The sequence below is a fragment of the Triticum dicoccoides genome, chromosome 6B (assembly GCF_002162155.2).
Source record: "Triticum dicoccoides isolate Atlit2015 ecotype Zavitan chromosome 6B, WEW_v2.0, whole genome shotgun sequence".
NCBI classification, from domain to species: Eukaryota; Viridiplantae; Streptophyta; class Magnoliopsida; order Poales; family Poaceae; genus Triticum; species Triticum dicoccoides.
This window is the reverse complement of record NC_041391.1, coordinates 165,055,212-165,113,519: the sequence shown is the minus strand read 5'-3', so window position 1 is coordinate 165,113,519 and position 58,308 is coordinate 165,055,212. Positions and strand designations below refer to the sequence as shown.

Here is a 58,308-nt window from a genome sequence, read left to right as displayed (position 1 = left end):
CGCGCGCCTCCCTTTCCCCGACCACGTCGCCGTCGCCGCGCGCGCCGCCCCTTCCCCGACCCCGTCGCCGTCGCCCCGACCACACGTCGCCGCCTTCGGTCCGGCCGCCGGCGCCCTTTCCTCTTATTTTTTTGTGCATTTTATGTATATGTTCTCTGTGTATATATGTATATGTTCTCTGTGTATATATGTTCATATATGCAAAAGTTAGATTTTAGAAAAACTTTAGGATATATGCATTTTTTCTGTTGATGATATGATGATGTTTTTTTTCATATATGCATTTTTTCATATATGTATTATTTTTTTAAGTTGTTAGTAGATATCGATTTTAGGTTAGTGCATTTTATCACTGATTTTAGGTTAGTTGATCAATTTAGTGCATTTTATGTTTGTTGCATTTTAGGATAGTGCATTTTATGTTAGTGGAGAGGAAAAAGTAAAATAAGGAAAAGGAAAATAAGTATAGAAAGAAGGAGAAGAAGAAGGAGAAGACGAGGAGAGGAAGAAGAGAAAGAAGAAGAAAAAAAGAGGAGAAGAAGAAGGAATAGAGGAGCTTCTTCTCCTTTTTTTTCTCCTCTTTTTTTTTCTTCTTCTTCTTAATTTTTATCGGGAACGAGGGTGTCGAGGATCGCCGAGGGGTCGAGGGTCGGGAACTAGGGTAGAGGGTCGAGGGTCGTTAAGGGGTCAAGGGTCGAGGGTTTCAGGGTCGAGGGTTCGAGGTTTCTAGGGTCGAGGGATCGAGAGGGTCGAAGGAAGAAAAGAGGAAGAAGGAAGAAAGAACAAGAAAAGGGATTGACCTCTATTTATAATGCTTCATTATCAGTTTGATTGACCTCTATTTCTATAGCTATACTTTCATCAATGCCATTTATAATGCTTCATTATCAGTTTGATTGACCTCTATTTCTCGTAAAGTGCTTATGGCAGGAGGAAGGGAATGATTTCTGTGGATACTACGTGTGCGAGTTCATCCACACCGCGACTTTGAAAAGCAAGCGGGGCTACTCTAGAAGACAATATGAGTTTCATTCATATATATGCATTAATTAACCCCCTTCTTCAAATTAGACGTGGCAGATGCGGGATGTACTCCTAGAACCAGATCGCATGAAAGCAATTCAAGAGGAATTGGCGGGATTCTTTCTTGACCACGTCATCAGTAAAGCCGGAGAATACCATGTGGAAATTGATTTCAAATGCTAAGGGTTTGTAATTAAGAGATCTTATACATATTGTACATGTATGTAGCCAGTAGCGTCGGATACATGATATGAAAACTTGTTGTTCGACCAATCTCTCGGAGAAGGAGAGGTCGATCGATCACTTCTCTCGGTATGCATGACGAACTTCTATACTGAATGGTTCTCTCGATCACTTATGTATATATAGTACGTAGCGTCGACCAAGTACGGACATAAGAGAGGACACTTCTCTCTATTAATTAGCTAGCTAACATAATATATGAAACACCTAAATTAACCCCTCAAAACCCCCAACCTCCCCTCCTTAAAAAAAAACCCCAGCCACTGAAATGCTGACGCGTGGATGCCTTTTGGTCCCGGTTGGAGCCACCAACCAGGACCAAAGTCCGCCTCACTGGGCTCGACGCACAGGGCCACGTGGAGGCACATTGGTCCCAGTTCTGGTTTGAACCGGGACTAATGGGTGGAGGTATTATTAACGGCCCATTAGTCCCGGTTCATGAACCGGGACTAAAGGCCCTTATGAACCGGGACTATTAGGTGTTTTTCTACTAGTGTTCAATCACCAATGGTGCGTTTATCTCTTTAAACTATGCTTTCCCGTGGGTAAATTGGGGCACCAATCCAAAGATCCCCATGTGATTGATCAAACCTACTCTTTTTCTTTTGTGAATGATCGAATCTAATGGGCACATAGCATAGACGGTGGAAAAGGGTTATTCATAAGGCTCTGAACTTTGCCACTCCGCCCTAATTGTAGACCAAAATTATCAACTGCAGTAGCCCTGACGTTTCTTCACTTGTGGTAACATCTTCGACCAGCTGCCTCTCAATAAATTTGTGATCAGTATTAGAACCATATATAAAATTGTTGTTCGACATAAGGGCATCTTCAACGGCAACCCGCAAATCCGTCCCGCATCCATCCATGGAAAGGGAGGACCAGTCCGCGGACACGGATGCGGGAGGCCGTCATACAACCTTAGCCACATACATTTTGACAACAACTCAAATTAACCGAACGAAATTCGATCAAACACGACCGGATTTCATATAATCACGACCGGATTTCATATAAACATGATGGATTTCATTTAAACTTGATGGATATCATCTATACATGACGGATTTTATTACATTTACATCAACTAAGCGGAGCTCGTCCGGCTAGGTCTAAATAGTCGTCGGTGCCCGTTCCCTCTGTCCGGCCATGAACCAAGAGAACTGAAGCGCAGCCGGTCTCCAACGTCGTCTTCATGACCGGCAACAGTGAGTCGGAGGTATATACTTCAGCACGAAGGATAGCTCACTTGCCAACCGCTCATCTGAGTGGAACCACTGCTCGATGCTTCAGCCGGAGGGGAAGGGTCCCTAGGATTAGGGACCATGGTTGGTTTTGGGTAAGGGGACGATGGTGGCCTGTGAGAAGGCAAGACACCGGCTGTGTACGCTGGCGGTGCCTCGACGGTGGCCTTCATGGGACCCAAGCGGCGGCGGCCTCCCTTGTTCTATTTCTCCTTAATGATGGCGGCGGACGCGGACGCGGACGCGATGGCCACCGACTCGTCAACCTCCGCGCACCAGCCTCATGTCTCCACCTGCATGGCGCAGGAAGTGCGATCGCAGACACGGGAGGCACGGGACGATGCGGCATTGTCGGCGGCAGCATTGATGCCCGTGCCGCCGTGCTCGCCGTCGTGTCGGCGTGTAGCAACTCACCACTCCTCCTCGAACTGGTGTGGAGCGACCAGTTGCTAAATCACACGCCGGCTTGGGGCCGCGGTAACCGGCTCCGTCGGGTTAGGCGAGTGAGGTGGAGCAGCAAGCTGCCTTGCTCGTATCCGGCCGACTCGGTGGGCCACCCAGCCGGCTTGTATTCCGGAGAACTGCTCTTTGGAAGCCATCGAAAGAGTGAAGAAAATGGTGAAGGAGAAGACTGGGGAGCGGCGGAGGGGTGCGATTCTTACCCGACGTCTGGCCTCCGGCCTTGTTTAAATAGAGGGCGGGCCGGAGGATCTCGGTCGGCGTTGCGTTTAATGTCGGCCTGCTCATGAGCGAACGTGTAGCCAGATTAGGTTTCTGGGCTTCTGCGCGGGTTTAGTGGAGGCGTTTGAATGCGGTGAGGAGGCGTGTTTAGCCGGACGTGTAGCGGACGACGCCCTTGGCTGTCACGTCACTTCAACGGTGGAGGCAGTGAGAGGTCGCATACGCCCTGAGCTGTCTTTAATGTGGAGCGGTGCGCTCTACAGCAGCATGATGAATGCAGGCAGGTGGCGCGGGGCGGGAAGTGCTCACGGGAGGGTGGTGGGGTTTTTGGTGGGACATGGCAGTCAGAAGCGGGATTGGGATCGGTCCGGACTCCTGTAAACATCCGCTACGTTTGTCTTCGGTTTGCGGAAGAAATCGCGTGTGGACCATAACGTGGATTGATACAGAACCGTGTTGGATACTTTTCATTGTCCGGACAGTACAGTCCCAATAGATACGGACGGTTTGCGAGTCCTCCATGAAGATGCCTTGAAAATTCGTGGATGCGCCGCGGTTGCTCAAACCAGCTAGGGAAAGCCCCCATTCGTTCAACTTCAAGGCAGACCGAAACGCAAATGTTTCTTTTCAGAAGTGGACGAGATCTCTCAAGCTCGACTCATACTGGTACACTGCATGTGAACCCTATGATCGAGATTTTTGACGCCCGTGATAGCGACAAATCATCGGGTGGTCGCGCCGCGGTTGTTGAAAAGGGCAACCAAGGTTGAAATTGAAAACGCCCGGATCCTGCTAGGCCAAGACCATCCTTCGCCGTAAGGAACCTGTATGGTTATCGAGAGCTAATTGAGACCCGGAGACAGAACTCAGTTTCTTGGTCGGACCCGTGATCAAATGCTGCGAGTTAATCAGATGGTCATTAGTATGTCTGTTGTGAAACCGTGGACAAATAATTTAAGGAAATCTGTTGCTCCCGTCAGGGTGCAAGGGTAAACGAGATCAAGGATGTGAAGAAACAGTGTGAATGAACAGTAATCAATCACTAATGATAGATGTTGATGATGTACATATTTATATCCCCGGAAGGGACGGGTCGCACAGGCATGACCTTTACAAGCGATGGATCGAAAGAACGCGTCCGTTACAATAGGACGTGACCCATCGGGAGAGGAACCGCACATCGGTTTTGCTAAGCAGGGATTTCCATTAATTAAACTAATTAATTAATCCTAACACTTCCCCTAATCTCTGCTTCAATTATCCTTGTAAACATCATCATCAACATCTTGATCATCATCATCACGATTAGTCTCCTCCAAAAACCCTGTAGGAAAAATATGAGGAGATATGTATAATATGCCATCAAAAACTCCTTCCAAAAACCCAGTGGAAAAATAAGGAGAAACCGACATATCACAATGCCTGCATTACTATTGCCTCATTAAAAACCTTCCATAAGAAACCATTTAGGAAAACTTATAAAGGAAAAGAGTACAATATCAAAGATCCGAGGATCACAAACAGATTATCATTTAGGGAGACACTCCCGCTGAACTTTGCAAATCCCGAAGTCGTTTCATACCAATTCCATTGATGTACTTCTCAAATAAAGAACTTGGTAATGACTTTGTAAACAAATCAGCGAGATTATCACATGACTTCGTTTGCAAAATATTTATCTCCCCGGTCTGCTGTAACTCATGGGGATAAAATAACTTAGGAGAAATATGCTTTGTAATATTACTCTTTATATAACCTGTTTGCATCTGTGTAGTGCATGCAGCATTATCTTCATAGATAATAGTGGGTGATTCCAATGATCCAATCCCACTTGAACTTTCAATAAAGTTAATCATTCTGCGAAGCCATGCACATTCACATGATGCTTCAAACAAAGCAATAATTTCAGAATGATTCGTGGATGTAGCCACCAGAGTTTGTTTTGTCGACTTCCAAGAAAAGGCCGTACCTCCACTCAAGAAGACAAAACCAGTCTGTGATCTGGCATTATGGGGATCCGATAAGTATCCAGCATCACAATATCCCACCATGGTCTTATCTTGATTTTTTCGGTAGAACAAACCAAGACCTTTGGTGCCTTGAAGATATCTGAAAATGTTCTTCACACCAACCCAATGCCTCTTTGTTGGTGATGCACTAAATCTAGCCAATAAATTTACTGCAAATAATATATCAGGTCTGGTGCAGTTCGCTAGATACATTAGTGCTCCAATAGCACTGAGGTAAGGAAACTCAGGTCCTAATATCTATTCATCATCACCCTTAGATCTAAATGGGTCTTTATCTCTATCAAGAGATCTAACCACCATTGGTGTTTTCGATGGATATGCTTTATCCATATTAAATTTCTCAAGAATCTTTTGGATATAAGCAGACTGATGAACAAGTATTCCTGAAGGAAGATGTTCAAGTTGTAAGCCCAAACAAAATTTAGTCTTACCCAGATCTTTCATCTCAAACTCCGTCTTAAAATGATTACTTGCCTCATGTATTTCTTGTGTAGTCCCAATGATATTCAGGTCATCCACATACACAGAAATAATGCAAAGTCCATTCTTAGATTTCTTAATAAACACACGTGGGAAATCATTATTATTTGAGTATCCCTTTTAAAGAAGGAATATACTCAGTCGGTTATACCACATTCTTCACGACTGCTTCAAGCCATACAATGACTTCTGAAGCTTTACGCAATACATGTTGTGATTAGCCTTTGGATTCGGAAGCTTCACTCCCTCAGGAACATTCATATAAATATCCGAATCCAGTGACCCATATAAATATGCAGTCACAACATCCATCAGTTGGATAGACAAATTCATTTTCACTGCCAGTGATATTAAATATCGGAACGTTGTTCCACTCATAACAGGAGAATATGTTTCATCATAATCGATACCGGGTCTCTGCGTGAACCCCTGTGCTACAAGCCTCGCCTTATATCTCACCACCTCATTGTTCTCGTTCCTCTTACGAACGAAAACCCATTTTGCTCCCACAGGGAACACACGCCGAGGAGTGGGTATTACTGAAGTGAATACCCCTCTTTTTATGAGCGAGTGCAATTCGTCCTCAATTGCTGCCTTCCATTTGGACCAGTCTGAGCGCTTCATGCACTCTGCCATGGACTTAGGTTCTCGTTCCAAATCAAGGCCTTCTGCAATTCTAGAGGCGAAATAAATGTCGACAACTGTAGTCTTTCTATTGTATGATTCTCCTGAATCAATATAATTAATGGATATTGTTGGAAATATGCCCTAGAGGCAATAATAAAAGGATTATTATTATATTTCCTTGTTCATGATAATTGTCTTTTATTCATGCTATAATTGTATTATCCGGAAATCATAATACACGTGTGAATACATACACCACAATACGTCCCTAGTAAGCCTCTAGTTGACTAGCTCGTTGGTCAACAGATAGTCATGGTTTCCTGACTATGGACATTAGATGTCATTGACAATGGGATCACATCATTAGGAGAATGATGTGATGGACAAGACCCAATCCTAAGCATAGCATAAGATCGTGTAGTTCGTTTTGCTAGAGCTTTTCCAATGTCAAGTATATCTTCCTTAGACCATGAGATCGTGTAACTCCCGGATACCGTAGGAGTGCTTTGGGTGTACCAAACGTCACAACGTAACTGGGTGACTATAAAGGTGCATTACAGGTATCTCCGAAAGTGTCTGTTGGGTTGACACGGATCGAGACTGGGATTTGTCACTCCGTATTACGGAGAGGTATCACTGGGCCCACTCGGTAGTGCATCATCATAATGAGCTCAAGGTGACCAAGTGTCTGGTCACGGGATCATGCATTACGGTATGAGTAAAGTGACTTGCCGGTAATGAGATTGAACAAGGTATTGGGATACCAACGATCGAATCTCGGGCAAGTAACATACCGTCTGACAAAAGGAATAGTATACGGGGTTGCTTGAACCCTCGACATCGTGGTTCATCCGATGAGATCATCGAGGAGTATGTGGGAGCCAACATGGGTATCCAGATCCCGCTGTTGGTTATTGACCGGAGAGCCGTCTCGGTTATGTCTGCATGTCTCCCGAACCCGTAGGGTCTACACACTTAAGGTTCGGTGACGCTAGGGTTGTATGAATATGAGCATGCAGCAAACCGAATGTTGTTCAGAGTCCCGGATGAGATCCCGGACGTCACGGGGAGTTCCGGAATGGTCCGGAGGTAAAGAAAACTATATAGGAAGTGCTGTTCTGGCCATCGGGAAAGTTTCGGGGTCACCCGGTATTGTACCTGAACCACCGGAAGGGTCCCGGGGGTCCACCGGGTGGGGCCACCTATTCCGGAGGGCCCCGTGGGCTGAAGTCGGAGGGGAACCAGCCCCTAGTGGGCTGGTGCGCCCCCCCTTAGCCCCCCCTGCGCCTAGGGTTGGAAACCCTAGGTGGGGGGGGGGGGCGCACCACTTGCCTTGGGGGGCACTCCACCCTCCTTGGCCGCCGCCCCCTTGGGAGATTGCATCTCCCAGGGCCGGTGCCCCCCTGGGGGGCTATATAAAGGAGGGCAAGGGGGAGGGCAGCCGCACCAAAGTCTTGGCGTCTCCCTCCCCCTGCTACACCTCGTCCTCCTCCCGCAGCAGCTTGGCGAAGCCCTGCCGGAGTTCTGCTGCATCCACCACCACGTCGTCGTGCTGCTGGATCATCATCAACCTCTCCTTCCCCCTTGCTGGATCAAGACGGAGGAGACGTCACGCTGACCGTACGTGTGTTGAACGCGGAGGTGTCGTCCGTTTGGCGCTAGGATCTCCGGTGATAGGATCACGACGAGAACGACTACTTCAACCCCGTTCTTTTGAACGCTTCCGCTCGCGATCTACAAAGTGGTATGTAGATGCATCTCTCCCATGACTCGTTGCTTAGATGAACTCATAGATGGATCTTGGTGAAACCGTAGGAAAAAAATTATTTTCTGCAACGTTCCCCAACAGTGGCATCATGAGCTAGGTCTATGCGTAGTTCTCTATTGCACGAGTAGAAAACAATTTTGTTGTGGGCAAAGATCTTGTCAACTTGCTTGCCGCTACTAGTCTTTTCTTGCTTCAGCGTTATTGTGGGATGAAGCGGCCCGGACCGACCTTACACGTATGCTTACGTGAGACAGATTCCACCGACTGACATGCACTAGTTGCATAAGGTGGCTAGCGGGTGCCTGTCTCTCCTACTTTAGTTGGAGCGGATTAGATGAAAAGGGTCCTTATGAAGGGTAAATAGAAGTTGACAAAATCACGTTGTGGTTATTCGTAGGTAAGAAAACGTTCTTGCTAGAACCCAATTGCAGCCATGTAAAAGATGCAACAACAATTAGAGGACGTCTAACTTGTTTTTGCAGCAATTGTCATGTGATGTGATATGGCCAGAAGTTGCGATGAATGATGAATGATATATTGTGATGTATGAGATCATGTTCTTGTAATAGGAATCACGACTTGCATGTCGATGAGTATGACAACCGGCAGGAGCCATAGGAGTTGTCTTTATTTTTTGTATGACCTGCGTGTCATTGAAGAACGCCATATAAATTACTTTAGTTTATTGCTAAACGCGTTAGCCATAGAAGTAGAAGTAGTCTTTGGCGTGACAACTTCATGAAGACACAATGATGGAGATCATGATGATGGAGATCATGGTGTCATGCCGGTGACGAAGATGATCATGGAGCCCCGAAGATGGAGATCGAAGGAGCTATATGATATTGGCCATATCATGTCACTACTATATAATTGCATGTGATGTTTATTATGTTTTATGCATCTTGTTTACTTAGAACGACGGTAGTAAATAAGATGATCCCTTATAATAATTTCAAGAAAGTGTTCCCCCTAACTGTGCGCCGTTCCTAAAGTTCGTCGTTTCGAAGCACCACGTGATGATCGGGTGTGATAGATCCTTACGTTCACATACAACGGGTGTAAGACAGTTTTGCACATGCAGAAACACTTAGGGTTAACTTAACGAGCCTAGCATGTACAGACATGGCCTCGGAACACAAGAGACCAAAAGGTCGAACATGAGTCGTATGGAAGATACGATCAACATGGAGATGTTCACCGATGATGACTAGTCTGTCTCACGTGATGATCGGACACGGCCTAGTCGACTCGGATCGTGTAACACTTAGATGACTAGAGGGATGTCAATCTGAGTGGGAGTTCATTAAATAATTTGATTAGATGAACTTAATTATCATGAACTTAGTCTAAAGTCTTTGCAAAATATGTCTTGTAGATCAAATGGCCAACGCTCATGTCAACATGAACTTCAACGCGTTCCTAGAGAAAACCAAGCTGAAAGATGATGGCAGCAACTATTCGGACTGGGTCCGGAACCTGAGGATCATCCTCATAGCAGCCAAGAAAGATTATGTCCTAGATGCACCGCTAGGTGAAGCACCCATCCCAGAGAACCAAGACGTTATGAACACTTGGCAATCACGTGCTGATGATTACTCCCTCATTCAGTGCGGCATGCTTTACAGCTTAGAACCGGGGCTCCAAAAGCGTTTTGAGAAACACGGAGCATATGAGATGTTCGAGGAGCTGAAAATGGTTTTCCAAGCTCATGCCCGGGTCGAGAGATATGAAGTCTCCGACAAGTTCTATAGTTATAAGATGGAGGAAAATAGTTCTGTCAGTGAGCACATACTCAAAATGCCTGGGTTGCACAACCGTCTGTCCCAGCTGGAGATCAACCTCCCGGACGAGGCGGTCATTGACAGAATCCTTTAGTCGATCCCACCGAGCTACAAGAGCTTTGTGTTGAACTACAATATGCAGGGGATGGTGAAGACCATTCCTGAAGTATTTTCAATGCTGAAGTCAGCAGAGGTTGAAATCAAGAAAGAACATCAAGTGTTGATGGTCAATAAGACCACTAAGTTCAAGAAGGGCAAGGGTAAGAAGAACTTCAAGAAGGACGGCAAAGATGTTGCCGCGCCCGGTAACCAGTTGCCGGGAAGAAGTCAAAGAATGGACCCAAGCCTGAGACTGAGTGCTTTTATTGCAAGGGGAAGGGTCACTGGAAGCGGAACTACCCCAAATACTTAGCGGACAAGAAGGCCGGCAACACTAAAGGTATATTTGATATACATGTAATTGATGTGTACCTTACCAGTACTCGTAGTAACTCCTGGGTATTTGATACCGGTGCCGTTGCTCACATTTGTAACTCACAGCAGGAGCTGCGGAATAAGCGGAGACTGGTGAAGGACGAGGTGACGATGCGCGTCAGGAATGGTTCCAAGGTCGATGTGATCGCCGTCGGCACGCTACCTCTACATTTACCTACGGGATTAGTTTTAAACCTCAATAATTGTTATTTAGTGCCAAGTTTGAGCATGAACATTGTATCTGGATCTTGTTTGATACGAGATGGCTACTCATTTAAATCCGAGAATAATGGTTGTTCTATTTATATGAGAGATATGTTTTATGGTCATGCCCCGATGGTCAATGGTTTATTTTTAATGAATCTTGAACGTAATGTTACACATATTCATAGTGTGAATACCAAAAGATGTAAAGTTGATAACGATAGTCCCACATACTTGTGGCACTGCCGCCTTGGTCACATTAGTGTCAAGCGCATGAAGAAGCTCCATGCTGATGGACTTTTAGAGTCTCTAGATTATGAATCATTTGACACATGCGAACCATGCCTCATGGGCAAAATGACCAAGACCCCGTTCTCCGAAACAATGGAGCAAGCAACCAACTTATTGGAAATCATACATACTGATGTGTGTGGTCCAATGAACGTTGAGGCTCACGGAGGATATCGTTATGTTCTCACTCTCACTGATGACTTGAGTAGATATGGGTATGTCTACTTGATGAAACACAAGTCTGAGACCTTTGAAAAGTTCAAGGAATTTCAGAATGAAGTAGAGAATCAACATGACCGAAAGATAAAATTCTTACGATCGGATCGTGGACGAGAATATTTAAGTCACGAATTTGGTACACACTTAAGAAAATGTGGAATCGTTTCACAACTCATGCCGCCTGGAACACCTCAGCGTAACGGTGTGTCCGAACGTCGTAATCGCACTCTATTGGATATGGTGCGATCTATGATGTCTCTTACCGATTTACAGCTATCATTTTGGGGATACGCTCTAGAGACAGCTACATTCACTTTAAATAGGGCATCGTCTAAATCCGTTGAGACAACACCGTATGAATTATGGTTTGGGAAGAAACCTAAGCTGTCGTTTCTAAAAGTTTGGGGATGCGATGCTTATGTCAAGAAACTTCAACCTGAAAAGCTCGAACCCAAGTCGGAAAAATGCGTCTTCATAGGATACCCCAAAGAAACCATTGGGTATACCTTCTACTTAAGATCCGAGGGCAAGATCTTTGTTGCCAAGAACGGATCCTTTCTGGAAAAATAGTTTCTCTCGAAAGGAGTAAGTGGGAGGAAAGTAGAACTCGATGAAGTACTACCTCTTGAACCGGAAAGTAGTGCAGCTCAGGAAAACATTCCTGTGGTGCCTACACCGACTGAAGAGGAAATTAATGATGATGATCAAGGTACTTCTGATCAAGTTGCTACTGAACTTCGTAGGTCCACAAGGACATGTTCCACACCAGAGTGGTATGGCAACCCTGTCCTGGAAATCATGTTGTTAGACAATGGTGAACCTTCGAACTATGAAGAAGCGATGGCGGGCCTAGATTCCAACAAATGGCTAGAAGCCATGCAATCCGAGATAGAATCCATGTATGAAAACAAAGTATGGACTTTGACTGACTTGCCCGATGATCGGCGAGCGATAGAAAACAAATGGATCTTTCAGAAGAAGACGGACGCGGATGGTAATGTCACCATCTATAAAGCTCGACTTGTCGCTAAGGGTTATCGGCAAGTTCAAGGGATTGACTACGATGAGACTTTCTCTCCCGTAGCGAAGCTTAAGTCCGTCCGAATCATGTTAGCAATTGCCGCATACTATGATTATGAGATATGGAAGATAGACGTCAAAACGGCATTCCTTAACGGTTATCTTAAGGAAGAGCTTATATGATGCAGCTAGAAGGTTTTGTCGATCCTAAGAATGCTAACAAAGTGTGCAAGCTCCAGCGATACATTTATGGGCTGGTGCAAGCATATCGGAGTTGGAACATTCGCTTTGATGAGATGATCAAAGCGTTTGGGTTTATGCAGACTTATGGAGAAGCCTGCGTTTACAAGAAAGTGAGTGGGAGCTCTGTAGCATTTCTCATATTATATGTATATGACATACTTTTGATGGGAAATGATATAGAATTCTTGGACAGCATTAAGGCCTACTAGAATAAGTGTTTTTCAATGAAGGACCTTGGAGAAGCTGCTTACATATTAGGCATCAAGATCTATAGGGATAGATCGAGACGCCTCATAGGTCTTTCACAAAGCACATACCTTGATAAGATTTTGAAGAAGTTCAAAATGGATCAGTCCAAGAAAGGGTTCTTACCTGTACTGCAAGGTGTGAGATTGAGCTCGGCTCAATGCCCGACCACGGCAAAAGATAAAGAAGAGATGAGCGTCATCCCCTATGCCTCAGCCATAGGATCTATTATGTATGCCATGCTGTGTACCAGACCTGATGTAAACCTTGCCGTAAGTTTGGTAGGAAGGTACCAAAGTAATCCCGGCAAGGAACACTGGACAGCGGTCAAGAATATCCTGAAGTACCTGAAAAGGACAAAGGATATGTTTCTCGTTTATGGAGGTGACGAAAGCTCTTCGTAAAGGGTTACGTCGACGCTAGCTTCGACACAGATCTGGGTGACTCTAAGTCACAAACCGGATACGTGTATATGTTGAATGGTGGAGCAGTAAGCTGGTGCAGCTGCAAGCAGAGCGTCGTGGCGGGATCTACATGTGAAGCGGAGTACATGGCAGCCTCGGACGTAGCGCATGAAGCAATTTGGGTGAAGGAGTTCATCACCGACCTAGGAGTCATACCCAATGCGTCGGGGCCGATCAAACTCTTCTGTGACAACACTGGAGCTATTTCCCTTGCCAAGGAGCCCAGGTTTCACAAGAAGACCAGACACATCAAGCGTCGCTTCAACTCCATCCGTGAAAATGTTCAAGATGGAGACATAGATATTTGCAAAGTACATACGGATCTGAATGTCGCAGATCCGTTGACTAAACCTCTCTCGCGAGCAAAACATGATCAACACCAGAACTCTATGGGTGTTCGATTCATCACAATGTAACTAGATTAATGACTCTAGTGCAAGTGGGAGACTGTTGGAAATATGCCCTAGAGGCAATAATAAAAGGATTATTATTATATTTCCTTGTTCATGATAATTTTCTTTTATTCATGCTATAATTGTATTATCCGGAAATCGTAATACACGTGTGAATACATAGACCACAATACGTCCCTAGTAAGCCTCTAGTTGACTAGCTCGTTGTGATCAACAGATAGTCATGGTTTCCTGGCTATGGACATTGGATGTCGTTGATAACGGGATCACATCATTAGGATAATGATGTGATGGACAAGACCCAATCCTAAGCATAGCACAAAGGTCGGTTAGTTCGTTTGCTAGAGCTTTTCCAATGTCAAGTATCTCTTCATTAGACCATGAGATCGTGTAACTCCCGGATATCGTAGGAGTGCTTTGGGTGTACCAAACGTCACAACGTAACTGGGTGACTATAAAGGTGCATTACAGGTATCTCCGAAAGTGTCTGTTGGGTTGACACGGATCGAGACTGGGATTTGTCACTCCGTATTACGGAGAGGTATCACTGGACCCACTCGGTAGTGCATAATCATAATGAGCTCAAGGTGACCAAGTGTCTAGTCACGGGATCATGCATTACTGTACGAGTAAAGTGACTTGCCGGTAACGAGATTGAACAAGGTATTGGGATACCGACGATCGAATCTCGGGCAAGTAACATACCGTCTGACAAAGGGAATAGTATACGGGGTTGCTTGAACCCTCGACATCGTGGTTCATCCAATGAGATCATCGAGGAGTATGTGGGAGCCAACATGGGTATCCAGATCCCGCTGTTGGTTATTGACCGGAGAGCCGTCTCGGTCATGTCTGCATGTCTCCCGAACCCGTAGGGTCTACACACTTAAGGTTCGGTGACGCTAGGGTTGTATTAATATGAGTATGCAGCAAACCGAATGTTGTTCGAAGTCCCGGATGAGATCCCGGATGTCACGAGGAGTTCCGGAATGGTCCGGAGGTAAAGAAAACTATATAGGAAGTGATGTTTCGGCCATCGGGAAAGTTTCGGGGTCACCCGGTATTGTACCGGGACCACCGGAAGGGTCCCGGGGGTCCACCGGGTGGGGCCACCTATCCCGGAGGGCCCCATGGGCTGAAGTGGGTGGGTAACCAGCCCCTAGTGGGCTGGTGCGCCCCCCCTTGGGCCCCCCCTACGCCTAGGGTTGGAAACCCTAGGTGGGGGGGGGGGCGCACCACTTGCCTTGGGGGGCACTCCACCCCCCTTGGCCGCCGCCCCCTTCAGAGATTGCATCTCCCAGGGCCGGCGCCCCCCCCCTGGGGGCCTATATAAAGGAGGGCAAGGGGGAGGGCAGCCGCACCAAAGTCTTGGCGCCTCCCTCCCCCTGCTACACCTCGTCCTCCTCCCACAGCAGCTTGGCGAAGCCCTGCCGGAGTTCTGCTGCATCCACCACCACGCCGTCGTGCTACCGGATCATCATCAACCTCTCCTTCCCCCTTGCTGGATCAAGACGGAGGAGACGTCACGCTGACCGTACGTGTGTTGAACACGGAGGTGCCGTCCATTCGGCGCTAGGATCTCCGGTGATAGGATCATGACGAGAACGACTACTTCAACCCCGTTCTTTTGAAGGCTTCCGCTCGCGATCTACAAAGTGGTATGTAGATGCATCTCTCCCATGACTCGTTGCTTAGATGAACTCATAGATGGATCTTTGTGAAACCGTAGGAAAATTTTTATTTTCTGCAACGTTCCCCAACAGATATCTCATCAATACCTTTTGATCCTTTGTGATTTCCCTCAACAATTGGATCAAGGTCTTCCGATGTCCCAACACCAAAATTTGTGTGCACACTCGTGTTGGGTTCTGGATGTCCAACATCCTTCAGGTGTCCTTCAACCCTAGGTTGAATATCAACATTTTGTTGACTTGCATTTACTATTTGAGGATTCCTCATTCCCCTTGGACGCTTTTGCAAAGCCTTGTCCTTTGTGTCCAGATTCCTCCCCCTCTTAGGTGGCTGAGTAGATCTATGGGTCACATCCACTCTCTCTGGCACATTCATAGTGGGAACATTTGATTTTGTGACACCTTTATAATCAGTAAATGCATCTGGCAGATTATTTGCAATATTTTGCAAATTTATAATCTTCTGAACCTCCAGTTCAGACTCATTCATACGTGCATCTAAGGACTGGATGCCTTTCACATCCCAATCTATTTCTCGGCATTCTTTGTGGTTATTCTCTCCCCCTAATGCCGGGAAATTGTCCTCATCAAAAATGCAATCAGCGTACCGAGCTGTAAACAAATCCCCTGTCAGGGGTTCCAGGTACTTAATAATTGACGGAGAATTGTACCCCACATAGATCCCCATTCGTCTATGAGGGTCCATTGATGTACGCTGTGGTGGTGAGATCGGTACATATACCGCGCAACCGAATTGCCGCAGATGGGAAATACTTGGCTGGTTTCCACGTACTAACTGCAACGGGGAGACCGTATGATATGCAGTTGGTCGAATTTGTATCAATTCTGCAGCATGTAAAACTGCATGACCCCAACATGAAGCTGGAAGATTACTATTCTGCAGGAGCGGTCTTGCTATCAACTTGATCCTCTTGATAAGTGATTCCGCAAGACCATTCTGGGTATGTACATAAGGTACTGAGTGCTCCATAGAAATGCCCAAAGCTAGGCAGTAATCATTAAATGCTCGAGAACTGAATTCCGTGGCATTATCCATTCTGATGGTTTTTATCCTATGCTCAGGATGATTTGCTCTCAATTTAATGATCTGAGCAATTAGCTTTGCAAAGGAATGGTTCCTTGTTGATAGTAGACACACATTTGACCATCTCCTTGATGTATCAATTAGGACCATGAAATATCTGAATGGTCCAGATAACGGTTGTATTGGACCACAAATATCTCCTTGAATGCGTTCAAGGAATTTAGGCGGCTCATCCTTTAATTTCACATAAGATGGCCTTGTGATCAATTTCCCAGTTGCACATGTTGTGCATACAAAATCCGATGATTTTGGGAACTTTCTATCCGTTATGTTGTGTCCAACAGAACCATCAATAATTTTTCTCATCATCCCAATAGCAGGATGACCCAGGCGACCATGCCAAATCTTGAACTTATCAAGATTCTGAAAAACTATCTTATACGCCATATGCGTCTCTGGTTTAATGTATGTATAATACAACCCAGAAGATAGAGAAGGCAAATTATCAAGGACTTCCTTTCAAAATCCCTTTTGCTGAGTTATGAGTAGGCATTCAGGCCCACTCTCTTCATTAGTTTCCACATGGAAACCATTTTTGCGGATATCCTTAAAACTCAGCAAGGTACGAGTAGAATCTGGATACAGTAGAGCATCCTGGATTACCAATTTAGTACCCATAGGGAGTGTAATTGTAGCTTGACCAGAACCAACAATTACCGTGTCTCGACCAGCAATTGTCATGACACTTCCATTACTCTTCTTGAGTGTTTGGAAATACTTCATCTCCCTAAGTATCGTGTTAGTAGATCCACTATCCACTAAACACATTTCCTCCTCCATTGTATTATTCCTTGAAGTTCTATAGAGTAAAAGAACAAAGTTCAGTGTATAATCAAACTCTTATAGAATCAATACATACATTACAAACTATATATGTCTTGTACTTATTACAAGCGCTATGTCACACGACATAGCAAACACATTATGTCTAAGGACATAACTTATTTTACAACACATGTAATATGTCTAATAACATCATTACAATACTTAGACAAATGAGACTAAATCTGGTCTCCATATATGTCAGTAGACCCAAATTCCACTAGCATGTCATCGACATCTAGTATTGGATCTTCCACTTGCTGATTCTGCTCCTGGTTGTCCATGTTCGGAGAATCCTCTCGAGAACCATCAACCGTAGGGGTACCATCTTCATTGCCAGTGAAGTGTGCTTCATACTGGTTCCCCTGAGCCTTCTTGCCCTTTCCAAGTGACTGTTGGTACAATTCCACCAAATGCTTCGAAGTGTCACACTTCTTTGCAATATGTTCCTTACAACCACATCTGAAGCAACCAGTGTTGCTAGCCCTTTCATTCTTCTTGAAAGAACCTTTGCCCTTTTGGACTCCATACTTATTCTGCTTCTCACTACGCTTCCACTTTCCATTGAATGTCCTACGGTTCTTTTTGGAACCATTGAACTTTTGAGTATTCTTAGAGTTGAAGTGTGATTCAGGCAGAGGCATCGTTCCTGTTGGACGAGCCAAATTGTTCTTCTCAAGAAGCTCATTGTGCTTCTCTGCCTGAAGCAGCGAGTAAATCAACTCAGTATACTTCTTATACTTTTGCTGATGATACTATTCAGCAAGTATCCTCATAGAAGGATGGAAAGTAGAAAGTGTCTTTTCAATAAGATCAGCATCAGAAACTGCACTATTGCAGAATCTCAGCTTGGAGTTGATCTTATGAACAACAGAATTGTATGTAGCTACAGACTTGAAGTCTTGGAATCGGACTAGCGCCCATTCCCGTTGCGCTTCAGGCAACATCACCGCCCTTTGTTGATCATACCTCTCCTTTAAGGAGTTCCAGAGTGTCAGAGGGCTCTCCTCCATCAGATACTCTGTCTTTAGGTCAGGGTGAAGATGATGTCGAATGAAGTGCAACGCTGAATACCTTATTATGTCTGTTACAGATGAAGTCCCTTGGGCAGGTGTGGTTATAGCGGAATTGAGTCCCTTGGCCGTCAAATTGATTTTGACATCCATTGCCCATGTAAAATAGTTAGAACCATCGACGGCAAGTTCAGCAAACTCTTTTTTAGATATGTCAGCCATATCCTGCATGCAATCATCATGCTTATTAATTTACTCTCATAGCAAATTAATTGTGTTGTAAATAAAACAATGCATGTATATTGATCAACATATAGCAATTGCCAAATTGCCGGAACATATACGTTGACATACATTGTACTTGTACAATACAGTAATACACACTAATTACTGAACAATACAATATAGTAATTTACACAAATTACTAAATAACTAGTCACAACTTCAAACTGCTAGTTAAAGAACTAAATATAAAAAGAAAAACGAAAAAATGGTCCTGGGTCGCATACAGGGAGACCCAAACCAGTAGCACAGCCCACTACTATAGTAAATTTCGTTTTTTTTCTTCCTTTTCCCGGCTCAGAACAAGGCATGGGTCACAGCCCATCCGGCCTTTCGGCCCAACAGGCCCGGCGCCGCTTTGACCATCGCATAAAAGAGGGTGACGGTTAGGGTTTCCCCTACCGCCCCCAATCCTCTTTCTATGCGGAGCGACCCTCCTCTGTTCCGGCCGCCGCGCCGGACGCGTGCTCACCGGTGAGCCACCGATGGTGAAAGGATGAAGCCTTCCTCCTCGTCCGACGAGGGGGTGTAGTCAGGGATGTCCACCCCATTCTTGTGTCCGTTGGCGAGGCCGAGCGACACCGGGTTCCAGGCGCCCTGACGGCGTCCAGGGCGACGGTCGACGGCGGCGACGGAGCGCCCGAAGAGAAGACGGAGGCTCGCGCCGGTGTCGGGCGGACCCGCCCCGCCACTCGTGCCAGCAACGTCCGTGGCGGGCGTCCCTCCTGCCCCGAAGAGGAAGATGCCCTGTTCGCCGGGAGGAGCAAGGGAGCGGCCAAACGCCCATGGTGCGCTGCTCGGCCCCGGAGTGTCACTTCTCCGGCAGCGGCGACCACGCCCGCGGTAGCCACGCCGCGTCCTGGAGTCAGGATGAAGACAAGGCCATCGCCCCTGGTACTAGCGACGCGCGTCGGAGCCGGGCTGTAGCCGCGTGCAGGTACGTCAACGACGATCTCCCGCTCCTCCTCCTCTGCTGTCGTTGGTGACGGCAGGCGTATGCTAATGGAGCGAGCGGGGCACGGACCATCTCCGTGCACACGGCACCTCCGTGGTGCAGATGGAGCGGCAACAGCAGGCTCTGGCATGCCCATCTCGGCGTTCAGTGGCGGTGGTGCCCTTGGTCCGGCGACCAGCCCTGGGTCCAGACCCTGGCGGTTGTCTGCCGGCGTGGTCAGGCGATTCACCGGCATGGTGCGACGGCGTCGTCCAGCGCCACGTGATGGCGGCGTCCTCCAGCGAAGTTCTGGCGGGGGTTAATGCTGAGGCCAGACATTTGTGGTGGTGCGCCCCATCGATGGCGGACGAACCTGCGGTGCGGCTTGGCAAGAAAATGGCGACGACCTTCTTCCCAGAGAAGGCCAAGGAGAAGAGAGGCAAGGGTCGGCATCCTCACCGTTTTTCTTCTCCGGCGAGTTCCTGTGTGGCCTATCGCTCTCGCTGGAGAGAAGTGCGTGATAACGTGTGAAGAAACAGTGTGAATGAACAGTAATCAATCACTAATGATGGATGTCGATGATGTACATATTTATATCCCCGGAAGGGACGGGTCGCACAGGCGCGACCTTTACAAGCGATGGATCGAAAGAACGCGTCCATTACAATAGGACGTGACCCATCGTGAGAGGAACCGCACATCGGTTTTGCTAAGCAGGGATTTCCATTAATTAAACTAATTAATTAATCCTAACAAAGGAGAAAGTGACACTCAGTGATCGTTCAACGGAGTATAATTGAGCAGACAAATTTGCAAAATACCCCATGTGAAGCTCTTGAAACGGGTTGTCGCCCCTGTGTCACTCTCGTCCAAGGCGACACGGGGCCAACAGAACCTTACATAGTGCCGCCGCCTCTTTCTCTCTTCTCCTCCCGTGCGGCCGACGGCAGCAGGGCTCTCCCCCTTGGAGTGCTTTCTCATCGTGGACGGCGATGTGTGTGAATCAGTGGTAGCTCGTAGGTCCTTCCATGTCGCCGCGTGCAGAATGGTTTGCGTCGGTCCGGTTCTGATTCAGACAGTCCTGTTATCAGAGGTCTCAACTCACTGGCCGCGGATAAGGCCTTGCTCGTGTGCTCGTTGGCAAGGCCAGAAGAGGGCTCAACGGTGGGTCGTCAACAAGCGCTAGTTATGCCCCCTCCTGGTCTAGACATGACTGGTTTGGGAACGTTGGTGTGGGCGACTACGTCACCAGATCCGTTGGGACTCGGCGTGTGATGTCCAGCAGTGGAAGGAGGTGCCTTCCCGTTCTTGCTACCGTGGTTGGTGAGCTGCAATAATGATGGTCGACAGAGTCTTGGGATCTTGGATGCTGGCGTGACGACCCCTGGAAGGAGAGACTGCATGTTTGGCTCATCGACAAGCAGTTGCAGTAGTGGTGGCGTCTCTTTTTAGCTAAGTGGATAGCAAGGGGAGGGTTGGTGGATGATCCTGTTGTCGTCATGGCTTCAGTGGTGATTGCTCCCTGGTTTGGGTCTAGAGGCCTTGTGTTGGCAGCAAAGCTCCCCCCCCACCACCACCACGCCCCCCACCCCACCCTCCACCGCGCGATTTGGCCTCGCAAGCTTAGTTTCGGGAAAAGCTCCATGCTCCGGTGTTGGCAACGATGACGGTTGCGTGTGTTGCTTCACTCTTGAGCGGATTGTCGTGGGTCCACTTGTGATGTCATGGCTCCGGGTGAAAACCCTAGTCCGTCTTCTTGGACTCAATGGCGGTGGTGCTTGGCACCATCATCACCTTCTTGAGGCATCATTGTGGAGCCCGGTTCTTTCCGGCTGTAGCAGGTCAGCGTCTTCGGGCATGTCTTATCCCTCACATGTAGCATGCTCGACTCTGGCGTGGGATGGTCCCGAACTCCCGATGATCTCCTATAATTTACGTTTGTCCCCCCATGGCCTCTGTTCTTTGTCATCGCTACCTCTTTGCAGAAGTGGTGTTGCATGGCCTGGAGCAAGCGGCAATCTCAACGGGGAGTCGGCCCCTTCGGAGTTGGCTCAGTGTATTCGGTAGTAACGTCTTTGGTGGTTTCTCAAGGCTGTGTGGTCTAGTCCCTCCCACAAAACGAGCATCGTCGGAAAAACCAAATAAATCCAGAAAAATACAAGCATCAGTGCCAAGTCTAAGACTTAAGCCCTGATCGATTGGTTTCCATCACAAGAAACCTAACCATCTGAGATATGCTCACCTCGCGGCTCATGAAAAAGCTTAGCATGAACCCAGCTCAACCATGCATGCCTGAAATGGTTTTGTTTTCAGAAACCATACGAGAGTTCAAGAGCACCTTGTGACCTTTCCATTGAACTGACCTCGAATTGTCCATTCCAATGCAAGATTCATGGAAAGAAGGTACGCTCATTTGTCAGATGTGATACGAGCAATGACTAGTGGACTAACTGATTCACGCAGTTAATTTGGGGCCAGTTTTGCTGCTCGCGATCATGCAGGAATTAATCGTGATCATCCAGAGCGAAGAAGTAAACACATTATAACGAAACTACCAAAGTACACCGTAGCTAGCTAATATACATGCATAAATCTTGTCAGCTCGTAAGGCTCATGTGAGTATGAGTCTACATAAACCTCACCACACACTCTAAATTTGGGTCATGCCTAGATAATTCACTACCCTATAGCATACTCCGGCCGCCGGCGAGCCTGTTGACTAGTAGTATGCTACGTGACGGCGCACTTCTAGTTGACTAGTAGTTCTATGGCGGCGGTAATCAATCTCGCAGTCGAAATCAACTAGGCCGCCCTCCGGCCGCCGGCGAGCCTGTTGCAGGACGGACACCCCATGAGCCTCGAGTCCTGTGAACCGCCGACGAGGAGGACCGCGCGTGTCTCGGCGACCTCTCGCTGGAGCCGCGTGTTGTCGTCGCTGAGGCGCTCGCATCACCTTCGCAGCAGCTCGCAGTCGAGCTCCGTCTGCTTGAGCTTGGTCCGCGCCCTCCTGTTCTGGAACCACACCTCCACCTGCCTCGGTTTCAACCCAAGCTGCCCCGCAAGATCGTGCTTCTCACCCTGCAATTCAAAAGCATTACGATCAGACTCAGACCCTGAAATTTCTTTGCACTTCAAGGAGAGATTAAATGGAAGATATGGGGTACATGGGAGATGGAGGATATTACGTACTCCCTCCGACCGAAAATACTTGTCATCAAAATGGATAAAAAAGAGATGTATCTAGACGGACAGAGGGAGTACATGGGAGAGGACGTTGTGAGCGCGGAAGCTTTTCTCCAGCAGCGCCGCCTGCTCTGCGGTGAGCCGGCGCTTCTTCCTCGCGCGGCCGGCTGCGTCTCCACTGTCGTCGTCGTCGATGTCGCTGCCGCCGTGCACAGCCCTGGCCCTCTTGCCATGCTGCCTTGTACTACCGCCGCCTATCCACCTCTCCCCTTTCTTCCTTCCGATATTTTGCGCCACATGACCTGCTGCCTCTGGCGCCGGCGGCGGTTGGCTCCCGGCGCCGATCACGAGCGACAGCCTTGTGTCGACGAGCTCCTCCGCCTCCAGCGACTCCTTACTAGCGCTGCTTATGGTTGTCAGGCTAGACATCTTCTTCGAATCAAAATGAAGTGAATTCGCTAGTGCCGTCGATCGAGAGATATCGAGGTATGCCGCCGGCGCCGGGTAGCTAGGTGATGATGGCCAACAGATGGGGTGTGTTCGTGAAGGCTTTATAGGTGGCCTGGCTACGAGATACTGCACACGGTCGCATCCCACGTATGGTTTCGTGTGCGAGTTAAGCAAGACAATTAGTGCTGCTTAGGTTTACTAGGTAAGATTACTACGGGTGATTGATGCTTGGTTTGACTACTGAGGGGAAAATCTTTATTGAGGGATTTGACTGAGCAAAACTGTAGTAACCAAGGCTATAAAACTGGCTCATATTCTTAACCAAGTTCACCAATATAAAATTTCTGCTAGCTTCCGATCAAAATGGACGGACTTCGAAAATTTACCTTCTAATGTAACATTTGATAATATGTAAGCAAAATATTATAGATTTTTAATTACCATGCTGGTTATTATTAAGGCACATAATTTTTGAAGAGAGGCAGTGTCTTAATTTTACTAAACAAACATGTATGCATGGCAGTTTTGCCAAACTGTCAAACTCTGCGGTTAACTTTTGTTGGCATTTCTTTCCTCTACCTCTCACTTTTTATAGTCATTGAATGTGATGCTATAAGATGCGTGTATGTTGATTTGGGTTGCATCTGTTCTTGTTTTTAAAGTGAATGAGACCAAATTATTTCTCATCTAGATGAGTTCTAGCAAAACTGATGAAAGAATGCAAGCTGGCGTTTCTGGAAGCAAGATGTATAGCACCGAGAAGGATTGTATTTACACAAATCTAATACAAATTTTTTGGACAGAAACAATAGCATATAATTTCATTATGCATGGTGCATGCAGGGCAATGCAACACACATGCATGCATGCATGCCAGCGCGCACGACTCGACAAGGAGAGTTTTCCGTGTGTGTGGCGCTGACCTGTCGTGCATGCAGGACACTGTGGCATGGCTCGCATGTGCATCCAAGGCAGCGATTCTTGGCGGCCACGTACGACACGGGCCCGCCAGCACGTGCGCATTTTGCATGGAGAAATATGGCAGTGCATTGCATGTATGAACGCGGGACTGGTTGCAAGCTCATGCATGGACTAGGTGCGTGATTGCTGTATACTCTAGTCTGCAGCGACATTCAAAACGTCCGTAAACTCGGATGGTCAAATTTGGCCATGATGCTCACGTACGTACGCGCAGACGCTTCTCAAACTAATCACGTACTTGTACAGTAGCCATGCTAGGATATAATTAATTATTGTACTTGACTGTTTGTCCTTGTTAGTAATCTGGTTTCCTTGGTACCACGCAGTGACGGTCATTTCGTCCTGCTGAAGAACACTGAAAGTATTCCCTCCGTTCGAAAATATATGTCATTAAAAATAAATAAAAGGGATGTATTTAAATGTATTTTAATTTTAGATATTTTTCTTTTTATTTATTTTGATAACAATTACTTTCGGACGAAGAGAGTATATCTGAAACAGTCAAGATCCGTTGATGTGTCACTTTAGTAATAAGGACGTAGTTACGTGTCACAATCATCCTCCGGTATCATTTGCTTGGTCGTGGCGTCGATCGTTTGCGACTTAGTAATCAACTATCTCCTGGTAACCGACACATCAAAATACTCCTTCCGTCCGGAAATACTTGTCATCAAAATGGATAAAAGAAAATGCAACTAGATATATTTTAATTCTAGATACATCTCTTTTTATTTATTTCGATGACAAGTATTTTCGAACGGAGGGAGTATTTGGTGTAGATGCTCATCAGATCATCATTGCAAAATAAAATAATTCGCATGCAGAGCTCGTGGAACCCAAACTACATAGCGCAACGTAGCTAGTGGAGCTGCTTAACCATTTGGATTTTGCTCATAGCCACCTTTTCTATCATTGCTGATACAACTACTCAACTTTTGATGTTTCTCACCAATGGAATAACTAAAATTTGTTTGAATTCTCTTTGATTTGTTTTCTAATCTTCATTGAAATATAACTGAAATAATCAAAATTTGTGTGAATGTTTTAATATTTATGAAATACCCCTTCCGTTCGGAAATACTTGTCGAAGAGATGGATATATCTGGACGTATTTTCATTCTAGTTACACCTATGTTTATGCATTTCTCCTACAAGTATTTCCGCACGGAGGAAGTATAATTCATAAGGGTGGACAAAAGGTTCCATTTTCTCGTTCATAAAAATACATTAATACTACCTGAAATGCAACAGAGAGAAGAAAAAAGGAACATGGAATGAACCCAACACTTGAATACCAAGCTCAAAAGGTCATACTCTCTTTATTTTTATTTACTGGCCATATGAGCTTTGTCCTGAGTCAAATTTTATAAGGCTAGACCAAGTTTTAAACAGCTAAACACTTAAAATAACAAACATCTTTGTTGCAAAAAAGATCTAGATCTATTATAAAGTAAATCGGAAGGATAAAGCACCTCAAACATAATAAGAAATTACATTGCGGTCTCTAAACCACTGAACAACCATTACCGCCGAAGGAATGAGCAGGGCCGACCCTGGTGTATGGCGGACGGGGCGACCGCCCAGGTCTGGTAGGGGGCCCATGATCTGTGATGCATGTATATGTATAGCCTAGTAAAAAAAGAAAAAAAATAGAATGAAGGAGCTGCATGAATGCGTGATGGGCTTGGCGGCTGATCGCTAGCGAGGAAAAGGTCTAAGGATGACAATTTTACCCATGGTTACGGGTACGCGCGGATTACGTACCCGTTTGGGTAGGATATGAGCACAATTTTATACCCACGGGTAGTACCCATACCCTGCCCGCTAAGTCATGGGTAGGGCATGAATATAGTCTTGTGTCCATGGATATACTCATACCTTACCCGCGTATACTGGCATGTTACATATTTGGCGAATGTTATTTGGTGAAGTGTGTCGTGAGCATTATAATCTATGTTAAAGTTGTCACCAGTTGTAAATTTGAATTGAGATAATTGTCTTGTACTCGTCTATCTATTATTGAGTTGGGATAAATGTGTTTTTTTGTCAAATGTGCTATGGATTAATGTAAAATAATGAACAACTTGTGTAATGTTTGATTTACCCATTGGGTACCCAATGGGTATGGTACCCATCAGGTATGAGTACGTGTAAAGTTTCGTACCCATGGGTACGGGTATGAGTAGAATTTTATACTCATTGACTACACGGGTATGGGTATGGTATTGCTTTATCCGTCCCATACCATACCCATTGCCATTCTTAGAGCATCTCTAGCAGACCCCTTAAAAACGTCGGTGACGGTGTCCTGGACTAGGGGGTACTCACCACGTCATCTCCCGATCTGTTAGATTGGGCCGAGGACCCCCATGGCCGTATACTCATGGGCCAGTCCGCACAGTTGCCGCATACAAGGAAGATTCCACAAGACTTGGTGATCAAGACAAGGACTCCTCCCCACCGGTGTATTCAGCTAGGACGATCTTGTTATCCTAGGCCTCTGGTGCATTATATAAACCAGGGCCAGGCTAGTTGATAGATCATATACACAATCATAATTGTAGGCTAGCTTCTAGGGTTTAGCTTCTACGATCTCGTGGTAGATCAACTCTTGTAATACTCATATCATCAAGATCAATCAAACAGGAAGTAGGGTATTACCTCCATCGAGAGGGCCCGAACCTGGGTAAACAGCGTGTCCCCCGCCTCCTGTTACCATTAGCCTTAGACGCACAGTTTGGGACCCCCTACCCGAGATCCGCCGGTTTTGACACCGACATTGATGCTTTCCTTGAGAGTTTCGCTGTGTGATCGGCAAAAGGATCAATGGCTCGCCTGCAGATCAACTGCAACGTTAGCGTCTTCATCGCCGGCTCGGCTGGTCACCTCGGCTGGTCCGAGGACCAGACCCCTTTTTGAATCGTCAAGATCGGACATATGTCCTCGTCATCATCAACTCCGATATCTATCAAGATCATGGGGGAATCATCCATGGAGCCCGTGGGCTCAACGTCAACATTGCCCTCGTGTGACCGTGCTGTTTTTTTGGACAGCGAACTTGCATCCGCCGCCACTGCCTCCTCAAGTGTCGTTTTCACGATTGCTTCGGTGGAATTGTGCGGAATTGAGTCTACAACAACCCTGGAAAATTTCGTCGAGTTCCGATGGAGGAATCTCTGGCAATCCACGATATACCGGAGCCCTGTCAAATCTGGACGAGTTTAGGGCGTGGTGTCCAGCTTCTAGCTCGGATGTTCTCTGGAAGATCCAACTGTTGATCGGCTGCGGACTTTCTATATGTACCACCCCTCAAAATTTCAGCTCGATCCGACCGTCCAAACTCTGGGAACCTTCCGATTAGTGCATCACTTTTTGGATTTGTTTTCTGCGCGAGAACAAATCCTACCCGAGTTCGTCTTTTTTATGAACGGGATTTCGGACATCCTTTTTGAAGGAAGTTTTGTATGGGGTATTGTGTTTTGTTCCCGAACACTTCCCACTAACTTTAAAGTCTTTTGAACATGATCTTCGCCATCATGCTGGTGTCAAACCAGTCCGGCAATATTGCTCCACGGCTGCCGACCTGCGCTAGACACGTCGTCACTTTGTTGAGCTGAGCTCAACTTCTTCGGATAATCATCTCGGCGAGCCGAACAAGAGTTCAGCATCGTGAAGGATAAATCATCACCAACATCGCTGCCCCATGGTTACATGGAGCGAGCACGCCGGCATTGACCACGTCACGAGTTACGACTTGCATCGGCAGGGCCGCACTGTTGCTTTTTCAAGCCGATGTCCATCACGCCGACCTACTTCGACTCATTGGCTGACATCGAGGCTTCGACATCTCGGCTGGACCGGGGGCTTCGCCATCTCTTCATCAACCTACTCCAGAGACTTCAGCGTCACTAGCCGACCAGCTTCATCACGTTAGCTGAATCGAGGGCTTTGCCTCGGTAAGCCAACCTTTGCCAGCATCGTCATGCCGTCGCTTTATCACCCATCAGGCAATGGGTGTGCGGATCGAGTCTCAATTTTGGGAGTCACCTTTCGTCGAATTGCTACAATAAATAAACCAGGTGCTATTAATCCTAGTAATTTTTGCTTGTTTGGGTTTATTTTTTCCAAGAAATTATTACTCTGGTTTGTTCCATCATCTGTACACAGGTCTATCGAATGATGGCCGCACTAACGACGGTCGCATGGTGGTTCAGTCAGTTTCCGTACATAGTCCGGCGAACGCCGCATCCGGAACTTGGACCGACTTGTCAAGTTAGGCTTTGCCACGCCTTTGCCACATCACGCTGATGCCCTGCATCGACATTAACTTCGGCGCCAGGTCACATATATTTAAATGAATTATTTTGCGTAAATTAATTACGCAAGGATTTTATATATATTTATATTATTCTTTTCGGATCGCACTATTTTACATGTGCAGGTAATCGACTTCGACCGCGTCACGCTGTCATTTCGGCAAGCCAACGCCGTCGTCCCAATAGGCATAAATCGGCTCGTATGATCATCTTGTTGATCGAATTGCCATACCGACATGTTCGGTTGCCTCAGGGACTTTGGCATCATCAAGAGGGTCCTACCTCGTCGGGTGTTCGGTGCACGGGCCATATTTCTCTTATTACTCATCTTTGCATAAATTATTTATTATGATATGAATTTTTTTAATTTATTATTATTACTGCTATCTCCGGCTTGCACTATTTTCTATGCACAGGTAAATGATCCGGGTTGGGCAGCGCTGTCACCTCGGTGTACCGACATACCACGTCACCTTGGCTAGACCGGGGGCTTTGTCATCACTTCATTAATCCACGCTGGGGATTTCGGCGTCACTCTGCTGGCCTGCATTGGCCGTGCCATGTCACCACTTTGGAGTGTCGAGCTCTTCGCTCCGCCACCTCGGATTCGGCTTGGGGGATGGAATCGTGTCCCGCATCAAGCTAGGACCGCGTCATCAATGCCGAACACATTAACCAGCTAAGTTGCCTTCATGCTCAAAGTTTTCAATTTTTAACTTGTGTTCGGTTTGACCAAGCATTATACTTTTTTGGCAAAAAGTTGTTTGCGACAAAAATTCCTTGTCATAACCTTGTTTGTGAAACACAAATTCAAATACCCAGTTCACTTGGGGCTTCCTTTATGAAGGCTTTACTCTTGCATATGATTATACTTGTATGGCTTCGTTCCTTGTTCGTGTATTACACCATAATATGCACCATATTGACTTAAGCGATTTGCAAGCTGGGTTGCCTCGCTCCTGTGTTTACCCCTACGTTCCCGATTGTTCGGCTAGGGATTAAAGGGAGCACCTCTGCAATTGTCACGATTGGGTCATCCGAGCCGAACCTCAGACTGGGTGAAGCCGAAAGCTAGCGCTCTTATTATTTTCAATGGTCGGCACACAGCGGAACTCATGAGTACAAAAAATCTATTGCACAAGTCTCATAGTAGCAATGAGCAACCGAAGAAAGGTATCGGTGGGGTACTATTTTCTTCGAAGATGCTTCTTACACTTCGTCAGTAATATTGCATAAGTTCCCTGAGCGCGCTTTGTCTGTTAAAGCCTTATGGCCTGATTGCCTGGTTATCAGAAACACTGTCGATATTCTCGACAGGTGAAGTACATAACACTTTTTGGCCCTTCACCAAAGAGGGAGAAGCCGACGGTCGGTTAAGACGCGTTTAAAGTTCGGGTGAACACATATATGATATAAGTACTTTGGTACATAGAATCATTATACATAAAATTCTTTTACCCAAGTCACTTGTGGGCTCTTAAATTTATATGAGCCGTTTTATAATAAGTGTTCTTCTTCTTAGTCGTTGTAAAGTTTTTTATTATTATTTATCACTCCTTTTTCCGACACGAGTATGTGGTCATTAGCCGGGGAGCCTAATTTCTCTCTCAAAGCCGCCAGAGTTTAGTTTGCTAAACTGGTCTAACGAGAAGTACTCCACATTCAGGATAGGAGGTTGAAGCCGTAGGCTGAACCGCTTGAAGTCTTAAGATAGGATGTGTCATGTTAAAGCACGACAGACGCACCTTTTTTTTCCTAAGACCAATTTTTGATCTGGCACCGAACACTTGATCTAGTTCGGACGTCCAGCTTTTACTGAAGTTTTTTGGTTTTCCAAGCCTACGGCACTTTTAAACTATTTGTGTGTTTCCAGCATAAGTCTCGCAGTGCAACGCCGGTCACCTTTAGAGATTCGGCAAAAACATTCTCGGACACTGCTATATATGCATTGGTTTCGAATTGTGTCTTCGGTCAATAGTTGGGTTGACCGGCTCCTGTGCTTGCCTCCTACGTTCCGCTTTGTTCGGCTAGGTGTGCAAAGGAAGAACCACTGCGATTGTGCTTCCATCTCGCATGGTTAAGCACCTCAGTGGAGAAAGCCGAAAACTGACTGTCATAATAAGCGTAAACTGGTCAGCGATCCGATGACTATGTTAAATAACGGGCCGTTCATAACATTGGCCGAAGTGTTTACGGCTTGACCTTGGATGTCGCCGAACACTAACCGGGGGCTCATAGCTAGCTTCCCCAGTTTAAAGCTGCTATGACCAAGCGAAGGTTATAAATCCCGCATATCTGATTGCCTCGTTTCCGCTAACACAACCGCCTTCGGGCATCGAGACGTCGGCTAAGGGTTGTTTTGTTATTGCGGAAACACCCTCATAGTATCTACCAAGGGGTAGAAGCCGACGATGGGCCACTTTCAACTGATAAACAGTCACAATGGAGTCAAAATAATGATGCAAAGTACTTTGATACATAGAGTCATTACACATAATCTGTGATTTTACTCTGGATATCGATCCTTAATACGGCCACCCATGCCCACATTAAGGCTCGGGGGCTACTGGGCTTTGCGCTCATTATTTACAAATATTAAAGGGGCACATCGATCCCCTGATCTGGTGTTGCCACCCGACCAGTGTCTCTGGGGCTACTGCATTGCCTATTCAATGCAGGAAATTCAAAGAGCTCAGTGTTCGGCTTTGATCGAACTATGGGAAAGTGCGTCTTCGAACAACAATAAGTACCATCTGGACCTATCTGGCGTCAAGCTAATATATTGCGGCAACTTCTCAAAACCCTCTCTCAAGGGCCCATTTGCTGATCACTATTATCTTTAATATGTTACACTATGTTTTTATTTCTATATATGCTGCCGAGCTCGGAGTTGATCCTCAGGCCGATTTCGCGCATCGACCTGAGTCTCAGGGTTAGACTGATACACACCTTGAGGGTTACTGAATATACATATACTGGCTATATACCTCGGCAGAGAATAAACTGCACCAGTTAAAAATATTCATAAAAATCAGCCCGCGGTCGGGGTGGTGCACCACCTTGGAAGCAGCCCGGCATAAAGCTCGGGCGCCAGCAGCTAGCTCCATAGAGGGCATTTCCGGCATTAAGCTTGGTTAAACTCCTTCAACTTTTTTGAACCAAGAGGATCTATGACATCTTGGATATAGTCCAGCGTTGGAGCTTGGACACAGTCCGGCGTTGGAGCTTGGATACATTTCGGCGTTAGAGCTCGGAAGCAGTCCAGCGTTGGGGCTCGACTGCAAAAGATACCTCGAATGCAGTCCGGCGTTGGAGCTCGGACGCAAGAGGACACTGCCTCTTGGGAACAACTTCAAACCCGAGGTGTGGCACAAAAATAACAAGGCATTGATAAAGGCCGGAAACTTAAAGGGGCTCCTCGGATACCCGACGTGTAAACTCTTCGGATGCGCTTCGGTGATCCTCAAGATCGAAGATGAGAAGATTTATTGACCCAGTTTTCAAGACCGACGACCGAAGATGAAGAACAGTTCGGAAGAATCGAGGAGTGTCCCTAACTTGAAGACCAGTTCAGGAGGCTACTGACGGTGTCCTGGACTAGGGGGTACTCACCACGTCATCTCTCGGTCTGTTAAATTGGGCCGAGGACCCCCATGGCCGTATACTCATGGGCCAGTCCGGACAGCTGCCGCATACAAGGAAGATTTCACAAGACTTGGTGATCAAGACAAGGACTCCTCCCCCCACCGACGTATTCGGCTAGGTCTCTTGTTATCATAGGCCTCTGGAGCATTATATAAACCAGGGTCAGGCTAGTCGATAGATCATATACACAATCATAATCATAGGCTAGCTTCTAGGGTTTATCCTCTACGATCTCGTGGTAGATCAACTCTTGTAATACTCATATCATCTAGATCAATCAAGCAGGAAGTAGGGTATTACCTCCATCGAGAGGGCCCGAACCTGGGCAAACATCGTGTCCTCCGCCTCTTGTTACCATTAGCCTTAGACGCACAGTTCGGGACCCCTTACCCGAGATCCGCCGGTTTTGACCCCAAAAGTCGGACCTGTAAAATTCCGGCGAGTTTACGGTTTTCGTACCAATTTTGTGTTCAGTACAGACCCCGTAAAAGTTCACGGAACTGTAAACATTTTACAGACCACCGAAAATGCGAGCCTCCAACCCCTAGGTCTACAGGTCCGAGGACAGTATACAGGCCACGAACCGGGTCCTTCCACCATACCACCTGTCTCCAGCCGTCGATTTTCTCTCTGCTTCAATAAAATTCTGCACTGCGAAAGGATCGAGTGCGTGCCTGCGGCCATGGCTGATCCCGTTTCGTGGTCAACGCGAGGAAAAGGAACAGGATGCGGCGGCTCCACGACACGGCAGCTCCATATTTGACAGCTACAACCACGGAGCTAGCTAGCTATGGTAGCTATGCTAGCTTCGGATCGATTGGCCACCGCTACGGGAGCTAGCTAGCTAGCTAGCTCCTAGATCGATTCGACGCCGCCCTGACTAGCTTTGGACCAATTCAAGCAGCGACGGGTACAGCGACGCTGGGACGCTTCGTGCGAGCCGTCTTGTACTTCGGCGGCACCGTTTTATGGCCGCTTTGTGCGCTGTCTGCCGGCTTCGTAGCAGCGAGGTACCTGGCCGTGGACAAGAGCGAGAGGAAGAAGAAAACATGGCAAAGAATATACGCAAATATTCGATTTTACGGTCTAAATTTAAGGGGGGAAATTACTCTTAATATTTTGCAAATGAAGAGTTAGATATACACTAAATGGTATATAATGTACAAAAACATACATGTACATATAGTATTAGGGGCCCATGGCGTTGAGTTCGCCAAGGGCCCTTTGAAACATAGGGCCGGCCCTGGAAATGAGCAGTTGACGCGTCGCTGTCACCGCTACATTATCGGAGCCGGCTTGACCTTGTCGATGACATCCGGAAAGTCATCGTGTATGAGCACCTAAGGACCAGCGTACTTGAGTCACAGTAATCGACGTTGAACCCTTTAGTAGATCTGAAGCAATTGACATCAAATCTCTCCATCGCGCATGCAAGGCGAGAAACTAGCTTTCTAACTTCCCCGCCCCAACTAGATGGCAGTATTCTATGCCGGAGCATCATCGACTACTTCTAGATGGACAAATTCGAGGAGACTCAAAGCCCAGAAGATAAAATCAAAGAAGAAGCGACATCATTCACTCAAGCGCCGCCCCTACAAGGATTAAAGAACCTAACCTAAACTATTATCGGAGCGAAGGTATCTGGATCCCCCTCCCGCCACTGGTCGTCGGAGTGGCGGGTAGAGGGGAGACAAATCCACAGGCTCGTCGAAGAAGCCCTGAGGGGAGAATTTGCCCTAACCAATGGATCTTGATGTGGGATTTTAGTAACAAATATATATGATGTAAAAATATATTTAATGATATTAATTTGGTATCACAAATGTTTTTTTCTATAAACTTGGTCACGATTGATAAAGTTTGACTTAAGACGGTACTATATAGAGAGTAAATAAAAACGTAAGACGTACCCCATGATCACCTGTACATTTTTGTTGTTGTTAAAAAAGGTAATCATGACTAGCATTATTAACTTGGTATAATGTAGAAGTATCTTCACCCATACTTGGTTTCAGTTCAAACCATGGCACATACTAATGATGTGAAAAGTGTATGTTTGGCTTTAAAATTTGTCCATAAAAAAATGTATTTCTATCTTCTCAATGCACTTTAGAGTAAAAAAAAATGCTCTTCTCTCATCACACAATAATCAAGACCAATAACATTCTACACATGGTTTCCTTAATTTCTATATGCACTTGGTACATTGGGGGTTGGGTAATTAAAGAGAAGAGAGATAGTGCCTTGCATCTTCCCAACACATTTTTTATCACGCTCCATAATTTGTTTAAAAAAATTATGTGTACATGGAGGGAGTATTTTAGAACAGAGGTACTACATATTATTAGGCAGGAATCAGTCAAACCTACGGCGCCATCAAAAAGGAGTTATTGGCAAGGCCCTGAACTTTACCACTGACCAGACTTATCAACTGCAGTACTAGCAGTTGAGAGGAAAGAATTAGACTTACGTGATGAAGAATTTTTTGACAATATGGAACCGAACTTTTCATTTACATTTTAGAACTTAATTTCCTTTCCGACGGTCAGTACTTGTGGTAACATCTTCTCCCAGCAGTGTCGACACTACATCTGCGATCACTATCAGAACCGTACATAAACTGAGGTTTCGACATAAGATAGAAAATTCGTGGATGCGCCGCGGTTGCTGAAACCAGCAGCTAGCAAAAGCCACCATTCGTTCAAGGCAGCCAGATACGCAAACGTATCTATTTCCAGAAGTGGACGATACCTCTCCAGCTCGAGTCAGACTCGTACACTGCACCCGAACCCTATGATCGACATCTTTGACGGCCGTGCTAGCGACAAATCTTCGGGGGCTCGGGCCGGGCCGCCGGCCGGGGTTGTTGAAAAGGGCAACCAAGGTTGAAATCGGGAACGCCCGGATCCCGCTAGGCCAAGACCATCCTTCGCCGTACGGAACCTGGATGGTTATCGAGAGCTAACTGAGACCGCGAAACACAACTCCCCGTGAGGAAAGGCTGCGAGTTAACCAGATAATCATTAGTATGTCTGTTGTGAAACCGTGGACAAATAATTGAAGGAAATCTGTTGCTTCCGTCAGGGTGCAAGGGTAAACGAGATCAAGGAGAAAGTGACACTCGGTGAACGTTCAACGGAGCATAGTTGAGCAGACAATTTTGCAAAATACCCCCTCTGTCGCTCTTGAAACAGGCTTACGCCCCTGTGTCGCTGTCGCCCAGGGCGACATGGGGGCGACCGGACCTTACATAGTGCCGACGCCTCATTCTCTCTTCTCCCCTTGCGTGTCCGACGGCGGCGGGGCTCTCCCCCTTGGAGTGCTTTCTCGTCGTGGGCGGCGACGTATGTGAATCAGTGGCAACTCGAAGGTCCTTCCATGTCGGCGCGTGCGGGATATACGATTGCTTCGGTCCGGTTCTGATTCAGGCAGCCCCGCCGTCAGAGGTCTCAGCTCGCTGGCCACGGATCAGGCCTTGCTCGTGTGCGTGTTGGCAAGGCCAGAAGAGGGCGAGTCATCAACAGGCGCTAGTTTGGCCCCCTGCAGATCTAGACAGGACTAGTTGGGGACGCTGGTGTGGGCGACTACGTCACCAGATCCGTTTGGACTCGGCGTCTAATGTCCAGCCACTAGTGGAAGGTGGTGCCTTCTCGTTCTTGCTACCGTGGTTGGATGCTGGGGTCACGGCCCCTGGAAGCAGAGGCTGCACGTTTGGGGCAACGACAAGCAGTAGTAGGAGGCACCCTGCCATGGCGGACGGAGGCCGAGGAAGAGGACGCAACAAAGGGAAAGGGGGGAGAGGGGATGGAAATTCGGGCTGGGGACAAGATCACTCGCAGATGCCGCCGCCGATGGGCCCTCCACCGCAGCAGTTTTTTGGCTATGGCTTCCAAGGGCCGCCTCCGCAGTGGGGTTTCCCCGGTGGCTTCCCCCACCCTTTCCAGCAGCAGGCGTGGGGGGGAGGGCCACCGCAACCGTGGTTTGGTCCTCCGGCTCAGGACGCACACCCGCAAGGCTCAGGAGGGGGTGCGGATCTGCCGCAAGAAAGAAGCAACTCAGGGAACCAACAAGGCCCAGGCAAAAATCAAAGTAAGAATTCGCAGCGCAGGAAGCAGGATCAGATCCAGAAAACTGCCCCAACTAACTCCGCTGGCCTGATGTCTTATGCCATGGTGACCTGCTACAACTGTGGTGAACCAGGTCATCACAAGGATAAGTGTGAGAGACCCAAGAACTGCTTCATTTGCAAGATGGTTACTCATGTTATTGATGACTGCCCTGTTAGGAAGAAAGCCCACCTCGCGGCTAGGTATGTGGGGAGTGCAGCATAGGGTTTATGATTCTATCATGTTGATGTTCCAGATGTCAATGGCCAGCACCTGGGTAGTCTGAAGAATGTTGGGATAGTGCTTGTAGAATCTGGAGAGGTCAATAAACAGGAACTAGCAGAGGAGTTTGCTGACATCTATAAGACTAATTGGCCATGGCCTATCAATGCCCTGGATGACTGGACTTTCTTGGTGAAATTCCCTCTAGAAATAGATGTAGCTCATGTGGCAAGCTATCCCTGTTTTGGCTTGAAGAAGGATAATGTGATTTTCAATGTAGAGGTCTGGAAAGGTAATGTGGAAGCAGAGGATGACTTGCAGGGGATCTGGATCAAGATCAAGAAGATGAACCGTAAATGGTGTGAATGGTCAATGCTTTATCAAATCACTTCCACCCCGGGGGTGTTGTTGGATGTAGACTGGCAGCACAATTTCAAATCCTTCTATGAAACAGTCAGGGTCAAGATCTCATGCAAAGATCGCACTAAGATTCCAACAGAGAGGCTTTTTGGCATCAAGGGTAAAATATACAGACTCTTGTTTGAAGTTGAGTCAACTGACAGTGATGAAGCCATAGCTGCAACCAACCCTTCAATGGATACCAATACTTCTGTGGAAACAATGTTCAAAGATAGTGCCTCAAATGATGGGAGATCCCAGCATGGATCCAGGACTGGTTCTGACTCTGGCTCCCTTACTGGGACCGGTAACTCTGCCCACAGAACTCAAGTCACAGGGCAACAACACTCCCATGAGGCCTCCACCCCAACCTCCAAGCATGGATCCAGGACTGGTTCTGATTCTGGCTCCCTTACTAGGACTGGTAACTCTGCCCACAGAACTCAAGTCACAGGGCAACAACACTCCCATGAGGCCTCCACCCCAACCTCCATGCTCAGGAACCAACTGCATGAATCTCAGTACCTACCCAGATTCAAGCTCTTGAACAATTGCTCAATTCAGAGCAAGGTGACTCTATGGGATTCAACCTGTTGAGGGAAATGGAACTGGTAGGGGAAGATGAGATTGAGACTGATGATGACGAGAATGAAGTTTTGGATGCCACCACTGAAAATAATCAACTTGAAGAGCAATATGAGATTGATTTCCCTGCCATGAACACTGCTGCTGACACCAAGAAGTGGGGCCCTGTCCAAGCTGCTAGAACAAGTTCAAGGATTGCTGGTGACAAGAGGTCCATCATGAAGAAAGCCCAGCAGCTCAAGGAAGTCCAGAACTTGGAGGTCCAGAAACCACATGGTAAGAATCAAAACTCTTTTAACATGTTTTATGATTCTGCTTTCCTTTCAATTGCCACTAGCATTGGTGTAGAGGTTGATCCAAGACAAGAATCTAGTATTTCCTCTTCACACACTGTGTTGGGGCTAAACAAAAATCAGACCATGACTGAAGGTCATGTGTCTGAACCTGCAATATTGACCCCTGACCCACCATCAAGTCCTAATGAGGGTCTCTGGTCGCTAGTTAGGAAGAATAGGCGGGGCAAGCACCCCAGGACAGAGGTGATTAAATGAATGCCATATTCTGGAATGTTAGGGGTATTTCAGCTGCAGGCAGAAAACCTCTCATTATAGACACTTTAGCCAAAACCCATGCCAATGTCATTGGTTTTCAGGAAACCAAAAAGGAAGAGTTCTCCCCTTCCTATCTTAAATCTTTAACGGGGCATAGGGATTTTGCCTGGTATCACCTCCCTGCCATAGGCACTGCTGGGGGCATCCTGGTGGGAGTGGAGCAAGATGTCTTTGAGGTGATCTCCTGGTCACACTTAAATTTTTCTGTCAGTTGTGAGCTAAAGCACAAAGCCCTGGGTCATATTTTTAGGGTGATTGTAGTTTATGGCTCCTCTTATGAGGAGGGCAAGGCAGCTTTTATTTCTGAGCAACACTCTTTGTTTGTAGTCAATCACTTGCCCACCCTAATTGGAGGGGACTTTAATCTAGTTAGGAATGCTAAAGAGAAAAGTAATGGAGTAATCAATCATAGATGGAGCAATAATTGCAATGCCTGGATTGAGATCTGGGGACTGCTGGAGATCAAGCTCTCTAGCAGAAAATTCACTTGGGCTAACAACCAAGTGGACCTCATCATGTCTACTATTGATAGACTCTTCTGCAATACTGACATGGATGCTCTTTTCCCTCTAGCTACAAGTAGATCTTTACCTAGATGTGGCAGTGACCACACACCCCTCCTTTGGGATTCTGGGATTAATGTCCAACCTAGGAAAAGTAGTTATAAGATGGAAAAATGGTGGCTGCTTAGAGCTGATTTTTCTGATCTTATTCTCAAAATTTGGTCTGAACCTAACAATGCCATATCTAGCATAGATAATTGGCAGATCGAGGTTAGAAGCCTCAGGAGAATCACTAAAGGCTGGAACTCCAATGAAGAGGTTAATCTTAGAAGATATAAAAAAATCTTAGTGGAGGAGTTTGACACTTTAGATGTCAAATCTGAAACCTCTGATCTTTCTGAAGGGGAGTTCAACAAAATGAAATTCATTCATACTGAACTCCAGAAAATTTGGATTCAGGAAGAAACTAAAGCTAAACAAAGATCTAGAGATAGAGATATTAAAGAAGGTGACAGAAACACTACATACTTCCATGCAGTGGCTAATCAAAGGAGGAGGAAAACCCTCATCCACTCCTTAGATGGCCCTGATGGGCCTGTCAATGATATTAAAGATATGCTTGGAGTAGCTGAAGACTTCTATAAAGATTTGTTTAAAAAAGAGCACAATAGTGGCTTCACACTGAGCTCTGGCTTTTTCTCTGTAGAGGAATTAGTCACACCTGCAGAGAATGAGACCCTAGAATCACCTTTTACTGAAGAAGAGATTAAGAAAGCAGTCTTTGACTCCTACCCTGATGGTGCCCCTGGACCAGATGGGATTCCTTTCTTATTTTACCAACATTTTTGGGAGGTGATTAAGGTGGATCTAATAGCCATGTTTAATGATTTTCATAAGGGAGAGTTGGACATACATAGACTTAACTTTGCCATGCTCTCCCTCATCCCTAAGGAACCTGATGCTACTTCCATGAAGAAGTTTAGACCCATCAGCCTGCTTAACTGTAGTTTCAAAATTTTTACTGAGTTCCTCACTAATAGGCTGACTAGGATTCTCCAGAGGCTTATTGCGAGTAACCAATCTGCCTTCCTCAAAGGCAGATACATTCTGGAGAGCGTGGTCACTGCCCATGAAGTAGTGCACTCAGTCCATTCTGGGAAAAAATAAGGTTTGGTTTTGAAACTGGATTATGAAAAAGCCTTTTATAAAGTAGACCTTGGTTTCCTCCTGGACCTCCTCAAAAAAAGAGGCTTTGGTGATACTTGGATTAATTGGATCCAGCAGATCACCCATAATGGCTCGGTTGGGGTCAAAATTAACAATACTGAAAGTGACTTCTTTTTAGCTAGCAAAGGGCTCAGACAGGGGGATCCTATTTCCCCATTACTTTTCAACTTAGTAGTAGATGTGCTGACCAAGATGCTATCCAAAGAAGCTAGCTGTAACTTGATTGCTGGACTATGTGCTGAAGTCTGCAACGGAGGGATCATTTGTCTGTAGTATGCTGATGATACCCTGCTCTTTTTAGATAATGACCTTACTCATGCCTCCAACCTCAAAATTATCCTCACCTGTTTTGAGCAGGTTTCTGGCATGAGGATCAACTACTCTAAGAGTGAGTTGATCCCAATTAACATGGAAAACGCTGATTTCATGCACTTTCTTGCTGCCCTAGATTGTAATGGGGGGTCTTTCCCTATTAAATATCTTGGCATCCCCCTGCACCATGACAAGCTTAGGAAGGAGGATATCCAACCTCTCATAGATAAAATTATGAAAAGAATTGTTGGTTGGAGAGGTAAGCTCCTCTCTTATAAAGGTAGGCTCATTCTGATCCAGGCTTGCCTGGCCAGTATTCCAATCTATCTTCTATCCTTCTTTAAGTTCCCTAAATGGGCCATTGAGATGATCAACTCTCAAATGGCCAACTGTTTGTGGAATGATTTTGAAGGCCATAGGAAACTTCATCTTGCCCACTGGAAAATGGTGTGTATGAAGAAAGAATTTGGAGGCTTGGGAATCCCAAACCTCCAAGATGTCAACTTATGTTTACTAGGTTCCTGGGTGAAGAGATACTATGAGAGTGAAGGAAAACCATGGAAAATGATCATTGATCATAAGTAATGTCTAGTAAGATTAATGTTTTTGCTCCTAACCTATCCCCCAGTGCCTCCAGATTCTGGAAGGGGCTGAAAACCACTATCCAAGCACTTAAACTTGGTTATAGGTGGAAAGTTGGGTCGGGTGAAAAAGTTAGGTTTTGGGAAGACACCTGGTTTGGTACCTCCCCACTGGCAGTGCAATTCTGGCCTATCTACTCAATTTGTAATGTACAAACCAATAGTGTCAGGGAAGTATGGGATGGTACGCAACTTAGGCTCACTTTTAGAAGGATTTTTTATGATAGACTCATGGAACAGTGGTATCAGAAGTTAGTGGAGATAACTAGTAGCCTGACACTTACCAATGAAACCGATGCCCTTGTTTGGCAGTTAGAGAACAGGGGGGTTTACTCCACTAGCTCACTTTACCATGTGATTAATTTTAGGGGGGGGTGCAACCAGTCTTTATACCCTCGGTGTGGAAGCTAAAAGTTCCACCGAAAATCCATGTATTCCTGTGGCTCCTTGCCAACAACAAGCTAATGACCAGGGATAACCTCAGGAAAAGATAGATTATTAAGCCGCTTGAGTGTGTGTTCTGCTCTGAGGCTGAAACATGCTCGCATTTGTTTTTTGACTGTGTGGTCTCTAGACAGATCTGGCCTGTGGTCTCAAATCACTTTGGAGTGGATACTGGAACTGATTTTGAATCAGTGGCCAAACTCTGGATTGCTAACAAAAAACACTCTGCTCTCAACACGGCCAATGCAGCTGTTCTTTGGTGTATTTGGAAATATAGGAACTCTATGATTTTCAATAACACCATGTGGACATCCATTAAGCAGGTGATGAGGCTGATTCTAAAAACCATCAAGAACTGGGTGATCCTGTCTTCGGATGGGGCGGCAGAAAGGCTGGAGGCCTTCACGACACACCCGGCGACCGATCTGAGACAACCACTAATGATCGGTGGCTGATCATGAAGCTCGCTGGAGCCCCGTTGGTGACTCCATGGGACAAGCTGAAGATCTCAGGCGATGCAGTGGGCTTCTCGTCCCCCTCCAAGAAGCGTTCAGAAGCTGCATCATTGTCAAGTCCGACCTCGACACTGGTGGCTGCCTAGTCCCCTCAGGCGGTGACTGCACCACCGCTGAAAGCGCGCAAGGCATCCCAGGAGCCGATCTGCATCTGATACTAGCAGTGCCTATGATCCGGTTGCTTTACCTTTGTACTGTCTTAAAGCCATCGTTTCTTATTTCTGAACTGCTCCTCTTAGTGAGCTTATGTAATATCTGAATCTGGACTGAATTTGGTTTCATTAATATAATGGAACCGGGGAAGGCTCCCTGTTCTTCTAAAAAAAGCAGTAGTAGGAGTGGTGGTGTCTCTTTTTGGCTATATATGGTTAGCAAGGGGAGGGTTGGCAGATGATCATGTTGTCGTCGTGCCTTCGGTGGTGATGGCTCCCTGGTTTGGGTCTAGAGGCATTGTGCTGGCAGCAAACGTCCCCTCCCCCCTCCCCCTGACCATGCCCCCGCGGTTTTGGCCTGACAAGCTTAGTTTCGCGGCGGGACTTGTGAGGGTTGGACCAAAAGCTCCGCGTTCCAGCGCTGGCGACGATGACGCTTGCGGGTGCTGCTTCCCTCTTGAGCGCATTGTTGTGGGTTCACTTGTGATGCCATGGCTCTGGTTAAAAATACTAGTCCATCTTCTCAGACTCAACGGCAGTCAGGGCGACATGGGGGTGACCGGACCTTACATAGTGCTGATGCCTCATTCTCTCTTCTCCCCCTGCGTGGCCGACGACAGCGGGGTTGACCTCCTCGGAGTGCTTTCTCGTCATGGGCGGCGATGTGTGTGAATTAGTGGTAGCTCGGAGGTCCTTCCATGTCGGCGCATGCGGAATGGTACGGTTGCGTCGGTCCGGTTCTGATTCAGGCAGTCCTGTCGTTAGAGGTCTCGGCTTGCTGGCCACGGATAAGGCCTTGCTCGTGTGTGAGTTGGCAAGACCAGAGGAGGGCCATGGCCATGGCGTGCTCGACGGCGGGTTGTCAACATGCACTCGTTGTGACCCCTCCTGGTCTAGACAAGACTGGGTGGGGACGCCGGTGTGGGCGACTACGTCGCCAGATCCATTGGGAATCGATGTCTATGTCCAGCCAACAGTGGAAGGACGCACCTACCAGTTCTTGCTATCGTGGTTGGTGAGCTGCAATAATGATGGTCGTCAGTCTCGGGATCCTGCATGCTGGGGCGACGGCCCCGGGAATGCACGTTTGGCTCGTGGACAAGCAGTTGCAGTAGTGGTGGCACCTCTTTTTGGCTATGTGGATACCAAGGGGAGGGTTGGCGGGTGATCATGTTGTTGTCGTGTCTTCGGTGACAGCTCACAGCCCCCACCACCACCACCATCACGGCCCCACGGTTAGGCCTGGCAAGCTTAGTTTCGCGGTGCCACTTGTAAGGGTTGGACTGAAAGCTCCGCACTCCCGCGCTGGCGATGATGACGCTTGCGGGTGTTGCTTCCCTCTTGAGCGCATTGTTGTGGGGTCCACTTGTGATGTCATGGCTCTGAGTGAAAACCCTAGTCCGTCTTCTCGGACTAGATGGCGGTGGCGCTTGGTTTTAGCGGATCACCTTCTTGAGGCATTATTGTGGAGCCCGGTTCCTTTCGGTTGTAGCGGGTCAGCATCTCCGGGCATGTCTTGTCCCTCACATGTAGCATGCTCGACTCTGGGATGGGATGGTCCAGCACTTCCGATGATCTCCTATCATATATGTGTGTTCCCCATGGTCTCTGTTCTTTGTCATTGCCATCTCTTTGTAGAAGCGGCGCAGCATGGCCTGGAGCGAGCGGCAATCTCAACAGTGAGTCGGCCCCTTCCGGAGATGGCTCGGTGTATTCAGTAGTATGGTGTTTGGTGGTTTCTCAAGGTGTGACGCTGTCCGTTCCCTCCCACTAAACGAGCATCCCTAAATAAACTAAAAATAACTATAGAAAAATACGAGCACTAGTGTCAAGTCTAGGACTTAATTCCTGGTGGATTGGTTTCCACCACAAGAAACCTAACCATCTATGGTACCTGGCGGCTCATGAAAAAGCTTAGCATGAACCCATCTCGACCATGCATGCCTGAAATGTTATTGTTTCCAGAAACCACACGAGATTTCAAGAGCACCTTGTGACCTTTCCATTGAACTGACCGCGAAGGCAAGGATTGTCCATTCCAATGCAAGAATAATGGAAAGAAGGTTCGCTCATTTTGTCAGATGTGATATGAGCAATGACTAGTGGACTAACCTTTTTTTTAGAAAAGGGCGAGATCCCGACCTCTACATCAGAGCGATGCATACGGCCACCTTTATTAATAAGCAAATAAGTTCAACAAAGGTCTTGAAGTCTCAAACAAACGAACCAAAAAAGCTCACAAAGAGCAGAAAGGTAAAGGAAAGCCACAATCGACTGGCAAAAGAAAAATAGGAAAACTAATTGCCTATCCTATTACATGACCACCATCCAAACCGGTTGAAGATAGTCCGAGCTACCATCTCCCATCGGATAGATCCAGTAACCAAACGCTCCCTGGCCTCCGTCTGAGTGAGTAGTGGACTAACTGATTCCAGCAGTTAATTTGGGGCCAATTTTGCTGCTCGAGATCATGCAGGACTTAATCGTGATCATCCAGAGCGAGGAAGTAAACACATACTATAACGAAACTACCAAAGTACACCGTAGCTAATACCAGAGTACATGCATCAATCTTGTCAGCTCGTTAGGCTCATGTGAGAGTGTGAGTCTACTGTCTACATAAACCTCACCACACTCTAAATTTAGGTCATGCCTAGATAATTCACTCCTTACACCTCTTCAAGCAACGGGGGAAACCTCGGGTCTGGTTCTTCGGATCGGAGAACGGTGACGTCAGCATCGTTCCCCTTCATGAAGGCGTCCGTCTTGTTTGCTCGTGGCGTACCTGGTGATGGTTTTAGAGACTTTGGGCATCGTTTCGGTTCGGGTTGTTTCTCTTGGTCAGGGAAGTTTAATGTTGTGTTGCAGCTTCTCTTTGTGCCTAGCATCCCATGCTCTATGCTCTAGGCACCATGTTTACGCCATCTTTGGTTGTGCCATGTGATGTACCCTCCTTTGTTCTCGTTTCAATTTGTTCTATTAATGAAAAGATACGCAAGCTTTGCGTCTTGTCGAAAGGAGTATCATTCTTTGAATTGGAGGGTTATGTTAATTAGGAAAAGTGTCATTCTTTGGACGGAAGGGCCATGCTAATTATGTAAAGTATCATTGAGTGTTAGATGGCAGGATTATGTAGGGTGTCATTCTTTGGACGATGAATCATATTAGTTATGACAAGTATCATCGAGCGTTGGATGGAAGGATCACTTGAACTTGTATGTCTATCATCGATAATTGGACGGGAGGATCACTAGAACTACTATGCGTATCATCGAGTGTTGGACGAGAGGATCACTAGACCATGTATGTCATGGTTGCAATGTACGGACAATTCGCTAGTTATGATAAACTATGCTCTGCAAAATAAGTGACCTGTGCGATGGTAAAATTGGATATAATACCTATATGTGAAGCTCATTTCCAGAGTAGGGCAGTTTGGAGAGAGATTAAGCTCCATGGAGGACTTAATTTTGAAAATTTCAAGATTCAAGCTTTTCATTTTCAAAAAATTAAAAAAAAAACATTTGTATACATGGATGCAATGTGTATGTGCGTAAAAAATCAGGATGGAATAGCTTGAATTGCAAGCTGCAAAAAATGTTTGAATTTTGAAGTTTTGAAATTTAGGTCTCCATAAAGCTAGGTCTTCATTTCGCCTTTTCGTCATTTCCAACAGTACAGAGGTCCTCTCAGCCCCGACCAAAATTATGCAGCTCGAAATCATGCAAGAATTGTGATCATCCAGAGCGAGGAAGTAATTAAACACATCTGTATAACGAAACTTTACCAAAGTACTACCGTAGCAAGTACATGCATCAAACGGTGCATCCACTTTTTTTGTCAGCTCGTCAGGCTCACGTGAACGTAAGTCTAGATAAACCTCACCACACACTCCATATTCCGATTTTTTTTTAAAAATGTGATGAATTTTATAGCAAATTCAAAAACTATACACCCTAATGCATAAAAATCAAAACTATGACCCCGTCGGCCTTCTGTTGGCCGAAGATGTCCTTTTCGGTCTGCCGTTGGCCGAAGTGAGCTCTTCAGCCTCCCATTGACCGAAGAGTGGCCAGCTGGGCCGAAGACAGTAGCTTCAGCTTACTGTTGGCCGAAGAGTGGTCTTCGGCTTCGTGAAGGCCGAAGAGTGCCGAACCCATCCAGGCGCTCTGCCTCGGCAGCTGCACGTACGCTGGCTGGCTAGCTTGCTGACATATGCATGCAGCAGCCTTTATTCGTGGATATGAACTCGATCTCACATGCATGCAGCTGCATGAACCTGGCCGTTGGTGGCTTGGAGCTACTGTATTATCTAATCATCTGCAGCATGTACTAAGGCTGGTCATAATGGGAGTAACATAGGTAGTAACATAGATGCCACATAAGCAAAATTGGTGATGTGGCAAGTAGTTAATGAGGAGAAAGGCAAATAGAGTAACATAATATGTTACCATCACATAGCGGTTTCCAATGCATAATGAGTCTACAAAGTAATAAATGAAGGCAACTATGTTACCACACCTATGACACTACCCACTATGAAGGTAGTAACATAGACTAGTAACATATGTATGTTACTAGTCTAAGTTACTCTCCACTATGACCAGCCTAATGCATGTGATGTCCCAGACGCTCGCCTCGCTGCAGTTACAGACTCGATGGAATTGACCAGTCGTTCCATCCACCCATCCATCGATCTCACATGGCATGCAAAGTTTGTACGTGCCCGCTCATCTGGTGACGGAGACGGTACCGCATGTGCATGTAGGAGCCTTGAGGCTAGGAGCTACATTCTGTAAACTGCTAATAGCAGTCTGCTATGAAATTCATCATACAAAATGTGCTTGTAGTACTATCTAGGTAGACTAGTAATAGTGCTTTGCATGTGGATGTACTATCTACGTATACCAGTACCAGTGCAGGATTTTTTTGCCAATCACGTGCAAGTGCATGGTCGGTAGTAGTAGTGTGTGTTAGAGCAACTCCAACCGGCGATCCAAACGAACAAAAAGCGGATATTTGGATCGGCCAAATGAACACATGTGTCCAGTTTTTCGTTTGGGTCGACGCATGCACCCAACACTGGTAGGACGTTTGGGTCGACGCATGCACCCAACGCTGGCCATCCTCCTTCTCCTCCGGCTTCATCTTTGGGGGTGGCGCGGGGTACACGGAGTTGGCCTGCACGCCATGACGACAGTCTTCCTCGTGCTCGAACGCGGACCAAACCTCCCAGTTGGGAGAGTCGGCCGCGTATGCCGCCATCCGCCGCTGCTTCGCCGTGAGCAGCTCGCGCCACCTCGATCACCAAGATCAATCTAGAAGATGCACATCTACGAGAGGAGAGTGGTGTCTACATACCTTTGTGACCGAAAATGTTAACGATTTAGAGATCGTGGTTAGTGTAGTCATACTTGCGTTGAGATCGCGGTTTAGGTTTGGGTCCGCGCGTTTGACCGGCGCTTTGGTCCGTTTCGACCCAAACAGATACGCGCGGACGATTTGAGTTGGCGGTTGGAGTTGCTCTTATAGCCGCGTACTAGCGCACATGCATTAGTACATGCTGCAGGTGATTATATAATACAGTAGCACCAACGGCCAGCCGCGCGTGATTAGATAAATGCCATGTGAAATCGATGGATGGAACGACAGGTACGTGCACCCGCATGCATGTAAGTCCATACTGCTGCATGCATATGAGTCAGCGTACGTACGTGCAGCTGCAGCGAGGCAAAGCGCCTGGATGGGTCCGGCACTCTTCGGCCTTCAGGAAGCCAAAGACCACTCTTCGGCCAAGAGTAAGCCGAAGCTACTGTCTTCGGCCCAGCTGGCCACTCTTCGGTCAATGGGAGGCCGAAGAGCTCACTTCGGCCAACGGTAGGCTGAAAAGACCCTCTTCGGCCAATAGAAGGCCGACGGGATCATAGTTTTGATTTTTATGTATTAGGACATATAGTTTTTGAATTTGCTATAAAATTCTTCATAGTTTCAAAAAAAAATCCCATATTTCGGTCATGCCTAGATAATTCACTACCCTATACCCTATAGCCTATCGTATGCTACAGTTAACGAGTACTCCGTGACAGCGCACTTCTAGTTTGACTAGTCCTATGGCGGCGGTAATTAATCTTGCAGTCGAAATCGACTAGGCCGCCCTCCGGCCGCCGGCGAGCCTGTTGCAGGAAGGACACCCCGTGAACGTCAAGTCCTGTGCACCGCCGACGAGGAGGACCGCGCGTGTCTCGGCGAGCTCTCGCCGGAGCCGCGCGTTGTCGTCGCTGAGGCGCTCGCACCACCGGCGCAGCAGCTCGCAGTCGAGCTCCGTCTGCTTGAGCTTGGTCCGCGCCCTCCTGTTCTGGAACCACACCTCCACCTGCCTCGGCTTCAACCCAAGCTGCCCCGCAAGATCGTGCTTCTCACCCTGCAATTCAAAAGCATTACGATCAGACTCAGACCCTGAAATTTCATTGCACTTAGGGAAGATATGGACGTACATGGGAGAGGACGTTGTGGGCTCGGACGCTTTTCTCCAGCAGCGCCGCCTGCTCCGCGGTGAGCCGGAGCTTCTTCCTGGCGCGGCCGACTGCGTCCCCTCCGTCGTCGTCGTCGTCGATGTCGCTGCCGCCGTGCACAGCCCTGGCCCTCTTGCCATGCTGCCTTGCACTACCGCCGCCTATCCACCTCTCCCCGTTCTTCCTTCCGATATTTCCCGCCACATGACCCGCTGCCTCTGGCGCCGGCGGCGGTTGGCTTCCGGCGCCGATCACGAGCGACAGCCTTGTGTCGACAAGCTCTTCCACCTCCAGCGACTCCTTGCTTGTGCTGCTTATGGTCGTCACGGTAGACATCTTGGAACCAAAATCAAGTGAATTCGCTCGTGCCGTCGATCCAGAGATATCGAGGTATGCCGCCGGCGCCGGGTAGCTAGGTGATGATGTCCAACAGATGGGGTGTGCTCGTGATGGCTTTATAGGTGGCCTGGCTACGAGACACTGGACACGGTCGCATCCCACGTATGGTTTCGTGTGCGAGTTAAGCAAGACAATTAGTGCTGCTTAGGTTTACTAGGCAAGATTACTACGGGTGATTGATGCTTGGTTTGACTACTGAGGAGAAAATCTTTATTGAGGGATTTTTTTTTCGAGAAAACTTTCAATCTATTCATCTTCCATCACGGCAGTACAACGAACACTAGAAATAATAAAAATTACATCCAGATCCGTAGACCACCTAGCGACGACTACAATCACTGAAACGAGCCGAAGGCGCGCCGCCGTCATCACCCCTCCCTCGCCGGAGTCGGGCACAACTTGTTGTAGTAGACAGTCGGGAAGTCGTCGTGCTAAGGCCCCGTAGGACCAGCGCACCAGAACAGCAACCGCCGCTGATGAATAATAACGTAGATCGAAAGGATCCAACCTGAAGACACACGAACATAGACGAACCACAACCAGATCCGAGCAAATTTGACTGACCAAAACTAATTAACCAAGGATATAAAACTGGCTCATATTCTAACCAAGTTCATCAATAAAAAGTTTCTGCTAGCTTCCCATGAAAATAGATGGACTTTGAAATTTTAACTTATAATGTAACTTTTGATAATTAAATTCTTTAAAAGTATATATGTAAGCAAAAAATTATAGATTTTCAATTACCATGCTGGTTATTATCAAGGGGCATAATTTTTGAAGAGTGTAATATTTTACTAAACAAACATGCATGCATGGCAGTTTCGCGAAACTGTGAAACTCTGCGTTTAACTTTGTTGGCATTTCTTTCCCCTTGCTCTCACTTCTTTTATGCGCATAATTATATTTATTTATTTTGAGATAAAAGAAGGCAAGCTGGCGTTTCTGGTAGCAGGATGTGGCATCAAGAAGGATTGTACTTAGACAAATTTAAGATAAGCTTTTTGAGATGAAAATACTATCATACGATTTCACAATGCATGGTGCATGCAGAGCAATGCAACACACATGCATGCCGGCGCGCACGACCTGTCGTGCATGCAGGACATTGTGGCATGGCTCGCATGTGCATCCAAGGCAGCGTTACTTGGCGGCCACGTACGACACACGGGCCGCCAGCACGTGCGCATTTTGCATGGAGAAATATGGCAGTGCATGTATGAACGCAGGACTGGTTGCAAGCTCATGCACGGACTAGATCCGTGAGACCATGATTGCTGTGCGCCCTAGTCAGCAGCGAGCGACATTCAGAACGTCCGTAAACTCGGATGGTCAAATTTGGCCATGATGCATGCACACGTACGCGCAGACGTTTCTCAAACTAATCACGTACGTGTACAGTAGCCAAGCTAGGATATACTAATTGATTATTGTACTTGACTGTTTGTCCTTGTTATCAATCTGGAACTTGGTAGCACGCAGCGACGGTCATTTCGTCCTGCTGAAAACTGAAAGTTTATCTGAAGCAGTCAAGATCTATTGACATGTCATTTTAGTAGTAAAGCAGAACGTTACCCGCAAAAAAAAAAAGTAGTAAAGCAGAACGTACCTATCACAATCATCGTCCGATATCATTTGCTTGGTCGTGGCGTCGATCGTTTGCGACTTAGTAATCAACTACCTCCTCGTAAGAGCGCTTTCTGGTAACCCCTGCGTGCTCTCTCGCACGTGTGGAATCTACCACTGGCTAGGGTACGTGGCCCATGCGCAGCTAGTCCGCTGCTATGTCAAACCCCATACGTCTTCTGCTGCAAGGTACACGGCTCGATCATGTCATCCCTGGACTCGATCTGTACTTGAGAAGGGGAAAAACGCAAACGAACAAGTCCAACTATATTTATTACTCCCTCCGTCCTAAAAGATAAGAACGTTTTTGACACTAATTCTTATATTTTGGGACGAAGGGAGTAGTTGATGACTTGACTTGTCGTACGTACGGCCTTGCTAAACTAAAGGTTGTGGTTGTCTCGGGACCATGAGAAATTGCTTTTGTAGCATAAACTACCTGCTAGTTATACTCACACACTCATGGCATTTTATTTCCACATGTTTGTGTGCCACTGATGATCCCATATTTTGTATTAGGTTCACCCGGCTCAATTAGACTACCAATATGATACCCCGCAAAAAAATAGATTAACAATATGATAACAAAGTCCCCGTTCTTTTGACGGTTTAAAAATTAAGCCACCCCCTTCCCAGCTTTTGCTTTCTAAACTAGTTAGGCCAACTTATATGATGCCAAAAAAATAGATGAGGAACCGTGTTGATGTGAGTTGTCATTATGTAAGGACAAGAGGACTACATTGTAAAAAAACAAAAATATAAATAAAGAGATGTGAGAAGGGGATCGGTAGAAGACCCCAGAATTTTCCCCAATGTCTCCTCTCCTTCATGAACCCTAGTTCACAAATCCATGAGTAACAAGATGGTATCAGGGCGGGTCGAATCCTGTGTGGTTCTCCTGTGATTCCGATTGAGTTTGGTCGTCGGTGGGGTGATGTGTCGCTCCTATTGTTGGAGGTGCTTCTGCTGCTGGCTTTGCTGAAGCGACCTCGATTCTGTCCGAATCAAGTACAATCGGGGAGGCTCCTGCAGCTACCTGTTGAGTTGAATAGAGCTTGGGCGTCTGGACTCCCTCGCCTGCTACAAGCTAATTTTTCTCTCCTGCCATCCGGCGCCGTGAGCAGGTCTAGTTCGTCCCCAACTTGACTCTCGGACTCCTTGAGCATCTGTGTTTTTTATTGCTTTAGAAGAAGAATCAGTGTTGCCTGGAGCTGCTTTGGTGGTCAGCTGGCCGGATTAAACAATAATATTTGCTAGTGTTGCAATCTGAAGTAATTGCCGTACTCTTTGACACATTGTTGAGCTGTACTAGTTGGTTCCTCTTTGGGCTGCACGTGTTTGAGAAGAAGAACCAAGTACTAGTGTTGGAATATATTCTTGCTCACTGAACCATGGGAGATCCAAGTAAAGAAAAAACAGGGGATTCTAGTGTTGATAAGATGTATGAAATATTTAGCAAACTGCTTGAGCACCAGCACCAATCAAAGGCTGCTGCTGAGCCAGTTAAGCATACACTTGAGCCAAATCCAGTTAGGCTATCAGGACCTGGTGACTACATCAGTTGGGCACGCCATGCCAAATTGATTCTGAGCGCCAATGACTATGATTATTTACTTGTTGGCAATGAAGAAAGTTTGGAGAAAGGCGGTGCAGGCAGGAAACAAATCAATGATAAAGTACTAGTATGGCTGTTGGGAAGTATGGAACCAAAAATTAGAGAACAAGTGGAAGGCATGGACACTGTTTGTGAGGTCTGGTCATCTTTGAAGAAACAATTTGCAGGGAAAACAAATAAAATGCAAGCCACCCGTATCATGCATGAGTTAACTAATTTGAAGCAGCGCTCAAGATCTGTAACAGAGTATGAAGGTGAAGTAAAGAAATTATACAGAGACTTACATTATCATCACCCTTTTGAACCTGTTCACAAGGATGACTTGGCAATTCATCATGTGTGGTTTGAGTCGTTTGTGAGCAAGCTCTTTCTTGATGGCCTAGACCAGGAACTAAACCTCCGTCGTCAATTGATATTTGCAATGCCTGAGTGGCCTAGTCTTGATGATATTATTTCTAGCATGATTGAGGAGGAGACTCGTTTGACACAGCCAAAGGAGGATGGTCAGGAGCGTGCAGATGCTCGTGCTGCATTATCCGTACAACCTCGCCGTGCTACAAATTCCTTTGGTAAGGTGGATAAAAGCAAATTGCTTTGTGACCATTGCAAGAGAAAAGGACACACCAAGGGTGAGTGTTTTGAGTTGCATGGTTATCCATCTTGGTGGGATAAAGGGAGATCTCAGCTAGGGGGAGCTCGGGGTTCAAACAAAAGATAAGCTAATTACAATGCATCTGCAAGGGAACTACCTGTGGTAGATATGCAAGCTCTTGAGGATTTCAAATCCAAGCTCAAACTCTCCGAAGGCTCATCTTCGTCCCAAGGTTCCTCCAAAGTTGATTCTAGCTTTAATACCATCACCCAAGGTATGGAATCCCACCAAGCCCAGTCAAGATCATGGATAATTGATACTGGACTACTAACCACATGACAGGAGCCTCAAACTTGTTTACTTCCTACACACCTACCTCTGGTAAGGAAAAAGTTCGTGTTGCTGATGGTTCCATGGCACTTATTACAGGGCGTGGAACCATCCAGTGTACCAAGACATTGTCCTTATCACCAGTTCTGCATGTTCCTAAATTTCCTATCAGCCTATTATCAGTTAGCTCCATCACTAGAGCTCTCAATTGTAGATGTTGGTTTGATCCCACCTGTTGTGTTTTTCAGGAGCTTGGGATAGGGAGAGTTCTCGGGACTGGGACCATGCATGAGGGACTCTACTATCTTGATGAAGGGGGAGATGAAATTGCTCTTGCAACCTGCATGTCTCCTACTCAAGAATTGTTACTTCACCACCGAAGATTGGGACACCTCTCTTTTGCTGCTATGTCACGTATTTATCCCTCTCTCTTTAAATTGTGTTCTAGAGAATCCCTTGTATGCGATGCATGTGAATTAGCAAAACATACAAGGGGTACCTATCCTAGCAAGGGTTTGCGAAGTCATAAACCATTTGAAGTAATACATTCTGATGTTTGGGGGCCCTGTGAGGTTTATTCTGTTTCTGGACATAGGTGGTTTGTGACTTTCATTGATGGATTTAGTCGTTACACTTGGCTTTACCTTTTGAAGCGTAAAAGTGATGTGTTCCCTGTTTTCAAAGATTTGTGTGCTCTCATTCAAAACCAATTTGGAACAACTATAAAGACCTTACGTTCTGACAACGGTACTGAATATGTTAACATGGAGTTTGGACAGTTCCTTGCATCACATGGCATTGAGCATCAAACTACATGCGTAAATACACCAGAACAGAATGGTGTTGCAGAACGTAAGAATAGGCATTTACTTGAAGTTGCTCGTTCACTCATGTTCACCATGAATGTCCCTAAGTTTCTTTGGGGGGAGGCAATAAAAACAGCAGCATATTTAATAAATCATATGCCTCTACGCACTCTTGAGTTTAAGACTCCAGCTGAGTGTCTTTTGAACACAAATGATTTTGTGGTCCCTCCAAAGGTATTTGGTTGTGTTTCTTTTGTGCATGATTATCGAAATTCTGTTGAGAAATTAGATCCCCGTGCCATCAAATGTGTCTTTATGGGCTATTCTCCTTCTCAAAAGGGCTATAGGTGTTGGTGTCCCTCTGAACGTCGGTTCTTTGTGAGTATGGATGTGACCTTTCATGAACATGAACCTTATTATCTTGGATCAGCCAATGACACTGGCATTGCTCTATCCCCACCTGAAGTAGGACAAGATGGGGAGAGCAGTGGTGGGGGCACCCTTATTGGATCAATACTTGTCCCTACTCCAGATGCTTCTGCTCTTGATAATAAAATTCCTAGACATGGGGAAGAGATAAATCATGAGGAGAGTAACAATTTTGGTCATAGAGACATGCAAGATGCAACAGGAGATTCATTATCACCTTCATAGAATGTTGATCACTCTGCACATGATGACCCAGGTACTGATGATCACTCTCCTAGTCCTATTGCTCCTACTAGCACCATGGGTGAGAGTGATAACCAATTGTCGACATCTGTTCCGCGAGGTAATTTACCCATTGCCTTGAGAAAACCAACTAGAACCTTAAATCTTCCCCCACACCTAAAAGACTACGACGTTGGTTATAAACACAACATAGCCAATTTCATCTCCTACAAACATTGTAGCCCATCCTTTCAGAGCTTCATTACATCTCTAGATTCCACATCCATACCTAATAATTGGGACACAACCAAGGAGGATCCAAAGTGGAGGGAAGCAATGCTTGAAGAGATGCGAGCTTTGGAAAAGAACAAAACCTGGGAGCTTGTGGATCTACCACCAGGTAAACAACCTGTAGGTTGCAAGTGGGTTTTCAACATTAAGCATACCCCAGAGGGTAAAGTGGATAGATATAAAGCTCGCCTTGTGGCAAAGGGATATACCCAAACATATGGAATTGACTATGAGGAAACATTTGCACCTGTAGCAAAAATGAATTCTGTTAGAACACTCATATCATGTGCAGCAAACTTGAATTGGAACATTCACCAGATGGATGTAAAAAATGCATTTCTTCATGGCGACCTTCAAGAAGAAGTGTATATGGAGATCCCACCAGGGTTTGAGTCTGGCTATGTTACAAGAAAGGTACTTCGCTTACGTCGCTCCTTGTACGGGCTCAAACAATCGCCAAGGGCCTGGTTTGATAGGTTTCGGCGTGCTATGTTGAGAATTGGGTACACTCAGAGCAATGTAGACCACACCATGTTTTACAAACGTAGAATGAGCAAGGTTGTCGTCCTCATTGTATATGTGGATGACATTGTTATCACAGGTGATGACCAAGAGGAAATTATTCACTTAAAACATCATCTTGCGCAAGAATTTGAAGTCAAGGATTTGGGACACTTGAGATATTTTCTTGGGATAGAAGTATCTAGAGGACCAAAAGGTATTTTCCTTTCCCAAAGAAAATATGTCCTAGACCTACTACAAGAGGCAGGTATGCTTGGGCGTCGTCCAGCTGCAACCCCAATTGAGCAAAACCATCGCCTGTTGAGTGATTCAGGAAAACCCGTGGACCGTGAATGCTATCAAAGATTAGTCAGTAAGCTCATTTACCTGTCTCATACTCGACCAGATATTGCGTTTGCTGTTAGTGTAGTGAGCCAATTCATGCATGACCCAAGATCATCTCATATGGATGCCGTGACTCGAATCCTACGCTATTTGAAGGGGTGTCCAGGGAAGGGTTTACTGTACAGTCATCAGGGAAACCTCCGGGTTGAGTGTTATACTGATGCAGATTGGGCAGGCTCACTGGATGATCGACGATCAACATCTGGGTACAGTACCTTCGTTGGTGGGAATTTAATTTCATGGCGCAGCAAGAAGCAAACTGTTGTGGCTAGATCCACGGCAGAAGCTGAGTTTCGATCCATGGCACATGGTGTATGTGAAGTATTATGGTTAAAGATTTTACTGACAGAACTAGGTTTGTTCAAGGAATCACCACTAATGCTATACTGTGATAACAAGGCTGCCATAGATATTGCAAATAACCCAGTGCAACATGATAGAACCAAACATGTGGAAATTGATCGTCACTTCATCAAAGAGAAATTGGATAGAGGAATAATATGTATGCCTTATGTAAGTTCATCTAGTCAAGTAGCGGATATACTTACAAAAGGTCTACCTGAGAAATCATTCTCTATTTTCTGTAGCAAGATGGGTCTGTATAATATATTCACCCCATCTTGAGGGGGAGTGTTGATGTGAGTTGTCATTATGTAAGGACAGGAGGACTACATTGTAAAAGAACAAAAATATAAATAAAGAGATGTGAGAAGGGGATCGGTAGAAGATCCCAGAATTTTCCCCAATGTCTCCTCTCCTTCATGAACCCTAGTTCACAAATCCATGAGTAACAAGAAACCGGCTGAGTAAAGATTCAATGGGGTAAATTTCCTACCCGGCCCACTAAATGTAACGGAGTAAAAAAAATCATTAGTATCTCATTTTCGGCCACCGAAACATTTTCCATTGCTTATTTCATTTCATTGAACGATATTAATTGTGATGCATTGGAGTACATAATTCATCAATTCTTCGCTACGAGAACGAAATCAAAGGAAACAAGAACCACAATTAGACACTTTAATGGATATCCAACTTCCATAACTGCTCCTACTAGTTGGATTAATATTTTCACTATGTCTTCATTGTTAATTCTCTCTATTTACTTCTCGAGCTTGGACACTTATTTCTTCTTCGGCACGAACATCTATCAAATTTCTCGCTATCAATAGATCGATGTAATCTTCCTTCCAATATCAAAACTTGCATCCATCCTACACACAAATTTGAGCAAACAATGAGCTACAAATTGTGCCGAATCTGATGAACGACCGAATCAAAACTCACACTCACCCCATCTTTTTGCACTTGAAGAACACCCATCCGGGGTGTTCCGGCATGGTCGAACCTCGGCGCAACACCTGCCGTGGGCAGTCGTCACACATTATGACCGGCAACAGGGAGCCGACAAGCTATTGGGCTAGCATCGAGCCCGGCAGACGGCCGTGCGTGTCTTTGCCGGTGAACCATCGACGAGTTAGATCCAAGCAACCTGCATGTGGCACAGACGCGTTGCCGGGGCTGTGCAGTTCGGTATCCGATCAATCCATGGTAAAAGAGCGGTCACCGGCGACCGGATGCGCCAAATCCAGTGGCGGCGGTCATAGATCTGCCGATTTTGCGTCGGTGACGGTGCGAGAGAGGCTCAAATTAATCTGGGTGGGCGAGGACCACGGCCGGTTCTACCAAGCATCCACGGTGGTGGTTGGTGGCCAGCAGGGACGGAAAGGATGCCACCAACATAGATTCGGCTCGGGAGTCGAGTTGGGTGAGGTAGCGGAGGTGGAAGGGGATTTTTTTTTCCTTCAAGCGGTAGCGGCCAAATAAATATAGGCGCCGGATTGGAGGCAGAGTAAAAATTATCCTCCTCTATTCGGTCTAGGACTTTGGTTGGGTGGGGCATAAAGGAGTGAAACCAAAAATTACCTCCTCTATATTCCGGTAGGGGATCGGCCAGAGTTGACCTTATGAGGGGCTTATTTTTAGGGTCCCGATAACTGCCACACGTGTGGCATGGATAGGAACCCGCCCGTACGCCTCGTGTGGTATGGACAGGAACCCGCCCGCACGACTGCGTTCGGGCGCGCAATTGCACAGCCCGCATGTCCGGTGTGTGGCAACCCCGCCCGCACGACCCCGTCCGGGCCAGACGACCCTGCTGCCCGGACAACCCAGTCGTTCCCGGCCTCCGATCGATCCCCACTCTCGACTGTCGCCATCATCCCCCACCTCTCGAACCCCTACCTCCGTCACCGGGCTTCTCTGGTTGCCATGGCAAGCAGAGCAGATCTGTAGGGCCTTCCCACCGCAAACCACACCCCAACCCTCCCCCACCCCCAGCCCCTCACTCCAACCCCGCCCTCCAAAGACGATCAGCTAAAAGCAGGTGAAATCTCCCGATCTCATACTGCTTCTCATCCTTCTTCTGGGCAGAAAATTGCAAAATTTATAGATGAAGGTGGCGACTAGATCCATGCTATAGGGGTAAAACACTACATGGTTCGGTGTATCTTCACATTTGCCAAGCAGAATACACCAGATCTGCCATGTACTATGCTTGAGATTAACTTAAGTTCCTAGTTTGATTGACGCAAGTAGTTGGTTATGAAATGGATGAGTAGGAATCCCTAAAAAAGGAGAGGAATGACAAATTTGGAATAAAGGGGGGTGGGAAAAATTAATAGCCACTTGTGTATAACGTCAGTTGCCACCTTTCATTGTCAGTAACTGCCACCAGGTTGACCTGTTGCTTGCCATCCTATTGTAGTGGCTGTTGCCATCTAATCGAACGGATAGCTAGCACACAAAATTTTAGAAAAAAGAGTGTCCATGTGCATTTCCTACTTTCCGCGATGTGTTGGTTGCCTATGCATGAAAATGTGATAACACTGACGTGTTATCTTCTATGTGCAAGCAGCGGAAGAATACAATTCTTGTGGATTGTTGATGCGTTCTTGTTCATGCAGTGATTGAGAACACATTGGAAG

The 58,308-nt window shown here is 46.5% G+C and overlaps 1 protein-coding gene and 1 pseudogene across 1 annotated transcript; both read right to left on the bottom strand.

The window, feature by feature from the left end:
• Positions 1 to 22,103: 22,103 nt before the first annotated feature.
• LOC119320967 lies at positions 22,104 to 22,913 on the bottom strand (annotated as a pseudogene).
• A 24,825-nt stretch (positions 22,914 to 47,738) lies between these two features.
• LOC119320966 (putative homeobox-leucine zipper protein HOX26) lies at positions 47,739 to 48,441 on the bottom strand. Its single transcript, XM_037594857.1, has 2 exons — positions 48,088 to 48,441; positions 47,739 to 48,014 (listed from the first exon to the last, which is right to left on the bottom strand). Exons 1-2 carry the CDS (start codon positions 48,439 to 48,441, stop codon positions 47,739 to 47,741), a joined length of 630 nt encoding a protein of 209 aa, XP_037450754.1.
• Between the last annotated feature and the right edge of the window lie 9,867 nt (positions 48,442 to 58,308).

Coding starts and splice junctions, on each gene's coding strand:
- LOC119320966 (XM_037594857.1), bottom strand. CDS start 48,441: ATGTCTACCGTGACGACCATAAGCAGCACAAGCAAGGAGTCGCTGGAG. Junction 48,015..48,087: donor CCCACAACGTCCTCTCCCAT/GTACGTCCATAT, acceptor TTTGAATTGCAG/GGTGAGAAGCACGATCTTGC.